This window comes from Emys orbicularis, chromosome 25, assembly GCF_028017835.1.
Source record: "Emys orbicularis isolate rEmyOrb1 chromosome 25, rEmyOrb1.hap1, whole genome shotgun sequence".
NCBI classification, from domain to species: Eukaryota; Metazoa; Chordata; order Testudines; family Emydidae; genus Emys; species Emys orbicularis.
Genome location: NC_088707.1, coordinates 1,363,631 through 1,424,653, shown reverse-complemented (window position 1 = coordinate 1,424,653; position 61,023 = coordinate 1,363,631). Strand labels below are relative to the sequence as shown.

General features: G+C 47.7%; 2 protein-coding genes across 2 annotated transcripts in view; one reads left to right on the top strand and one right to left on the bottom strand.

Annotated features, from left to right (window-relative positions):
• Positions 1 to 5,025: 5,025 nt before the first annotated feature.
• ATP6V0A1 (ATPase H+ transporting V0 subunit a1) lies at positions 5,026 to 51,170 on the top strand. Its single transcript, XM_065422770.1, has 21 exons — positions 5,026 to 5,094; positions 6,943 to 7,103; positions 7,430 to 7,508; positions 7,894 to 7,991; positions 9,567 to 9,695; positions 15,969 to 16,072; positions 17,024 to 17,150; positions 19,034 to 19,116; positions 19,918 to 20,011; positions 21,703 to 21,915; positions 23,674 to 23,824; positions 25,466 to 25,605; positions 26,405 to 26,562; positions 27,207 to 27,297; positions 28,224 to 28,342; positions 28,788 to 29,004; positions 29,821 to 29,928; positions 33,682 to 33,789; positions 37,678 to 37,795; positions 39,791 to 39,962; positions 50,513 to 51,170. Exons 2-21 carry the CDS (start codon positions 6,987 to 6,989, stop codon positions 50,604 to 50,606), a joined length of 2,520 nt encoding a protein of 839 aa, XP_065278842.1. The 5' UTR covers positions 5,026 to 5,094; positions 6,943 to 6,986; the 3' UTR covers positions 50,607 to 51,170.
• Positions 51,171 to 60,720: 9,550 nt separating this feature from the next.
• Positions 60,721 to 61,023, bottom strand: part of LOC135894604 (serine/threonine-protein kinase 17A-like) — a 14,097-nt gene continuing 13,794 nt past the window's right edge. Inside the window, exon 7 of the mRNA XM_065422739.1 lies at positions 60,721 to 61,000. Coding sequence (XP_065278811.1) covers positions 60,721 to 61,000 — 280 coding nt within the window. The remainder of the gene's footprint in view (positions 61,001 to 61,023) is intronic.

The following is a 61,023-nucleotide window of genomic DNA, read 5'->3' as shown; positions in this document are numbered from 1 at the left end:
ACTCCAAAACTCCCAAACAGCCTCTTCTTTGCCATCCGTTCAAAGGCATTCTGTGCAAAACTGCAAGGAATCTGGCCGAGAGGAAAAACAAAACCCTGCTGTAAGCTGCCCGGGAAGCTGCTAGACAGAAACAAGCCCCTTCTGGGCACAGCTGTGTACATGAAGGGGCGGCTGAAACAACTGCACGTAGAAGGACAGGAACTCAGCTGGAACATTCAAACCCCTTTGCCTCCAGTTCGTATTGCTGTGCAGGTCTGGGTCAGGCGGGCTGTCATTATTTTAGAGAGGCTTATACTCCCTATTGACTAGTTGTGGCATGTCCCTTTGGCTCATTCATGAGATTGAATTGCACGCACCTGTCTATGTATATTTACATACATGTGGACACACACACATGCAAGTACATATGTGAGATCGGTGTTGACATGTTACTACTGTGTATCTGTAGGCAGATTTAAATAAAAGGCGTAAATCTAAACCCAGCAGCGTGCAGTGAAATGGCCAGGCACTCCCACCGGAGAACACCCAGCTCAGCTCTGCAGTCCCCTAGTCATCAACGGGATCTAGTTACTCGCTTTCTAAGCGCAGTACATGCTTTCGGCACACGCCAGGGTACAAGTGCCGAAAGCACCGCCCGAAGGAAGATAGTGCATTCCACACTGCTGATTATGAGTGGTAATGATGAATGACATCACGCGGGTATCCTGCTCACTGCTGGGCTGAAGATAGAGGAGGAGCAGCCCCTGTCCTGAGGAGCTTTCAAGTTAAATATGAATCAAAAACAGTTCACAGACCGCCTGTTTATTGCCTTGGCTTTTGTTTATGGCCATAGGATCATCTGCAAGATGGCTTGGGTAGAATGTTTGAGAGCAGTGGTTGAAGCATGCCTGTTACCAGCCAAGAGGCTGATGCGAAGGAGGAAGGCTTAGGACGTGCATGGATGACTCCCAGCTGAGACCAGCTCACCATTGGTCCTATTGGCTCAGCCAAAGGAAAGCAACCCCCAGCAGCAACAACTCTAGTGCTGGGCCAGGATAAGCTGGTTTTAGGCTCAGCCGGAAGAGCTGCTGCCAGACCTCGAGGGTCACAGCTGGAATCTCATTGAGGGTCTTGGATTATCGGGATGCACTCTCGTCTCAGGAGAGGGGATCCTACAGCTGGGGGTCAGCCCTGTGTCTGGCCACAGATTGGCAAACAAGAGCCCCTCACAGGGTTCCAGTCAGTTGGTCTCGAACCCACCTTGGCTGTTTCATCATGTACAAGCTGGGGAGTCCACCATCCACTAGGATATCTATGGCAACCGTCAGCACTTCCCTGCCCCAGTGCTCCCGGTCATGTGATGCTGCTGGACCCGCACCAGGGTACTGATTTAGATTTGGGTGCCCCATCTGAAGCCCACAACACACTTTTTATGTCACAGGCTAAAAATAGTGTAATTTGTTATACACTGGCATTTCTCAGCGAATTGGCTTTCCTCCCCCGCCCCCCCGAGGATTAACACACACCGCCCATTTCCAGTGTTTGCAACTGATGAGTCAGTGCTCCATGCACACACACACAGACACACAAAATTAATTTTGGCCACAACACACTGGCTCTGCAGCTGTTATTCACATGAGCTCAATTGCAGAGCAGAGCTGCTCTCGAGGATGCATGGTGTGGTGGTTAACACACAGCACTGAAAGTCAGCAGATCTTTGTCTCTTTCTAGTTCTGATATTAATTCGCTGCGTGACTTCTCCTTTTTGTGCCACAGTTTTCCTGTCTGTAATATGGGAACAACAATTCTGAACGCACCGGGGGTGGAACCTGTAAAGCTGGGTGGAAGGCTCTCAAGAAGATAAACGTACAGGTCTATATTTTTGGTCTGGCTGCTTTCTACAGCAGGCTAAGTGGCCTGTTCTAAACTCGCTCTGCATGGAGTTGTCATGCCCTGATGAGCTGAAATGTGATGAATGGCTACACAGCCCCTGCTTCCTCTCAGAGGGACATACCAGGATGGCCCAATAAGTGGCAACCTGAGTCTTCCCCTTTTGGACCTGAATGTAATTTGTTCTTTGAGTTTCCACATCTCACTGGATGTGACCGATTCTCTCTATAGCCCACCTGTTAATTTTATAGCATCGGGGTCAGCTTCTTTGTACAAGACAAGTGGTCACATACAAAAAACACAATTGTAATTGGCACATTTGCTCCTCTTGTTCGTAGCTGAAGTAACGAGGCTAAGGACTGAGTGGGCAGTGGCGAATAAATTACCCTTTCCGCCCCAGGAGAGCCTCTGGATGAAGGGGGGAGGTAACTTGGCTGGCAGTAACTGGGGGTGGAAGGGACATGGACTTCTGCAGCTGCTCATGTCTCTGTTCCATGCAGTCCTGTCTCCTGGGCTGCCATCAATGTCGTGCATTTCAACAGCACAAATTGGTCCATTCTAGTATTTGATTCTCCCAGCTCTCTCCATCTTCCCAGGGCAATTGGAGGGATTATGTCAGATACCTGGATCAGAATGAAAACTAGAGCCTTGCCATTGTCATGCTCCTGCCTTTTCTATAAAACGAGGCCCCAGTCTCACTCACATGTGCTGTATGTATTAGGTTAGGCTGCTGGTGGGCTGAGACTGCTGCCTATCATGCTGACAATCTTATCTCGCTGTTTCCTTCTGTTCCCCCATCTGTCTGCAGCCATTTGTTGGCTCTTGTTTCACCCATAGATCGGCAGCTCTTTGGGGCAGGAATCAGCTTTTTGTTCTGTGTTTGTGCAACTCTGAGTATGCTGGGGGTCCCGGGGCCTGCTTCAGGCTCCTAGGCACTCCCATCACTTCAATCATAATTAATAATAGTATCATTTGTCTCCCTGACACAGAGCTCAGCACCTTGACAGGCTGCATGGGGAGATGGACAGCTCCGCTTTGCTGTGCACAACCCAGTCAGGTGTTTAAAAAAAAAGATACGTATTTCTAAACAATTAGAAGTGGAGACGCTGCACCACACAGGGTGTAAATTGAGGCAAAACAAGAGGCTACAATATACACAAGGCTCTTTCCATACAGAGTCAGCTACAAGCACAGGATAATAGGGAAGGCCTGAGCTGGTATCTTGGCACTGAACTCTAACCAGAGAAGCTGGATTTTGCTCCAGTATATCTTCTGGGGGTAAGGAAAGCAGCATTGAGGAGGTGATATGTCCCTCCACAATGTCTATCTGAATTACACCTCTTTCCGGCCTCCAGTAATGTTTGACTTCCTCACAGCTGTCTATACTCCTTTCTACCCCTACTGTTGCAGAGTGTGGCAACTAATGGTTTCCTCCCCAGAGTGGCTGCATATAAGTAGTGCTGTGCATATTTTGTGAATTGCTTCAGGATGAAGTGTGCACCAAATTCATCCACTGGAATCAAGTACTTTCTGTGGCAATTAGCATAAATGACAAGGAATTAACAAAAGCAGGTAAAGAGTCAACAGTTCCATGATTAGATCTGACATTTTCCATAGTGCAAAAGCCCCTCTTTAAACTTAAAACTTTTTAACTGGAATAAAGAGCCAACGTTTACCAAAAGACTCTGTCAATAAGCAGAATACGTACTTAGCAGTTACGTGTATTTTAACTAAGTTCATTTAATTTATGCAGCTTGGCTTCCTTCCTAGGAAATCATGTTTCCATTTAACAATCTAACAGCAGAGGAAATTATGAACTCTTACTTGGAGGGAAGTTTCTTGTATGTCAGATTTCCACATTATGCAAATCTCTGTGTGGAGATTAATCTGGCTGTTGCTGGGTGGAATTGCGTCTCCACTGAAACACACTCCCTTTATCGCTTGGATTCAAAGCAACGGGCCTGATTATCCTCTCACTGTCACCAGTGCAGCTTCATTGGCTGCAGCAGAATGACGCCTGTTTGATATCACTGGGCGTGAAAAGAGAAGCAGACCTAGAGCGTATGAAGTTGCTGTACTGGGTTTTATTCTTGTGTCAGTCAAAGGGGCTAGGGCAGTGGTGGGCAACCTGAGGCCCGCAGGCTGCACGCGGCCCATCAGGGTAATCCGCTGGCGGGCCGCGAGACAGTTTGTTTACAATACATTGACCATCCACAGGCACGGCCGCCTGCAGCTCCCAGTGGCCACAGTTCGCCATTCCCAGCCAATGGAAGCTGCGAGAAGCGGTGGCCAGCACGTCCCTGCGGCCCACGCCGCTTCCCACACCAGGGTTGCGATGTGGTAATATGTTGGTGTAACGTGATATGTTGGTGTGGTGTATTGTGGTGCGACGTGGTGATACATTGGTGTAACATGATGATATGTTGGTGTGACATCGTACGTTGATAACATTGTATGGTGATGTGACATGGTGATACGTTGGTGCGACGTGGTATGTTGGTGCAACATGGTGATATGTTGGTGTGACATCGTATGTTGATGACATTGTATGGTGATGTGACATGGTGATACGTTGGTGCGACGTGGTGATACGTTGGTGCGACATCATATGTTGGTGACTTTGTATGGTGATGTGACATGGTGATACGTTGGTGCGACATTGTACGTTGATGACATTGTATGGAGATGTGACATGGGGATACGTTGGTGCAACGTGGTGATCCGTTGGTGCGACATGGTGATCCGTTGGTGCGACATCGTACGTTGGTGCGCCGGGGATGCTGTAATGCAAGGGGCTGCCGCTGCGTCGTGCTCCCCGATGCAATGTTTGAGTCCAATACGCTGAAGTGCACAGCCTGCTCTGTCATGACATCATCATATTGCATCAGAACATCACTGTGCCCATGGCGACATCAGCAGGTTGTGCCGTGATGTCATCGGATCCTGCTGTGACGCCAGGGGTTGCGGACGCGGTGCCGGGAGTGCCTGTCTCCCCCGCCCCCAGCTACAGCCCCTCCCCCCATTCCGGGCACTTCCGGTCGGAGGGGCCCAGCCGCCCAAAGGGAAACAAGATGGCCGCCGGGCCGTCGCTAGGAGACGCCCTCGCGTGATCCGGCGCTGCGGCGGGGGGAGGACGTTCGCGTGCGCGGTGACGTCAGGGCGGGGGGGCCGGGGCGGCTCTGCTAATGCTGCGGCGGCTGCAGTAGGGGCTGGAGTGGGCGGCAGGTAAGGGGGGGTCCCGCCGCGGCAGGTGGCGCTGAGCAGTGGGGGCGGGGCAGGCTGGGGGCGTCCCCGGTGGGGTGTTGCCCCCCTGGTGGAAGGGGTGCCCCGAGCTGGGGTCATCCCGCTCTGCAGGGCGCTTGGGGGGCGGGGTCCGCTCTAGGAGAGGCCGTGGGGAGCCCCCAGTTGAGGGGAGGGGATGGGGGCGCTTGTGGTGGAGCTCAGCCCCCCCCCCCGATTTCCAGTCTGTCCTGCTGCGGGGGGGGGAATCTGCTAATTAATCTGTGTCCATCGCTGTCCCCAGCCTGTGCGGGCCTGTGTGCCTGGTCTGGGGATTAATGAGCCCTCAGAGCTGCTCCTGATCCTCTCATTGGGTGCCCCTGAAATGCCCTTCCCTGCACCCAAGGGTCCTGCGCGCTGGGTGCCAGGACTGGGCATCTGCGGCATTTCTGGAGCCTCTGGTTCTGCCTGTGCCTTCCCAGGCTCCATCTTTTTGCGCATCCACAACAGAAATAGCTTCCAGCGTCTAATAAGCAGATTGTGTTAGTGTCTAAACATGTTGTTTACTTTGATGTTCACACAATGCTTTTTTGTAGGGTTTTTATTTGATTTCGCTATGAATACGTATTTTATCATTCTAGTTTGCATACGTGTGTTGTAAGGTATATTATTCCATTTAAAAAACATATTTTGAATAAACCCAGAAGCAAACAAATCATCCAGTCAGTTTCAAGGCTTGTTGTTCTGCAGATTTCAAAATGGAAATACAGTGTTTGTGGATGGATTTTTAATTTACATGCTCCTGTTCACACAGCATTTGGGCATAGATAGAATAATTACAAACAACACCTGTGGCCACACAGAGAGAATGTGTCGTACCAGCAGCTAATTCCACTCAGCAATGTGAAGTCAGAAATCAGTGTAGCTAGAACTGAAATAAAGCGTCATTCATTTCGATTTTGATCTAATAGGCTCAGCTAATTTGAGCCAATAATAATTCAGGACCACTGATAGTGCCAGGTTCTCTTGTGTGGTATTTCTTGTGTTTTAAAACCTGTGTTGAGTGAAGCACTACCCTGCTTGTTATGATAATTTGACAGACCTCCAAATAGGCTGTAGTGGGCAGGGTGGAAATATAAAATCTAGCAGCCGAATGAAGAGAAGAGCAAAAGAATGTGTTCTCTGCCCCGACAGTGATGCACTATAACTCAATATTCAGTGTGCTGCATTTCCTGAACTGCACTAGTGTTGTGTAATGGTAATGCTCGTCTGTTCATGGGAGAACTCTTCCCTGCCAATTCAGGGATGCTGTCAGCTGAAAGTCTACTGCTTCCAGGATGACACTTCAATAGGCAGCCTTTGGCCTTTAGATACCATGTGAGTTGAGTTGCCTCTGAGAGCTGCGGTCTAAGGGCAAGGCTTAGAGCAGAAAGAGACAGCCCCGGAAGAGCAGAGTTCTTAGATTGCTGAAGAAAGAATTGTTTGTAGTGTGTTAACTATCCCTGGTGCTTTGCAGACCATGTGACGTAACAGGTTTCCCCTCCCTTGTACCACGGCTCAATGAGTAAGATCTATCATGATTCACTAAGGTGTTTCCTCAGAAAGTTATGAGATAGCCTTTTATCAGAAGGTGCTGAAGAACTAATTGACCTCTCAAGCATCTTATGAAAGAATCATCACTTCCTCTTGTATTATTTTTAAGTCAAAATATTTGCATGGAGTGTGTAGAATTATTCCATGGGACTGTGTTTTATACCTTTTCTCCTCTGACTATAGGAGGCAAATTGTCCTTTCACAAATGTGGGATTCAGACTCTGCTGTACATTCTCAGACCCTACAACCTTTTGATTTTAGGGTTAAAATTCCACTCCTGGTTTGACCGACACTTGCCTTTCATCATGGGGGAGCTTTTCCGAAGTGAGGAGATGACCCTGGCCCAGCTTTTCCTCCAGTCGGAAGCTGCATACTGTTGTGTCAGCGAGTTAGGAGAGCTTGGGAAGGTTCAGTTCCGTGATGTAAGTGGCTGCTTTCCTGTGTCAGTAAAGTGCATCAGATCATTAAGATCCTGGCTGCTGTTTATATGGTCAAGTGTCATAATTCATCTTTGCTATCTCAGTGTCCACTTGTGCCACAGGCACATATATCCAGCTAGTTGTTACTTATCAGTAAAGCGGGTTATGCTGCACAACAAGCATATCTGCTGTACACTTTCCTTGCATCATTCTTTAAAAACAAACCACCACTTGCCAACCCCCCCCCTGCCCCCACAACTCTGATAAACTAGTAATCATGATCCTTCACATTTAAACATTCCTAAGGAAATGTGTGTTTCTGTTTGCAGTTGAACCCTGATGTGAATGTGTTCCAGCGTAAATTTGTTAACGAAGTCAGGAGATGTGAGGAGATGGACCGGAAACTCAGTATGTCCTTGCTTTACTTTGATGCATGCCTCTAATTCTATACTAGCTTTAAGGGAAGAAAGCAGCCTAAACTTTTGAAATAATGTGCCATAGCTAAGTGTTGTGTTAGTGGTAAGGTAACATTCGTTTCCCAGTAGGCTAGGCTGCTTTTGGAAAGGTTTGTTTCCTGTGGAGAAGAGAACTTGTGGATCTTTTAAAGCAACCACATGAGCTGTATTCTGATGGAGTTCTGCTACAGATAGGATGGATGGTTGTGGGGGCGGGATATGCAGCTGCTGGTCAGGTGAGGTGATGGGGAAGGTGAAGGTGCAGAGAGACTGATGGTGCAGTTTCTTGCTTTTGTTTCTCATAGTGATTCTCACCGTGAAACGTTTTCTGTCTTTAGGGTTTGTTGAGAAGGAGATTAAAAAAGCGAACATCCCAATCCTGGACACCGGTGAGAACCCAGAGGTGCCTTTCCCACGTGACATGATCGATTTAGAGGTAACAGTGATTCATTAAGGCTGAACTAGTATCTCACTCTAGATAGCAGAAGTTGTGCTAATTAGTCTCAATAACTGAGTTCTTTGGAATTTAGTAGTAAGAACATACAGGGTCAGATCCCCCCCCGGTTTAATTCAACAAAGCTCTATTGTCTTCAGTGTAGCTGCACCGATTTACATCAGCTGAGGATCCGACCCATAAGCATTGTGGGGTTTGCATAGTCTGCTGTAACTTCAATGTGTGTATGTATAAGATGCAAATGAATACTTATTTTTAAAAACGAAGGTCCAAATTTAGAACTCATGTAAACTAGTACAGTAACTCCTCGCTTAACGTTGTAGTTATGTTCCTGAAAAATGAGACTTTAAGCGAAACGATGTTAAGCGAATCCAATTTACCCATAAGAATTAATATAAATATGGGGGGTTAGGTTCCAGGCAAATTTTTTTCACCAGACAAAAAACCACACACACACACACACACACACACACACACACACACACACACACACACACTATAAGTTTTAAACAAACAATTTAATACTGTACACAGCAATGTTGATTGTGAAGCTTGGTTGAGATGGTGAAGTTAGAGGGTGGGGTATTTCCCAGGGAATGCCTTACTGCTAAATGATGAACTAGCAATCAGCTGAGCCCTCAAGGGTTAACCCATTGTTGTTAATGTAGCCTCACACTCTGCAAGGCAGCACGAACGGAGGGAGGGGAGACAGCATGGCAGACAGAGACGCACACACACCCTGGGTAGGGGGGGGGAGAGAGAGATGCGCATTGCCCCTTTAAGTACGCTGACACCACTCTCAGGAAGTTGAGACAGCAGCTGTGGGCAGTAAGCTCTCTCCCTCCCTCTCAGTGTTCCCACCCTGCTCTATATGGAGAAGGGGTGGGAGGGGAGGGGACAGGAGCTGGGAGGAGGGGGACACCCTGACATTAGCCCCCCTCTTCCTCTTCCCTTGCACAGCAAGCAAGAGGCTCCCAGGAGCAGCACATGGCAGTGGAGGGAGGGACAGCTGAACTGCCAGCAATTGATAGCCTGCTGGGTGAGGGCTGCCAGTCCACCCTGGTTCCAAGCCCCCACCAGCTAGCTGCAAGGGGCTGCTCTTCCTGCAAGCAATGGACAAAGCAGGCAGCTGCCAAACAACGTTATAAGGCAGCATTGCACAACTTTAAAAGAGCATGTTCCCTAATTGATCAGCAAGGTAACAACGAAATGTTAACCAGGAGGACTTTAAGTGAGGAGTTACTGTACAACTCCTCTAAATTGCTGGGGTTGCACCAGTTTATACTGTGTTGGAAGAGTTTGTAGAAGCCTTCCTCAATCCATAAAGAATCTAATTATTAATCTTTTTATATAGAGTAGCATTATAATAATCTGATGCTAATGTTTTAAGATGCATGGTGAAGAAGACAGGATGCAGGCAGCATCTTATGGGTAACCTGAATGCAGTTAAGAAAAGATCTTGCACAGCACACTTTGAACTGTGTGCTTAATTAGGGCTAAATAGCATTTATTTTTAGGTTGACTTTACATTTTTTTCCCTCTCCTTTTCTTCCCCAGGCAAACTTTGAGAAAATTGAAAATGAGCTTAAAGAAATCAACACAAACCAGGAAGCTCTGAAGAGAAACTTCCTAGAGCTGACCGAATTAAAATGTATACTGCGCAAAACTCAGCAGTTTTTTGATGAGGTCAGAATATCAGGGGGGTTTAGCACTGAAACAGCTGGTGGTTTATTGTCACAAATTGCCATTTTTATTCTCAAGAGTGTTATTTTTCAGTTGCTGTTTTGGATGACTCATTTCTATACTTTCTTTGGTTTAAGAAACTTTCTCAAATCATTTTCAGTTTTTCATGCAATGCGCACACAGCCAATCATGGCTTTTACATTTTCTGATTATTTATATTTACTGTGTGTGTTCCCAGTAAAAACTTAGAATTAATTGTGTGGAGACAGGTTCTAAATAAATCATTATTTCCTGGCTTCTGAAAAACCTAAGCAGGTCAGTAGATGACAGCATCACTGTGAGACTAAGGCCGTTTCCCCCTCCAATATGCACTTTTCTGCTTGGTGCAAGTATGTAAGTAAACCCCAGAAATCCTCTGTTATGAGGGATGAATATTAAACTTGGATTCTGTCGATGTCATGATGGGCCTGATCCAAAATCCTTTGCAGTTAATAGCAAGACTCCAGTCAAATTTAGTGAGGTTTTGATCAAGCTCTAAAATGCTCAGTGGCAAATTCAGGAACAGTGCTACCATTTAGAGCAGAGGTTCTCAAACTTTTGTATTGGTGACCCCTTTCACATAGCAAGCCTCTGAGTGCGACCCCCCCCCCCTTATAAATTAAAAACACTTTTAAATATATTTAACACCATTATAAATGCTGGAGGCAAAGCAGGGTTTGGGGTGGAGGCTGGCAGTTCACGACCCCCCCCATGTAATAACCTCACGACCCCCTCAGGGGTCCCGACCCCCAGTTTGAGAACCCCTGATTTAGAGCTACAGTTGGGCCTTTGGGTTAGTGTTCATTTTGACCAGTGCTTGACAGCAGCATTGCAAGCACTTTCTCCAGACCAATGAAATGCTGCCCTGCTGTCACCCAGGGTACAGCAGCAAAGCAAAACTGAAACTTGCAGATAAAGAGCCCAGGTGATCTTTACAAAATGCCTTTAAGTCTTATATAAGCACATTACAATCTAGCTCTCTCTCAGGAGAGGAAACTGGCCATGTACCACTTTAGAGGGGGAGGGAAATATTTTGCACAGTATGTGATGCATTGCAGAGTTGGCCATGGAGTGCTGAAGAGCTTTCTGCCCTGCTGATTGTAAAGGCACGAAGTGCATAGTCCTGCAGAATTGACCTCCTGAAAACTTTATCTAACTATTCTCCTCTGGCGCAGGCATGGTTTTTATATGAGCAAATGAGTTACCGTTAAGGTTGTCCTGCCCAGACTCTCACATGCATCATGACTGATAACGTGGGTGCTACTGGCTGTGATCGGCCAACGGGCTGGGTACTGTATGATTATCTCCTCTTCAAGTGTTGAATGTCAGTTTGCAAGTTGCTGATTCCATTTGGTGAGTCTGTTTGGACAAACAATGACAACCTGATGATCTACTGCTTGATTGCAGTAAGTAACAAGTGTTATTGCCTGCCTGTTCTAATTGAACATAGAAAAAACAGAGCAAGTGCAATTAGTGTTATATAAAATCATTACTAATGCACCTCTTTTCCGGGTACTTACACTAACACAGTATATAGTAAATAACACCTAGCTAATGCTTTTCTTCAGGTACAGTATTAACATCATATTTCAATTTAATCAGATCAAAATCCATGTAATGTTGAAACACAAACCGTGGGTCATTCTGCCCATTTTAAAGGCATTTGTAACAAGTGTTCCCATGAGGCTCACCACCTCAACCAGGCAAAATTAATATCAATATTTATCCCTCCTATCAACCAATTGGAGCAGCAGATGTTACATTGCAGCATATAGACTATAGCAAAGCAATAACACATTGAGATTTGTGATACGGTCTCAGGATAAATACTCCTTGTGTTACTTTCCATTGAATGTTTTACATTTAGGGCTAACTACTTCTGTTTACAGTGTACGTAACTTTACGCCACACACACATTGCCTCTGCTCAATGGATGGTATCGGCCTTTGGAGAGACTTCTTGAGACTCTTTAGATTGTGCGGTCCAGCTATTATCGCTAATCACTGTTTTATTTCTTCACTGAAAATACCATCTTTGCACGGTGCCTTCAACACTTGAAGACATTTTTCATCTGTAACTAAAAGTCTGTGTATTCTCAGTTATTCGTAGTAATTAGTTACACAAGAAATGGCTCACAGTTGAAATGACTTTGTACTCAATCTTTGCACATTCTGGAAAAACAGTAGAGGGAGAGGGAGAATGAATAGAATATTAGTCATAAAAGAACAAAATGACACGTCTCCAATGTAGCCATTTCTTGTCCATTACATAACACATACATATATATTTATATTGTTGATGATGATGATGATCCTTTTCTCAGTCTTCTTGTCTTTGCTTATGAAGAGCAGTATGAGCTGGAGAGATTTCTCTGAATCTTTTACCATAAGCATCCTAGAATATGAGAGCGTAAAGAAGACTGGAAAAGTAATGGTTAATGGCATGCAGTCCCCTGTCTCCCTTTCCTCTAACTCCTCTCACCATCTGCTTTCTTTAGTTTGTTTTGCATCTGTCATCCCCCTCTGGGCTCTGGATTAATAAATTAGATGGTGAATTGAATCCCTTTCATTTCTTGTGAAAATGAAGGTGAAGGGGCTTGAATTGTATGTGCTACTTACACCTGTCGAGCGCATTTGCAGAGCAGAACTTCTTGTTTCTTGCTGTTTCTCATTCAAGATTTGGTTTTCTCACTAATCAAGGGAAGGAAGATGGCTAAATCTCTAATTTTGGGCCTTGAAATTAAGGGACTCCTAATCTGTGAGACTGATACTCCAAAGTTGCTTTAAATGATTATTTGATGTCATTCCCACCATCTTTCTAATTTATATAGTCATATACATAGGAGAGTGTAGGCTTTGGTGTTGGTTATTCAGAATAAGATAAAATCCTCTTTGGAGTTCTGATACTCTACTGCAAATTGGTGAAAATTATGATCAGAAAGGACCTCGTGGGATGGCCAGTCCTCCATCTTCCTACATTGTGTCTGAACAGCTCTCACCTTCCCTAACAAACTCCCAGGAGTCTGAATAGTCCTGCTACAGTTACATTTCATGTAATAACCGACCCTGCCAGAAGATGGATTTGTTACCAAGATTAACAGAACAGGGCAGTTATCAAGTGATCCATCCCCGTCATTGTGTCCCAGCATCTGGCAGTCAGAGGCTCAGGGACACCAAAGCATGGGCTTGCATCCCTGACTAGCCTAGCTAATAGCCAAGCACCAGAGCTGTTTCCACATATGTGTTTAAGCAAGAAACTATCCTCCTGCCTTGACAAATACTCTGAAATATAAAATGTGTTGTCAAAAATGAGGCAGGCCTCATCTAGTCTAACACATACCTTACAAAAATCTAGCAACAGTAAATATTCTCTTACTAACAAATGCAATACAAGCCCCTTTGGTAGAATTGATCTTATTTTCCATAATTTTGTTAGATCTAGGAATTGTGCCATTTTAATTTTAAAAAGTAATTTTAAAGTCATTCAGTCTGATGGGTGTCTGTGTGTGTGTGTTGATTTGGGGTCCTTGTTCCTCTATGAAACGTTAAGGTTTCCACACAGTTTACTTTTATTTGGATTGAATGCCTAAAATGGTGGAATGGATTGGCTTATAAGGGAAAACATTGCTTTATCACTCTTTGGAAGTACACTAATGGTTACCTTAATTTTGTCATTTATTTTTACTTTTTGTAAACTGTAGCTAAGTATTCATGAGCAGGCAGTTGAGCTGTATCTTGTGTGTAGTACATCAGCCTGGCAAAATTCTCTCCCAGAACAAGTGGCCTTTTTTGATTGGCAAGTAAAATATCTTTCCAGGGTTTTTCATTATGAGAATATGTGGGCAGATGGATTTTGTGCCTGCACTTGTAAACGTGCATAACATTTTTACAAGACTGTAGTGTACACACAATTTGCATCTTTAGGGACAAATTCTGCCTTCATGTGTGTGCAGGGAGCACCCATTGAAATCAATTGGAAACCCTGTGCACATCTCAGGGTAGCATTTAGTCCTTTTTGGCACAGAAGAGTTCCTTAATTTCTCCATTTCATTTTATAAACTGCAGGGGTGGAAATTTTGGGACAGAGTTCCTACTGATGCATTGTGTTAATGCTCTGTGAGAGGATGTGGTATTAACATCCTTCCTAATTTGAATCACTAATATTTGCAAGTTATGTTCCCAGGAATTTCAGCCCGTAAATTACTTTCTATTTATTGTGACTAATTTACAGTTTTCCATTTTAATATGAGAGAGAGAGAAGGTAGGTGAGGTAATATCTTGTACTGGACCAACTTCTGGTGCTGCAAGGTACAAGTTTTCAAACTATTCAGAGCACTTCAGGTCTCGGGAAAGAAGCAGAGTGTCTGAGCTAAATACAAGGTGAGACAAGCAGAAGGGGTAATGAATGTTGGAGGTGGTCACTTGAAATGAAGCGGGCAGTTGGACATTAGATTGTTATGCATAAAGGGTTTGAATTGGGCCATTAAGGGCAGTAGGAAGTGTGGTGTGTTTACAGATTGTTGTAATGAGCCATAAAACTATTGTCCCCGTTAAGTCCCTGGGTTTTTGGTGTCTAGCAGACTTATGAATTTGAGTTCCCAGGCTTACCTTTAGAAGGTGTTGTGCAGGTTTCCCTTGAGGACAAGTATTGAAAGATCAGATATGGAGTGATTGGTTTGTGAAGAGTGTTCACCCACCAGTGATATGGTGGTGTTGTCTTCTATCCTTGTTCTGTGGGAGTTAATTTGAGAGCATACGATTGTCTGGTTTCACCCATATAGTTGTTGTTGGGGCATTAGATGCACTCGATGAGGTACACTGCATGTTGTGACAGGCATGTCTAGGACCCATGAATCTTGAAAGGTGTGTTGTGGGGGGTATTGATCATTGTAGCAGTGGAGGTACATCTGCAGGTTTTGTATCTGTTACTCTGACGGTCTGGTGCCGCTTTGAGTGTGTCTTGGTTTCTGGGGAGCTTGCTTCTGATGATGAGCATGGTGAAGTTGAGGGGTTATTCAAAGACAAGAAGAGGGAGTTCAGGAAAGATTTCTTTTCAGATGTGACCCCCCTCAGGTGTGGGTTGTAGTTGTTTGATGATACACCACATGGCTTCCATTGTGGAATGGTAGGTGACAACTCGGGATGTGCGGTCAGTGAGTTTTCTTTCCTGTGTTGAAGCAGGTTCTCCTGTATTTGGGTGGCCCTTTCCATGATGACCAGCAAGTCAAGTCATGTGCTTGTTTTGAATTGGTGGCACTGGCATAGTTGGTGGTATTAGGTCTATGTACATCACTGCCATATATATTCATCTAGGTGCTGAATATCTTACAAGGGGGAAAAAAGGGTATTCACTCTCAAAAATGCATTCTTTAAGTTATAGGCATTGTGCACGTATGGAGGGAGAGTCCGAGTCCTGGATAGACAGGACATCTAGCAGCCGGGACTCTCCGGTTTTATTACTGGCTCTGCCACTGACTTCGCATTGAGAGGTGAAGGGACTAGGCTAAGGTCACCCAGCTTTAGAATGAAATGATACTACGTGTGCTCCTCCGTGGGATATTGTCATGTTTAAAGTTCTGTAAAGCATGCATTCTTGGGTGCAGCAGAAGTGCAAACTTTCCTTCTGGTTTAATCAACTGGACCTACTACAGAAATCTTGCCTGGACAGCATTCTTCTGAATCTGGCCAGAGTGGACTGAATTTGAGAGAGTGAAAGAATCCTGACTGCTGTTCCACTTCAAAAGGCAACCCATGTTTGCAACGCCCGTGGCCGCTGGTAAATATATAGAAAATGCACAGAAACGCAGCAGCAGTACGGTACATACATGAATATTTATCAGTACCTCTCTTCATCCATTTTCCCTAAGTTCAGAAAGTAGTGATGGAAGCATGTTGGGTCACTCTACACCATATTCAAAAAGTTAGGAACATTTCTGGGAACATAACTTTGGGTAAAATCGAACTTCCACCCATCTGCAGAATTATATATCCGACAAGCATCTTGTTTTTCTTTTGCAATCTCCCGACCCTTTTCCCCAGAAGCTTTGCTGAGCCATTCTGCTTACCTCTTGTTTTTCCCCTCCCTTGTGTGACCCTTGGTCTCTGTTATTTCATTTTCTTTTTTTGGTGTCCTTTGGGGGTATTTCCCCCCCCCCCTCCTGGAAACTGTCTCCTGGTTCCTCGTTCCCTGCATGCCACTAACTAGTTTCATTAGATATTAATTGATTTGTGAATTCAGGCTGAATTGCATCATCAGCAGATGGCGGATCCAGACCTGCTGGAGGAATCATCTTCGCTCCTGGAGCCAAGTGAGATCGGAAGAGCTGCCCCTCTGCGACTTGGGTAACAACAACTTTTCTACTTTCTGTTTTGTCTGTTTGCCTTAATTGTTCACTCCCATCTGGAATCCAGAGGGCTTCAAACACAGCCCCGAGGACCTCCACCCTATCAGTGTCAATCCGCAATCACCTAGTAAGGGTCTCTATCCTTCCCCGCCCCGCATCTGCTAACTTTCCAGCCCCTGCTAGCCCAGGGAGAAAGTAGCTGAAAGAGGAAGTCATTCTCTGGTGTCTTGCATACCAGCACAGAAACCTAGAGCTAGCCTATTCCGTAAGCATTTGAGGCCTGATTTTCAAGCTTACAGAAAATTCAGAGCTTCCATTAGTCAATAGGAGCGTAGCATCTTTGACAATAAGGCCACTTATTTTTATCCCTTTTCATTAGTTGATTCCAGGTCACCTTTGAAACAGAAATGTAGAAGCCATAAGCACTTTTGTCATACCACTTTAGCTGGACCTAGGAGTTTGCACCAGTGGTCTCCTCTAAAGCAAATGCCTGTGGTCTTTGAAAGCTGTGTAGCCTGTTGCTGCCCTTCCTGCCTTGTACAGTCCTTGGCGTGGAAGTTACCGGAGCAGTGTGAAACTGACAGCAACAGGCATGGAAGTCATATGACTGAAGGGGAAACTAATGCATTCAAACTGTAAAGTGCTTTTTACTTTGTAAGTATGGTACTTAATCTGCGGACAGTAAGGCTTGCTCTCAAAGTGGATGGAGGATACAGCCTTTGACATGTTCTAGCCGTTTCCTGTGTGCGTGCCTGCGTCCGTCCATCCGTCCGTCCCATTTTGATTATAGAACTAACCAAAAACAAGTCAGCTGGATTTTGTAGCTTTAAACCTTGATTTATTAGCTAGCCTCCAGTTAACCTCTTGCAGCTCCAGGTTCTTTGTGCCTGTGCTCTACAAACATTACTAGGGGCAGCAACCTAATCCACAGTTTTTCTGCCTCATGCAGATTTGTGGCTGGCGTGATCAACCGTGAGCGAATCCCTACCTTTGAGCGCATGTTGTGGCGAGTGTGTCGAGGAAACGTGTTCCTGCGTCAGGCTGAAATCGAAATCCCTCTGGAGGATCCTGTGACGGTAAAATGAATTGCTTTTCATGGGGGCAAAATACTATGAGATCCCAAATGAGTAACAAATGTACAGTCAGACTTGGGCCATGATCCTGCAATGAGCTCTGTGAGGGTGGGCCTCTTCACCCTATCTACGTGCATGGAGTTCATTGCAGGATCAGGTCCGGAAATAACAAAGGCATTTGTATCTGAGAAGCGGGTTCTCCCTGAAACAGCCTGAGTTCAGAGTTGTTTTTCACCTGCATTGCATGTTCACTGACATTGCATGTTCTTGAGACGTGCATGACTGCACCGTCTTCGCTACGGTCCTCCCTGCCTGCTCCCTGTGTTAGTCATCCCCTCTTGTCTTAGGGCTAGAGTTGCAGGATCAGGGCCTTCACTTGTAACCTCTTTGGGATAGGGACTCCTTTACTAAAGTGCCATGCCCATCTACAGTACTGTGTAAGTATTATTCCTCTCTGCAGCGGAGGCTGAGCACCTCTTGCCTTGTTTGGGTGGTAGTGGTGACCAGTTTGGAAGTCTCTGTATAGAATCTGTTGCTCATTTGGAGTCTTCTTTGCACTATTTTAAAAAAAATCTTTCCTTTTAAAGATGGTCACCAAATGTGAGCTTCAAGGTCTTTCAGTAGCTCTTAGTTCTGTTGGCCTTCCTTACAATTTAAATGGTAAACATTCTGACTAGGAAGGATGCTTCTTTTATTTTGTTAATGGCATGCACTGATGTATAGTACCCAAACATTGGAAACTCGGCAGCTCCATAGCTGCTTCAGTTAAGAATTAGCAAAAGGAGGACTGCGGGCTGCAGTGAAATAAAGATTGGAAATATCATTCAGTTGTTATGTCCTATTTTCCCTATGAATTTGGTTGCTGTGTTGCTCTACTGATTGCTGAACTGAATACCAGCTGTCTGCCGGAGAGGGACTATATTCTTAATTTAAGGAAGTGTTGGACAATGAGGTTACATCTAGTGTAATTATTCTCAGAAACATGAAGCTAAATTTCCTATGTAAGGTAGAACAACATCTTATCTAACTCCCCTTTCCTGCATTTGTTAATATCTAAATCCAAACAGCTGCACAAAGAATGTGCTGTGAGCCTCCCTGGAGAATTCCAGGTTTTTAGGCCCTGGGCATTCTTGTAATGAAATATACCACATACATCACCTTATTGCCATTCATTCTTCTACTTGCTGCTTTAAGTCAGAGTGGGGCTGGCTGGAAGAGATAGTGATACACACCTAACTGCAGCCAAATGTTAAGCAATAAAAACTTCTGACTTCCCCATGATTTTTCAATTTATTCTTGCACAGATTGTATAGCTCTGATAAGCAAATAGAGCATTTAGAGCACTTAGCTCTAGTACGAAGAGACCACTAAACTAAGGGTATGTCTATACTACCTGCCGGATCAGTGGGCAGCGATTGATCCAGCGGGGGTCGATTTATCGCGTCTAGTCTAGACACGCTAAATCGACCCCCAAGCGCTCTCCCGTCGACTCCTGTACTCCACCACCACGAGAGGCGCAGGCAGAGTTGACGGGGGAGCGGCAGCAGTCGACTCACCGCAGCGAGCACACTGCGGTGAGTAGGTCAAGTACATCGACTTCAGCTACGTTATTCACGTAGCTGAAGTTGCGTAATTTAGATTTATCTCCTCTTCCCCCCTCCCCCCCCCCCCCCCCCAGTGTAGACCAAGGCTAAGAGAGAGTTCCTTTCAAAGTGAGTTTTTTGTGACCGTGTTAGGGTATGTTCTTGACTCAGCGTGCAGATATAATTTCCTGTATATTTGTACATGCAACAGGGAAAATATGGAGCTGTGTGGTAATTTGCTATAATAGCTAGTTCCTGTATAGTACTTGGGTCTTACACTGCATCTGTGTTTGTCTGTTCTAGGGAGACTACGTGCACAAGTCTGTGTTTATTATTTTTTTCCAAGGTGATCAGCTAAAAAATAGAGTCAAGAAAATCTGTGAAGGGTAAGAAGAAATCAGACTTAAAAACGCTTGCGGCTTGATTTTTCAGCTGTGCTCAGCACTTCTGAAAATCAGGTTGTTCATATATTATATTTGTAATGCATCTTGAAAAGCAAATGGAGTGTCTTAATATGTACTTTAACAGTTCCTTAAGCCTGTATTAATCAGAAAATCTAGGATGATGCAAAGAATAGCATAATAGAAATCCTTAGTTGACCGTGACATAGTAAACCTAATAAACATCAGCACATGATATGTGTTACTGAAGTTTGTTGGACAACCAAATTAGCCACCCCCAGTTTTTAATCCATAAAGTGGATGAATTGCTTTTGCTGTTATAGAAAAAATGTGAAAGCGATCAAGTTATCACATACTGAAATGAACTCGTGCTTCTCATCAGAAACATGAAAGATTTCCTATTGGTGGAAGCCAGTGCTTCTGAAGGGTAGTTACATTGGTGTAATAACTGTCAGTCGAATGCACCATTGATTACTAGTTAAAGGTGCTGTTGAGTCTTGTTTTGTTGCCTAAGTTCTCAACGTATTTTTTCTCAATTTTGTTGTTTTTCTCTTGCTCAGAATGAATTTTACACCCGCAAAATGTACTATGTTAATGTCAAGGGCTTGACTTGGATATAGAAGCCAGTGTGGTCAGATAATGGTTTGGCCTTGAGCAAATTTGTGTTGTAGCCGTCTGCCTTGGTGAATGACGGCTAGACATTTTCACTGGCAAAGCCCATTATCTTAAAACACTCCTTTACTGAGCATGATGTATCAATTTGGCTTTTTGTCTTAAACGATTCAGGTTCCGTGCCTCCCTCTACCCTTGCCCAGAGACACCGCAGGAGAGGAAGGAAATGGCTTCTGGAGTCAATACCAGGATTGATGATCTTCAAATGGTAATAATGCAGAACAAACGGAGTCAGTGCTGCGTTAGCCTATGGAGTGCTGGGTGGCTACATGAACCGAAGGGTGGATCCCATTTGTCTGAGACTAATTGGCCAGGCTAGATGTAGATATGGCTTGTGCTAACAGTTTCCAGTTAAACGAGGTAGAGAACCTGCTATGAGATTAAACAATTGCAAGATCCGAGAATAATTTTGTTTCTCTACTTGGTTCCATTCAGCTTCCTAGTTAGGGAGGTTTAATTTTTCCAGGAGGCTGAGTGAATAACCGTCTGTGTGTAAATACTAGCATTGGTATTGAAATTCACACTAGCAAGCAAGGGAGTAAGAGTGGAGTGTATGTCTTCAAAGCTAGAAGCATCATGGTCTGAGGCTTTCTTCTTTAGGGTCTTTGTAGATTGAAAAAAACAACAGAGTCCTGTGGCACCTTATAGACTAACAGACATATTGGAGCATAAGCGTCTGACAAAGTGGGTATTCACCCACGAAAGCTTATGCTCCAATAAGGCTGTTAGTCTATAAGGTACCACAGGACTCTTAGTCTGGATCTGTAAAAAGCAACAAACACGGCTACCCCTCTGATATGTGTAGATGAAAATGGTCAAATCTGTGTTCACAGATTGATTAAAAGGCCAGCATTAGTTCATGCTGCCAGAGGTTTTCTGCCTGTCTGTGTACTTTCACAGCACGGTGTCCTGGAGATCTGCTGTATTAAAAACTGTTCTCTTGTGCTGCAGCTCTGGGTGTCAGTGAAAGCAATGAATAAACAAGTGGTTAGCAGAGAGCTGAATCAGCAACCTGTAAGCTGCCTGGTGCCAGCTCTGTCACCGCTAAATCTAGGGAAAGGGAAGCAAGATGCACATCAGGAAGATTGAAAGGGATTTAATGGAGAGAGAGATTTATGGAAATAAAATGTCAAGAGAGGAATCAGATGCAAAAGCTACAGCGAAAGGCGTTGACTGCAGGGCCCTGCTTTTACAGATGCCAACTCTCCTAGCATGAAGCTGCTGAGACCAGTTGCTTAGCAATCAGAAAATGGGCGAGAATGCAGGAGCAACCGAGTTCCAAGCTGCACATGATCGCTTTGTCACATACTGCCATTTCCACTTGAACTTGAGAGGCTTTACAGTTTCTGAAACGGTCTTGGCCGGATCTGGAGGCACATTCCAGTCAGACCCCGCCAAAGAACTCTCTCTCTTTTCCTCTGCTCAGCCAGTTTTGAGAGCCAAATGTGAATGAATTCTGACCCTTGAAACATAAGCTCCCTGCGTCCCCTACCACCCAAGGTGGAGCTCTTGTAGTGCACAGCACGCAGTCATTTCTCTGCAGCTTCTAAAGCAAATGTCAGTTAAAGCTGGGTGGAGAAAAAAAATCTCCACTTGGGAATCTGAAAACTCCCTTTTTCCCTTGGAATTCTCTGCTGGGGGTGAGGTGGGGCGGGGCGGGAGGAAAATGGGCTAGAGCTGTTTGGTATAGTTCTTTCCAGGAGTATCTTTTGGCTAACCTAGGGTGCATGTGAGGAGACTAGAGAGCATGCTCCAAACATGGAGCAGTGAGGGGGCGTTGGGCTCTCAGGCTTGTCCATGTGCCCTGGCCACTAGCCGCTATTGTGTTGTACCCTACTGTGCGCTACAAATTGCAACCGAATCGCTCACTGCTGTCTTTGTCCCACTTTTCCATGCAAGGTGCTGAACCAAACGGAGGATCATCGCCAGCGGGTCCTGCAGGCAGCTGCTAAAAATATCCGTGTCTGGTTCATCAAAGTGCGGAAGATGAAGGCTATCTACCATACCCTGAACCTGTGTAACATTGACGTGACCCAGAAGTGTTTGATTGCTGAAGTCTGGTGCCCTGTCACTGACCTCGATTCCATCCAGTTTGCTCTCAGAAGAGGCACCGTGAGTATCTCCTCGCTTTCGAACTGCAGCAGTTGTCACTTACCTCCCATGCAAGTCTCAACAGACCAGCCTCCTTCAGCCAGCTGAACCCTGACGAATCATTGCACCTGAGGAGCCAGATTGGACTGTGGAGTTTTGAAAGGCATCCCTTAGGCTGTATATAAAAATGGCAACCTTCATAGAGGATACTTTTTTTTAATCTGTAGCAACAATGGTTACCAGAAAAGCACTCACCCAGAGCTCCAGAAAATGCTGGCTGTTGGAGCGATGGACTGAACAAACATTGGGGATGCTTCAGAGTTGGTTGCTTGCCTGGGCATGGGCATGTAATGCCATAAAGTCAAAACATGGAGATAACTTATCCAGAACAATATCTGCGCCTTTTCCTTTGCTTGGGCAAGTCTGCTGATCTGCTTGCAGCTTGGGTTGTCTCTGCTCATTGGACAGAGGTGACTAGAGCTCTGCAAGTTGGCAAGCCCAACCAATAAGGAGCCCACCCACCAACTGCCCTCCAGAAATGCTTGGAGGGAACCTGGCAGCTGGCACAGGAAACACAGCCCTCCTCAGAGACGCAAAGTCCACCAGTGAAATACGATTCCTGTCGTCAGCATTTTTATGAAACCCACCAGTTTCCCCATCAGTTGCTGAGCTACTTCGTGACCTATAGGTCTCCCTCCTGCAAAATCCTAACATGCTTTTGGGTTCTGAACTCCTTGAGGGTCAGGCCCTGGATGATTGGCTCCCCTCGTTCTGAATCCTTCCCCTGTACTCACACCATCTTTCTTTGATCTGAAGTCCTTCAACCATAAAAGCAAACAAGATCTTTAATCTAGATTCCTGTATATTCTCTCCTCATATGACTAGGGTACTTGCCTCGATTCATGATCAAACAGGAACACACCCTCTGCGCAAAATCATTTTCCAGTATCGACATGCTTTTCTATTGTGATCTCAGATAGACACAGTTTTGAAGTGAAGCTTTTATGCTTCTTAGCAGCAGGCACTGAGCCTCAAATAATGGCTCGTCCATCAGATCTGCCTCTTAAGCAAGTCAGATGCTGTGTAGGTGCCATGTCTGAGTGAGTGGTGAAACCTGGGACCTGTGTGCTCGACTCCCAGCTGATGAGACGTGACTAGTGGTGTGTCAGGCACAGTAGCACACTGACTCGCCTACAGACCTGTCTAGCCAAGCTCCATTCTTACAGCATTTCTGTCGCTCTGCAATGCAATAACTTTTGACTGTCCGTCCAATCAATTCCAAAATGCCTAGAACATTGCCTGACATCAGGGGAGAGAACCTTATTGGCTTTGGGGGAAATTGGAAAATCAGAATGGGGAACACGCAGAGTCCCTGGCATCTGGTTAGCAGAGCCAGCAGCCTCAGCCACCTCTGTAATTGGCTATAGATCAAAGAACTAGTTGATGGGAGTCATTAATAGATTCCTGCATATGCCCCCACCTCAGTGCTGCCCATCCTCCCAGTACAGTTCCTAAACGTTAATGCTTGTGACTTATGTCCCAGACAGGAGAAATCGGAATGGGGGAGAATATTGGAGGGGGGGCACACGGGCTCACAAAGGCAGGGGGAACTTTTTCCTAAGGCTGCAGTGTGTTCCTGCATTGTGCAAGTGGACCACAAACATGCAAGTTCCCTGCAGCTTTCCTGATGCCAGTGAGAAGTAAACCTGCCCCTCTGTACTTGGCTTGTCTAGGGAAGGAGTCACCGCTAACCTCAGTTTCTGTTTGTTTCGAATACAGGAGCACAGCGGATCCACCGTTCCATCCATCCTGAATAGGATGCAAACCAATCAGACCCCGCCAACTTACAACAAAACCAACAAGTTCACTTCTGGCTTTCAGAATATAGTAGACGCATATGGCATTGGAACTTACCGGGAGATAAATCCAGGTAAACACGCAATCTGCCTGTTCATCCCTCTGATCTGGTGACTGGGTGGCCTGGTCTCTCTCCTGATATGCAAAGCCCTTGCACAGGATTGACTCAGCTATCTGAGCAAGCGTAGCCTCTGTTACTGTGAATTGTAAAACCAACGTTATTGCTGGCTATTTTTGAAAATGTATAGGCCCAATCATCTGTACGTTAATGCAGAATCTACCCCATTATGCTCAAAATTGTCTTAATGATAAACTCTTGCCAGCAAAGAGCTATTTTCTGGGCACTAAACCGAGAGGTAGATTTCAAAGCAAAGATGATTGTAAAATGCATTTCCTGGAGTGGCAAATGCAGAAGTGCTCTGAGATCAGTCTTATCAGAAAACTTTGATTTCAGGCTAAATTGTCATGATGGTAGTCTGCTTTATGCAGGCAGGCCACTTTACAAGAGCACTGGGCCGCAAAATCCAGACTCAAGGCAGGTGTGGATTTAGCAGATCAGAATATAACAGCAGGTAGAAATAGGTCATAGAATCATAGGACTGGAAGGGACCTCGAGAGGTCATCTAGTCCAGTCCCCTGCACTCATGGCAGGACTAAGCATTATCTAGACTATCCCTGACAGGTGTTTGTCTAACCTGCTTTTACCATCAAACCTGCATCTAACCGTCAGAGACATGATAGAGTATAAAGAGGTGCTTGACCTTTTTGACTGGCTGATAGGGCTCGTTGGAGCATTTAAAAAAAATCAAGTTTTAATAACTCTAAATTTGCACTCCTGGTAGTTAGAGGTACTCCAAAAGAGCAATCTGTCGTATTCTATAAATTAAAGGTGTGAATGACTTAATTTCTCCTGTCCCCTTGTAGTCATATTTATGTTTAGATTAAAAGGTTAAGTACCTTGTAGCTTCCGGGTACTTGACCAACTGCATTCCATCAAGCTGCTGCAGGTTTGTGTGAAGGTGGCAATTTCAATCTGTTTCCATGATCTCCTAGAAGTAGCACAAGTAGTTGTTTCTAGCAACTGAGGATACTTGTTAATGTGCCAGGTTTAAAGAAGTAAAAATGAGACGTTGCAGTCAGGTCATCTGGGAACCAATTGGACCAGAGACTAGAGAAAAGCATTTCTTACCATTGAGAGAGGCAGAGATGATTGAGGTCACACATAGTCCAGTCTCTCTCTTGCGCAGCCCAGACTAGTGATCAGTGCACAGTTGTTCCAGATGGGTTTTCTAGAGCCTGTCTTCAGTCTTACTACTTCTCAGTGTCTTGATGGTGGGGTATCCACGGATTCCACAGGGAAGATGATTAAGGTGAAATATCATGGATGTGTTGGGAAAGAAGAAGCAGTCAGCATGGGCACAGATTGGAGACTTGAGGAGGATGGGAGATTGGCTAGCAATTGCCAGCATCAGAGAGGATATAAATGTCTTTCCTTTTCAATTTAGTTAATTGTTGCCGGAAGCTTATTTCCACACATGAACAGAGCTGCTTTTATAAGTCCCGTGATGATGATGTAGTTTCTTCCAGTATCTCCAGTGGAGGTTGATCCTGTTTGGAAGATGGGAATGAATATATGAATTGTATTGCTAATGGAATAAGTGGAACCAGAGAGCCAAACAGAGAGATGTCTGGTCTGTTTTCCCCTCCCTTCTAGCTCCGTACACAATTATCACTTTCCCATTCCTGTTTGCTGTGATGTTTGGAGACTTTGGCCACGGAATCCTGATGACGTTAATTGCCGTGTGGATGGTGGTTAGGGAAAGTCGCATTCTGTCACAGAAGAATGACAATGAGGTAAAGAGCTAGGTCAAGCTCAGTTTTGTATTAAAGCAAAGAGACCTAAATTGATCCTCTTCCCCCCCGCGCCTTCCGCAACTGCCAATCGTACAACTATTTTTTTTCACGTCCAGTTTGTCAAGAACATGAACAAACTAATAGCAAACAAAAGTCTATAGACCACAAGATGATGAATAATGTCCTTTCTCAGAATTGTGGGGATTCCTTTGGTTTGCATGTAAGTGTCTGAAACCATGATTCAGACAGACCATGGTTTGATGGTTAATCTGTGAGGTTTTCACCACTGGCGGTGCCAGTTCCCATGATAGGTGGTTGTAAACCAGAGACTAAGCTGCAATCAAATGTGTTCTCACTCACGGCCCACTGTCCTAAACATTCCCATAACTTGGTTAAATTGGTCGTGCTCGCTTAGGTCTTGGATTGATGAACAGATCTGTGAGGACTGAAACACATGGGGGAAGCTATTTCAGCACCTGCCCAGGCTCTGACTATCTCCCCGGCACCTGTTCACACTGAAATTTTAAGAAATTTCATCAAATGTGATATTTTGTGTACGTCCCCTGAGCTGGAAGGTGAGACTGCCCCACCTAATCCACTCTGGTAGGCTGGCCATCTGTCCTCCGGGCTCAGTTTGCGTTGTCCTTGTGGTTGTAATCCCTGCATCCTTGTTTCTTGCCATAGAATGGCAAAGGCTCAGTGGCTTTAGTCCAGGACTGGCAGCCTGGGCCCTGGAATTGGGTGGTTTCAGCCTCTGTTTTTGTGTGTGCTTGTCCTCACTGACTCTTTTATTAAATAGATGTTCAACACCATTTTTACTGGTCGGTACATCATTCTGCTAATGGGAGTGTTCTCCATGTACACCGGCCTTATCTACAATGACTGCTTCTCCAAAGCACTTAATATGTTTGGCTCATCGTGGAGCGTCCGGCCGATGTTCTCGAAAGGCAACTGGACGTAAGTAATTAGGTGCTTGAGAAGTAAAACCATAGGGATGAGTTCCTGAATCCGTTTTTCAGGGTTTGTAATTGCATAGGAATGTATGCATGGCAGGAACCTCAGCAGTGTTCTTTCTTTAGGAAACGTTTCTTGGGGGAGCGAAGCCACATGCTGTGTAAAAGAAATACAAAGAGCTGCAGATGTTTAAGTGAAAATGGCCTTTGGATAAACTGGGTGTCAGTTGGCTCTTCCTGGTCTAGCTCCCCCAACAGAGCCTTAGACGCACTATTAAAATGCATGGAAAGAAGCAAATTGCCTGTAGTTTTCCTCTCTTCCTCCTATGTGTGCATTTCAGTGGTGATCCCCTTCCACCCAAAATAGTTATTTAGCTGTCTTGCCAAAGAGCCTGGTTATTCAGATTCAGGCAGGAAGGTCCTGCCCTAAGTCTCACATGGGCGTTGAACTGCATGTGGAGGCTGAAACGTTGGTTCGTTAGGCAGGTTCCCAAGTGGCACAAGGATAACTAATGCTCCCATTCATTGTACTGAGATGCACTTCCCCTTCACGGATCAGGAGGAAGCTGGTGTTCTGTGTTCTCATATTTTTTGTTGAGTACAATTTTTACAGTTTGTAAAGCTTTATATCTATTTGAACCCAAACAGAGAAGAGTTGCTTCAGAACACCGCTGTCCTGCAGCTGAATCCTGCCGTGGCAGGGGTCTTTGGTGGACCGTATCCGTTTGGCATCGACCCGGTAAGAGTTCTTCCTTCTGATACACTTGGCCTTAGACACTTTTCTGGCTTATGTAACTGTAACTTTCTGGAGCATGGTTTAAAAAAGCTAAAGGTGTATGTGTTCTCTTAGCAAACTCGGGGCAGTAACTGTTGCGGAAAACACTGGGATGCACGGAGAAGTGGGTTCCATTACTTATCTCTAATATGTCACCTATTAGTGTGATGGTTTCTGGGTACTGAAATGATGACCAGTAGGAGTTCTGAAGGTCTCTTTCGTTGACCCCCTTTACCTAGCTATTTAGTGCTGCAGTATCCCACAGCACTGGAGTTAGGTTTGGCATTAGGCTTGAGAGCCTGTCATGCATTTCCTAGTAAACTTGTTGTCTCTTCTTCTGCTAAAAGCCACCCACGTGCCTTGGAAATGTGTATTTCCGGGTAACACCATTTGACTTATCTCTTTATAAGCTACCTGGATTCAGAAAACTGCCCTTAAGAATTTATTTGCATTTGAACTGATCCTGCATTTGACGTTAGAGGGGTATGCTGGTGTTAGAGGCCAGAACTGTATTCAAAAAGGGAACTGCAAGATTCTTTCTCAGGCAACATCACAGATTGGAGTTCTCAGTTTTTCTCCTGCCACAGCTGGCCACCTTGAAAGTGAGCAAGGCTCAGACCTTGCTCTGCTTAGGTGCTGATAAGATCAGCTGTTACAAGCGAAACCACAGTCCCTGAATTTGAGGTTGGCTGGTAAGTGAAGAAACAACAGATGATTGAATGTTTTATTTTAAAATGTGTTTGTAAAATTTATAGTGTTTGTCTGTGCCTATTTTCTGTTCCTGGTTAGCTATCTTGTGCTGTGCAGTTTAACATAAATAAATGCTTCTTTGGTTCATCTGTCTTCCTTTCGCTCATTAATTCGGATTGAATCCATGTTGTTTGTGACAGATTTGGAATATTGCCAGCAACAAGCTGAACTTCCTCAACTCCTTTAAGATGAAGATGTCTGTGATTCTTGGCATCATCCACATGCTTTTTGGTGTCACACTGAGCCTTCTCAACCACATGTGAGTGCTCTGTGTTCTGTTTTTACTAGGACAATACACTTATACTAGTGCAGAATGTCTGTCTTAGATTTATCAGGATGAGATTAGATTCTTAGGTTTTCTCATCTAACTCCTTACGCCTCTAAGACCGTGGATCTTGCAGCAGGTTTTAAGATGGAGAGAATTCAACATGAGTTATTTCATTAGTCAGGAAACATTTCATTATGGATATGTCTCATCCTGTGAGACTATATTTGCATATCAAATATTTCTTATCAAAAATTTAGCTCTGAAGATGGTTAGAAATGCAGAAACTCAAGATTCATTTTTTTTAAGACTCTTCCTCTTGTATTATCCATTAAAAGTTAATTTCACTGTCTTAGTCTGCATTAAGTTTATCTAACTCCAGTCAAATGTGGTAATGCTCTAACATATGTCAAACTCTCTAATTCTTCTTTCTCTGTAGCTATTTCAAGAAACCACTGAACATCTATCTTGGGTTTATTCCTGAAATGATTTTCATGTCGTCATTGTTTGGCTACCTTGTTATCCTAATTTTCTACAAGTGGTCGGCCTATGATGCTCACACTTCAAAGGATGCACCAAGCCTTCTAATCCATTTTATCAACATGTTTCTTTTCTCCTATGCCGATCCCAGTATCAAGATGCTTTATAAAGGACAGGTATGTGGTCTCACTACAATGATACAGGGTGAATGATGGTTTGTAATATATGAGAGAGGCTTTCACTCCAAAGAGCTTAACTACTGCAGAGGAAATAAAACATGAAACAAGAACCTAGTGATTTAGGGTAGCACACTTTATCCTGAAGCATCCTGAGGTGTTAGAGAGGCTCTTTTTGTGGCAATTGTGTTCCTACCCTGGGAGTGAAAACAAACAGTTTTGAACCAAAACATTACACAACGTCCTCAAGAAGGGAAGCAAAGAGTAACTTCTCCAGGAAGAATCCAGGTCTTTCTGAAAGTAACTATCAGATCTTGAGCATGATCAAGACACCAAATACCCTATCCTATTTGTCACAAAGTACCATGGGTTCTTTAGGAACCAGAAGTGGTTAGGACTTACTTTTTTTATGTCCACTTCAGTAGCATAGTGCCATCTAACTCTGTGCTAAGACACTAGTCCAGGACAGACTCAAGAGAGTGCCACCTGCCAAACGGCCTCTGCCTGCAAATCCACGTAGAGGTCTCTAACCCGAGTGATGACCACGCCTCCCTTGCTTAGGGGGTACAGTCTGCTGCGAACACAGCCTGAGGTGATGCAGCTTCAGACAAACAATAAGAACAGTTCAGTCTGCTGGTTTGGGAAGCGATAGTTATCACAGGATCTGAAGGATCTGTGTACCAGGGAAACACTTGTTTATGGGAGTTATTCACAGTTGAAAGTTGCAATGTGCATGAGACCTGTTCTGTAAAGTACCTTAGCAGGAATGGAACATTCACTGCATCACCTTGTACCGTGTCTCTGTTTTTTCCACAGATAGGGCTTCAGTGCTTCCTGGTGGTTGTTGCGCTGCTGTGTGTGCCATGGATGCTGGTAGTTAAACCCTTGGTCCTTCGCCATCAATATTTAAGGAGAAAGCATTTGGTGGGTGACTGTTTTTTGGTATTTCTGATTACAACTATTAGTAGTTCAAAAGCTGTAGGCTCTATCTTGATCTTGGATACATAGGTTCACATTGGGGCATGACCTCTGAAACCCCTTTGCGTGTGTCAGACAAGTGGGTTTTACCGGACACGAGGTGATGCCTGCTTGCCTCTAAGATCTGGATCTAGCTCTGATTCTGCATTAGAAAACCTGTGTGTAGATACTATTGTAAAATAAATACATCCCGCTTGGGTACTGTCAGCCCATATAGGAGTACAGAAGCCATCCATTATTGAACTTGTTTCTGTGCCTTTCTTTGGTGGCCAAAGTGCAGAAGCAGAGATGTAATTAATAGTGAATTGGTCGACAGTAATGTCATCAATCTGATTAAAGGAGTTTGGATCTAAAAAGGAGACTAATCTTTGCTTGTGAATGTGGGAGCTTATCTCTTAGGATATCTTTGTCTTTTGTGGCTATGCAACTGTACTTAAATATATCGATAAAATGTAGGAACCTGGCATACATGCACTGAGGCTACTTGAAAATTCTCCTTGCATGTATGGCAGACAACTGTTAGGATGTTACAGTCTGTCAAAGTACAGTTCAGTTAAAGACACTCCCTCTCCCTTCTCTGACCATCTTTCATCCTCCCATGTCCCCTCCATTCGTCTCCCTTTCTCTTTTGTTTTTCTTCCTCTTTCCCCTTCTTTCTTCCATTCACTATCAGGAAGGGCAACCCATGGAGGGCCAAGTCAGCACAGTCCAGAACGCGCAGGCAGTAGAGGCAGCAGCGGCTGCAACAGTGAGTGGCTTTAAAATCACGTGACAGATTTAAAGATGGGGAGTTGGAATTACACTCCATAACCTCTGGAATATTTTATACCGATCTGCACTTCCGAAGTGGTTAACGAGATCCCCCTGTGGTGAAGCAGTCCCTGTCTCAGCAAGATAAATTCCAGTACCCTCAATAGAATTGTGATGCATTCCTAAATAGCCATACACACCAATGAAAGAGAATAACTAAGTGACCCTGTAATGCAAAGACCCTTCTCTGGAAAGTGCTGGGGAGATCCTAGCTCACAGGAATGCCTTGTCTTCAGACCTCCAAGATGAAATCCCCTTGTTTTACGTTCTTGCATATTTGTTTTTATAAACTAGATTTGACCTCTTCTGTTTGAAACCTTTCTGTTTACATTCCATACTCCAAAAAGTCATACGTATGTGTGGTCCTCTCCGCAGCACTAACCCTGTGGCTTCGCATCAACAGTTAATGGATTTTTGTGTCTGCTTCTTTATGGGGACTTGCAGAACCCGACGTTCCCGTGAAATGGCTGTGTACCAAACAGAGCTATGTGTAAAGCTATTAACTACCATCCATGGCCAGAGTCCACTGCCAGCTAGTGAGTGCAGCAGCCTTCATGGCTTGCTTCACCAGAAGGACATATTTCAAGTTGTTGGCACACACATGAAATGTGGCCTCTTTCTCCAAAGAGACCAAATCATGCAAATAAATGATCTGAATTGGATTTTGCATTCAGTCTTGTACTATGTGATCAACTGAAAATCAGGTTTAATATTTAGATATTAAACATTTCCGTAACAAATCTTTAATAATAGCCTTGCAAAAATCTTTCAGGAGTGTTAAGAAACATCTGGCAAATTGCATTTTTGTGTGTGTGTGATATCCATCAAATGTATTAAGTGTGTAAAAAGGCCAGCTGTGAATGAGGCTATTTCCACACCTCTTCTAACACAATCCTGTCAAATGCACAGTGGAGGGCCAGATCCCCATGTGATGGAAAATGTCATGGCTCTATTGACACCAGTCCAAAGAGAATATACATTAGCCACGTGCATGAGAAAAAGCTGTATGCTAATCATGTGTTTGATGAAATAACTCATGACCACAAATCTCCAGTGCCTAGAAATGTGACTAGCAGAACACCACCTAACACTCAGTTTTGGTCCACTTTGATACCAGTTTCAAAAACAGAATCCAAACACAAGCCTTTTCGCTCTTACCTAGAAGTATACTTCTTACTATCTTAATGTGTGTCACTTTTTTCTGTTTTTATTAAAGTAAGATGTCTGGAGTGTATTTGGAGGTAATCTGACAAGAATTAAATAAATCTGTTCCAAGTTTGATGCCTGGCCTGACAATAAATTGTATCAAGACAAAAACAAGGCTTTGAAAACCAGTCTGTTTATAAATGCATTATACTAATAATCAATGCATTAATGTGAGAAAAGCAAGCATGTTAGACTATTGCTCTGTATTACCAGAATCCTGATGAACTATGAAAGCAGAGATGGAGGACACTAAGTTTGATCTTCTTTGTTTTTCATAGTCATCCTTAAATTATAATGTTTTGAATTTAAAAGCCACATTGTTTACATTCCATACCCCCAAAATATTTGTTTGTGTCAACACTGAAATGCTTCTGACCCTAGTTATTATAGAGAGAGGCACCTAAATAAGTCGTATCCAATTGACTTTTCCTGTTCTATGGGAATTTTCCAAAATCACCTTTACTATATGCACACCTATAACTGCTAAATGTACCACTCTCGAAGGGCAGATGCTAGTGTTGTAGGTCACATCATATATTCACTGCATTTTATATTTGCACCCTTTAGGTCTGTCAAGTTTTAAAGTTCTGAACATATAAAGTAGAGTCTCAGATTGCCAATAAGTATTTTACTCCATGTTATTGGGTGTTCTTGAATGAAAATAATAAAAATCTACCTACAGTGGGCAAAGGTTGGTTGCTGGCAGTTTAGAATCCTGAAAATAAGGTTAAGTGCAAATTAGATTTTCATTATCTTTCTAAATTCCACTTACAATGCCTGAAAACGCTATTGTAAGAGAACCTGTCAAACAGTGAATGAGCTGTGTGTCATTATTGATGGTGTTAGTTGTTTACTTGGAGTATGAAGCCTGTAGCAGGTTTCATGTAACTGAACAATGATTACACTTTAACTTGCAAAATGAAGCAGCCCTAACTTAACTAATTTGATCAGTTAAGACCAAGTGAAGTTAGAACAGAGTCTGTTTTTTAAGTATGACCTTTGATGTTTGAGGAGGAACCAAAGGACGGTTGTGTTTTAAGTACTGAATGTCTAAACAAATGCTTATAAAAGGAATCATTTGCACAGTTCAGAACTTCCATGTAAGAGAAGGACTGATTCCTATCCCAACCCCATCCGTGGCAATGTGTGGTGTGGGCATGCCTGGTACAAATTGGTGCGGAGAAAGCATATAGATTTGTTGTTAGCATGTGGGATAATGCTGCTTCGCTATTTGCCAGTAAGTGATTTATTTAATACACAGCAGTATTTGTCTTTCTGTCAAAGATTCCAGGAGTTCCGAAAGCTCTTGGAAATTTTTAACAAACTGTTGCACAAAGCCCGTCAATTTCAGCCTGTGTGTCACTTTGAGAGAATGTGGCTCTTGGTCAAAGGTGAAATTATTTGGTGTAAAGCTTTATAACATCAAAAATTAATTCAGAATTGGTTTAATTGTTTTTCAGAATCAGCAGTTATGAGCACGTGTTTCCCACACAATCAGGAAGAGCAATATACTCCATTTGTGAAACATGTTTGTGCCTTGACTCTTAACATTTAATATGTGGTTTTCTTTGAGCTGCTGCTGCTTTCTGGAGGTGTACAAAATGCATTCTCTGATTTTCCCCCCCGCAAGTGTCTCACTAAACCACAGCAACACTCTGCTCTTTCTCTTTGTTCACATTTTAGGGAACTCACAACTTCGGTGGGATCCGGGTGGGCAATGGACCAACTGAAGAGGATGCAGAGATCATCCAGCATGACCAGCTTTCTACCCATTCTGAAGATGGGGATGAGGTAAGCGCCTGATCATCCTTTACTTCGGAACTATAAAGCTGGCAATGAAAGGGGTTATTTCCTGCTTAATATATTTACTAGTTTCTAAGATCCTAACTCGGTACCAACATTGCCAGTGGAACTGGAACAGTAGAAATTAATATCCATTCTAATTTCCTGCTTCCTCATGCTACCTTCCACTCATCCTCATGACTATTAACATCAGTGAAAGTTCTCTGCACAGGTCAAAGAACATATGTGGCCCTTTCTATCTGAATTCTTATTACAAAGAATGGGTATCTGATAGGCAAGCTTCTCTCTTTCCCCCCCCCCCCCCCCCGTTAGCTAAATGGTAAAATCTAGGCAGTTGCCACAGACACATTTTACCCAGTTTACTCTCCAGTTGAAATGGTAATTGTGTGTTTATTATTTGAGTTACCCTATTGATTTATCTGTCTGGCATTATAAGCCATGTTTAAAATAAATCCAAGTGCTGTATTTCTTGAGTACTCCACTTTTGACATGTTTTCCTAACTGCCCTGCCTTTTCTACCACACCTGGGGAGAAAAAGGGAAAGTGATATTTATCATCTTGGGGACATTCTGCTGCCTATTTGGACAGGGTAGTGGGCTGCTGTTCCTAGGCGTTGCACAGCCGGCACAGAGTGTGCTAACTAAGTGCTACCACTTAAATAGGTCATGTTAATAAGGGATTTATTAACCTTGTGTTCATGATTAATGTTCTGATTGTGAGACTCTGCACTAAATGTAAATTTATGTTTACAAGCCTGCGGAGGATGAGGTGGTAAGATGACAGCCAGCTTTGCATTCATATGTATCTGCGCCATTTCCCATTGATGTAAATCATCTGCTGAATTAACACATGATGTTTTTTCATGCCATGTGACTTGTTTTTCCATAAGACCTAGCTATTTACATGTATGGGCCATTTCTAATACTCCATACAATATCATCTCCATTTTTAAAATACCTTGTCTGAATTGCTGCATCTCTTTAAATTGTGTTTGCTTTCTTATCTCCCTTGATTTTTAGATTGCAAATCCTTCTCAGTTGACCTGCACAGCTGTTGATCAAAAGATTGACAAGGGGCTTCTAAATGTTTATATTATAGAGTTGCTGAAGAAGCAAGACTCTCTGTCTTTAACACTTTGACAAAACAGATATAACAGTCTATGGGAATGTCTGGGTTTTTTTGCAAACTGCTTGTAGATTTTTTTTCTTTTTCCTAGCTATTGTCCAGAGCTAGGTATTTTATTGACTGAATGTTGCCCTAAACAAATGCAACCAAATATTGGAACATACAAAATTGGACTAGCTGATGACCAGAGAATCAATATTTTTCTCTTTAAAAGAGGGGGTTTATTGGTGAAAATTGCTCATATTCAAACACAAATAGTTAGATTCTCTGAGTTGGAGAAGTATAAAATATCATTTGGGAACAGACTGTGAAATCTAATCAGCCTCTCTGCTCTTCTTGATACCAAAAGACCATTATTCTTCATGTTCTTCCTACCTCCCCTAGTCCTAGAGTTGATGATATAAGTTATTCTCTTTGGGTGGGTGTGTCTCCAGACTCTAGCAGTGCCAAAGTAACAGGTTGTATCTCGGGAGGCAGTATGTTAACCTTAAGAGCCGTTGTTCTGTTCGTGGGTCTGTGCTGTTAGTGTTTTGTTTGGCCTTGTTTTATCTTTAAGTGAAATAGACTGGTATGTGGGGTGTCCATGCAAAAGGCCCTTGCACATTCTTCTCCAAGAAAGCTAGTGCATACAATGATAAAGATATGGGTTGCTTCACCATCAACAAAACCTTCCTCAGATTTTTTTGTTATAGGTGGGTCTTGGTCTTCATAGCAACAAATGATGATAGAATGCACTAGTGTTGCTCCATCATCTCCACATAGCCAAGAAAAATACAAATTCCTTTTCCAGTTCCCACAAGACATTGAGATCATTACATTTTTATCTAGCCCTATAGTGTTTGGGGTTCTGGTAACTAATGTTGAGACAATGACAGAAGTTGATCTGATGGTGAAATAACTATCGAGTTCTTCTCAACCCTCAAGAAGAAGGATGTTCATTTCATCCAAACAGTACAGCAGAGAAGCCTAAGTGGATAACCTCCCCCAACACTAGCACTTGTTGGCTTGTTTCAAGACTTGCCCTAGAGGGTCAGATTTCAGCTTCTAGTTCCCTGTGTGTAACCCCAGTAATGTCAGTGCAGTTCACACATGTAACTAGAAGCAGAATTTGTTCCTATCCATCTTAGGTGTATGACTGAGGTGAATTTTTAATGTGTTGAGTGGAGCGAAGTCTCCTAGAACAAAGATTGGTGACATTCTAAACATACCACCATGGCATACTCTCAGATCTCCCCTTTATCAAGTTGCTGTTTTTATTGTACTACCATATGAGGGTAGCACCTCAGAACTGGAACAGCTGTGCAATAGTAAACCTGGATTGCATAATTCTGAAACAACTGTCAGTGTGCATAAAAGCCGTGGAATTGTGGAAACTTCGCAATGAGACACTCTTTTTTGCATCTGTAAATTTTGCTGAACGTAGATCTTTTAAGAGAGCTGTTGCCCTTAGGGATAAATCCTAGAGCTGGTGAAATAGGCATAACATAATGCAGATATATCTGATCACATTTGAATGCTGTGAAGGCACATCAACACTTTTTTTAAATAAACAGAGTGAAAAATAACCCATAAGGCTGCAAGAACTCTGCTAAAGCCATCCCATGAGAGCCTCTGGGTTGAAGCACAAGAGTGGGAGTCTCCCTGGCAGTTATTCACTAACTCTGCCATGCGCTGTATTTATTCTTTAAATATTTGTCGGTTTCAGTTTATTTGACACTGACTTGCTGTGCGTGCTAGGCAGAGGACTCTGTTTACCAGAGCAGGTTTTACTGAGGAATTCTTGCAGTTTATGCTCATGTGAAGTGAGATCTGGGCTCTCGACAGCTAGTTTGACATAGTTGTTGGAAATGTTTATTGCTTTGGCTATTTAAGGGGGGAACAAGAATAAAAATAGCATGCTGTACTCCTTTCGGAACATTGATCACTCGGTGTCATAAAATTCTGCATCCCCTTTAATAACGTGCTTCGGAGAAGTTCATGGAGCATGGATTAACGCCAAGATGCAGAAACGTGGGACTCTTTTCCAAGCTGCAATGTGGCAAACTCTCCTACGTTTGTTTTGAAATCGTTTTGAATTGATTGCCAAAATGCTTGGAAGGCATAGAGACTGCAGATGAAAAAGTGAAGCAGAGATGAGATTTTCAAGATAACTTTTTGTGCATTATTTCTTCTTTCACAGAGAGCCAGTTCCTGCTTTTACAAGATTGCTTCCATTGTTCCCACAGCAGTGCGAAAGATGCAGTATTGTCTCAGGCTTTTTCTGATTTTTTTTTTTCCCATACATTTTATCTCATTCCTGTGAAGAAGGAAAACCGTATTTGTAATCCCTCTCCTCTTTTGTAGAAATAGACGCTCATTACCAGTGTGTTCATACAGAACCACTTTTTACTGAACAGTCTTTTCCTGGTAAAATCCTGGGTCCGATCATAACTGTTTTCATTGCCTGTCATGTGAAAGTAGACTTTTTTTTAGTCTACAAATTGCAGTGTTGAATGATTATTTCTAATTAGTTTCTCAGATTTAGCAAAAAGTGTCAACTTTCACTGCAATTGTGAAATTCTATTTGATATTCTTCCTAAATGATCTGTATCCAAATGGCCAGTAGAAGAAATTATCAGTAAGAGCCCAAACATAGTGCCCTTGTAATAGCCCCAGACAGTGGTGCCGCTTCCCTAATCTGCCAACCCTTGCTCATTACAACTGCCTTGCAGCTGGTCTCACTTCCTCTTTGCTTTGTTGTTCTTTCTGCAGTTTGATTTTGGGGATACGGTGGTACATCAGGCCATCCATACCATTGAGTATTGCCTGGGGTGCATTTCCAACACCGCGTCCTACCTGCGGCTTTGGGCTCTCAGCCTGGCCCATGCACGTAAGTATCTTTCCCAAAGCTGGAGGTTTGATCAGTGTCTCAGATCAACCTGGACAAAAATGTCCTGGAGAGATGGCGTAGGCATGTGTGTATGTGCCACAGAGAGAAACTGCCCTAGTGCGTGTGTCCTGTATTCTGGGGTCCAGTCCAGACCAGTGAGGGGTTGTCACCACCTGCCTTGCAACCTTGGGTGCCTCACAGTGTCTCGCTGATGTAGCTCCCAGTGTGGGCAGCTTACAAACAGCCAAACAGCATGCAGGTCACACCCTGAGTGTCTCTGTGTAGCTGCAGTCCTGCTCCAGCCACTCTGACCCCAGCAGCCTGTCAGCAAACACCAGCTACTCTCTGGCTTCCAGTAGCCTTGGTTACTACCTGTAGAGTGATCTCAACACACTCCCAGTCCTAGATTTTCCCCAAAAATGTGTGTTCTGCATTGCCCAGCCTTCTGGACAGCTCAGATATTGGGGGTCCATTGCCCTTGTAAGGGGTCAGTGTACAACAGTCTGCTACTATAATTGGGGTTACCAAACAATTCTGTTTAAACACAACACTGGATTCATTTTGATTAAAGAATAAAACCAGTTTGTTTAACTACAAAGAGAGGTTTTAAGTGAGTACAAGTATTAGGTGCTAAAGTCAGAAATAGAGAAAGAAAGAACGCTTCCTAGTAGCGAAGACTTGACAAGCTAGACTTGGTTCAAGGTCAAACCCTCACCACGTTCCCTGCAAATTTTCAAGTCAGGATCTTTCACAAAGTCCCCAGTTCCTTCCAGATGTGAGGATGGAGGCATGGAGTCTCATGTCATTTGTAAAAACGAAAATTGATCGGTTCCTGCCCCGCTTTGCTGCCAAAGCAAGGCCAGTTGCCTGGTGAGGCCAATCAACTTTGACACCTGGCGAAAGGGGTCAGCTTGTATTTTGTCTTTGAGAAACCAGTTTTACCCCCTCCCCAGATTTGTCTGATAAACATATTTCAGTTATTTCAGCTCATCTTCCTGACTTTCTCTGTAATATTGCTGTACCCATTTCACCATGATATTATTAGTTTTTCAAATGATACCTCACAAGACATTTTGTATAAAGGTTATTACACTAGTATGGAGGGTGTGTCTAGAGGAGTGTGATAGGGTCAGGCTGTGCTGGGCTCATGGTTGGCAGGGGGTATTGACTGGGGTAATCAGGATTTTAGCCTTTGCTTGTCATTGAACCTCAGTGTGTCATAAAGAGTGTGTCTAGACTGGTGGCACTTGTGACAATGGCACCCAAATTTAGCTCAGCGGTGGGGGCTGCAGTAATAACTTGTCAGGAGCCCAAAGGAATCTGCATAAAATGGAGCAGATTGTGGCTGCCTTCACCTTTAATGCACAGTTGCAACCTCTTTAGACTACAAAGCAGGCTGAAGTATTGCACGCTGGATGAATGGAATCCGTTGCAGATTTCCATGCCGCCACCTTTGGCTCATGGGCTGTGCTTTGGCCAACCTGTGATATGGTCTGTGTGTGAAGAATCGGTTTCATGTGTTAGTTTTCATAGACCAGAATTGTTCAGCTTACCAAAAAATATCCTTGGCCAAGTTTAATTGGTAAGTTCCCTGCTGCTCTCATGTAGTGTGGCAGATGCAGTGTCGCTCCATTCTTGTGTGAGTGACTGTATCTGTAGTAAGAGGCAGGAGTGGCTGCTGCCCAGGGTCTGCTTATGCAAGCTGTGGTTATGAAGAGCACCCTGGGCTCGGGGGGAGGGGGGTGGAATGCAAAGCACTGAGTAAGTGGCAGTTCTGGCCTTGCAGCCTGTGCCGGGAATTGGAGTTCAGGTCCTGAGTTACCTGGCTGCAAGCACTTCCTGTTCTTCACAAGCAGCCCCAGCGGAACCATCCTGCCGGCTCCTGCAGTGCTAGAAACGGTCCCAGCGGGGTGGGAACGTTCCCTAAAGCCCACTCTCAATGAAATAAAACTTCCCTTCACAACCACCCGGAAATAAGCAGCTTTCTTCCTGCAGAGCTTTCCGAGGTGCTCTGGACCATGGTGATCCACATCGGCCTCAGTGTGAGAAGTTTGGCTGGAGGTTTTGCTTTGTTCTTCGTATTTGCTGCTTTCGCTACCTTGACCGTGGCAATCCTTCTGATCATGGAGGGCCTGTCGGCTTTCCTTCATGCGCTCCGTTTGCACTGGTAAGTTCCCTGGAACGTAGAGGTTTTAAAGCTGTTATAAGCAAGATGATTACTGATAATTCACCACCACCCACCATGAATGCGATCTCCTAGGAAGCTGTATACACTTGCCTTGCCACCCCATCCCACCTCGCCCCAAGCAAAGTTTAGGCTTCAGTTATAAAATTCAGAGAGTTGGTAATGGCGTGCTGAAACCGGCATTGCCTGGTGCTGCTGGGACATTGTGTGGATAATAGTACTGAATGTAACTAAACTAAGCACTGGTTGTACAGCTGGCAGACTGGCAGCAAGAGGGTTTTCAAACCTCATGAAGGCTAGCGACCTTATTTTCTGCTTTGGTGGTCCCAGTAATATTCCTCACTCCCATTCTCTACAGTTAAGTCACTAGGCGTTACTTCAAAGTAGCTGGCATAACTGTTCTATGCCACACAAAAATTCTGTTGAAACCAGCTAAACCTTTCTCGGCAGCCTGTGTTGGGGTATGGAACGTTTGGGCCCTTCAGCAGTTTCTCTGTTTTGCTGTGTTGCCTGATTATGGCATTTGTTTCTCTTGTCTCCTTTATGATATTACATAGTGATTGATAACTGCAGTTCCATGTGCGGCCAGCAATATAGTTAGTCCATTCTTTCTCAGGAAAATGGAACAGAACAATAGCAGTTACACCTCAGCCTGGGGGGAGCATTATCAAGATCTGGGGTCAGAACTGTCTGTCTTGGCCCTTTCTTCTGCAAGAGAAGTAGACTTGTTTCCAGAAAGGACAGCTGTGTTTTGAGATATGAGAGATTAAACCAGTGGTCTGGGCGGAGGTCACGGCTGAAACCCTGATTCTTTGAGTAACTCATTATGTGCCTCTCCGTTCAGCTTAAAGTGAAAGAAAGCCCTGCTTAGACACCAGCCAGTGTGGGCGGGTGGAATGGAGAAGGCTGTTACTGATCCCTTTGTAGCAGTTAACAAATGCAGAGGGTTGCTGCAGGAGAGCCTGGAGGGGTTTCTCTCTTTCAGGTAGCTTGGTGGTGGTTATCATAGATATACACCTTACTCCCAGCAACAGACAACAATAGTGGGTCACAGTCAGCCCTGACTGGAAGAGACTGTTAGCTGCAGATTTTCTTCTTCACCCATTTTAATGGGAAGTGAAGTAGCTGTTTAAACTGGGGTCTGGCTGTCTTAAGAAAGTTTATTCTTATATTTGGTGTGTTGACTACTCTCTCTTGCTGTCTCATGGCTTTCAAGGCAGAATCTGGAACTACAAAACTTTCTTCCTGGAACTCAAATTGAATTTTTTAAATCTAATGTTAGGAGCTCTCTGAGCTCTAGGCCATTGGTCCAATCCAGTAACTGGATTTTATACAGCCAGTGTAGCAGATTCTCTTCGGTGTTTCCTCTCTTTAAAAATCAAATGATTTGTCCATTGTTCTTTACGTCACACCCTTCCTTACATTTAACTTGCTCAGAATACATAAAGGCTAAGTCTGCACTACGCACCTTTTAGTGACACAGCTGCTAGAAGGTGCGCAGTGTAGCCACTCTTTGTCGGCGGGAGAGAGCTCTCCCGACCACAAAATAAATCCACCCCTACGGGAGGCGGTAGCTTTGTCGGCAGGAGAGCTCTCCCGCCAACAAAGCACTGTTCACACCGGCGCTTTTTGTCAGTAAAACTCTTGTCTTTCGGGGGTGTGTGTGTTTTTTTCACAATCCTGAACGACCGAAGTTGTACCAACAAAAGTGCAGTGTAGACAAAGCCTTAATGTTACCCTTCTGTGCGTCTAGAGAAGACCCATTGGCCGCTGCTCTTTGTTAGCCTGCTCAGCTGGTGGTTCAGATTGTGTGTATTCAGGGAGTCAGTAAGGGAAGAGAAGTGAGATTACTCAGTGGAGCATCATCACTTTCTCTCCACCCAGGCCCAGAGTGAGTTCCTAGTCCCTGCTTTTAAAGAGCACTTACTCCACTTGGAATTCCAGTGTGGCTGGCTCTCTCTCTGGTGTGACCAAAGGGACAATACAAGAAAGGAATTGATCTAGCTAGCTTTTGGGTTCCCCTCAAGCTACACATAGAACTAGACAGGAGAGCCTGTGACTAACTCTTCTCCTCCTTTCCCATCTCCTTCAGTAATTCATTGCGTCAGTTCTGAGTTTTTCATGGTTGGCCGAAAGAAGCGAAGTCGCAAATGTAGCTTGTGAGGTGTTTGGTCCTGCTCCGAGCTCACCTACTCGCGGTTCTATCTGTTTCCTTTTGTGAAATGTGCCAGTTACAGTCTGAAAATAGGAGCACAGGGCTCTTTTTATTTTCAACGAGCACCTAACATAGCACCACTTTTTCTGTCCTGGGTGCCTTGGCAGTCCTGTGGCTGGAAAGCCAAACCCAGCGTGTCTTTGAGACAGGGAGAAGAAATAAAACTGTTTAAAGTCTTTTTATTTTTTTTCCAGTAAGAAATAAAATGTGATGGTAATGACAACTGCAGCTTTTTGGACTTCCTCTGATTTCTTTTTGGGATGAAAACTTAGTTCTTTTGCACCCCCTAATGGCACGGTTTCCAGGTGCATATTGAAGCTTTCCAGTATGTTCAGGGATCTTCAGAATTCAAACCACACACTCATGATTCATACAGGAATTCTAAAGCGTAGCCATCTTATGTAGGGAGGGGATCTCTGCTACAGTTGTCTGCAACTCCTGAAAATGGCTGTTGGATGGCATTTCTGTTTTTCCTGGCTTCCAGCCTAGAAAATTTCACATCGGTTACGTTAGAGCCCGTTGCTTCTAGCTGGTGTTCCTTGTCCTCACACAACGGTCACTGACCGTATGGAACAGCAAAGTCCAATGAAAAGAACTGTGATCTTGCACCCACTGTAGTGAGTCCTCTCCTCAGACAGGGCCAGACAATGAACAGAGCATCAACTTGGACACGATGTTCCGACTCTTCAGATGTTTAACTGCATCTTTGAATTAGTAGCAGGCCTAAGTCTCCTCTCTGAGCTGTAACGTTCGGTCACACGTTTGCACAGAGGTGGTAGATTATTTAAAAAATCTTTACCATTTTTTCCTTCAAAATTTAAAAAAACACTGATTTTTCACAAGAAAAATATTCTGAAAGTATGGACTGAAATAAACGAAGCAGGTATATTTTAAAATATACACCTCTTCTGCTGAACAGTCATAGCCTCCGTACGTATGCCTGGAGCGCACGCAGATAAGGCCTGATTCAAAGCCCCCTGCAATCAGTGGGTCAGATCATGTGTGATTTTATATTGTCCACAACCTAGCTGAAACGGAGCTTTGCACGATGCCCGGTTTTTAAGTACAATTTTAAAAAATATTAAGCTCATGGAAACACTCCAGGGAAAGTGGCCCCATCCCAGTGGGAGGCAGCTGACAGAAGACAGTGGGACTTCTTGAGCCAAGAAATGACCGTAACAACATGGAACACAGTTGTTGTGTAGAACAACTGCAGAGCATTTACTGGGAAACTACAGAAGCATAACTCTGAAGTGAAGTCATATTTCCCCTAAACATAAGTGCCTCAAACCTGTAAACTCAGTAAGAGCAAATCTGCTCATGAAAGTTTGGCGATGGGAAAAGCAACTTAGCAAGATAAAATGAGATCTCAAGTACTATGCTGAGACTGTCACTTGGGTTACTCTTATCCCTGTGGAACAGTTAAAGTTTCTTGGTCTCCAAATAATCTCCTATTAGCATTCCTTTGTAGTCTAACCATGAAATCCATGCCCTTCCAGTGCTGTCTTTTCTAACATGGAAACTCAAAAGAACAATAGGACCAAGTACGGCTGTCCTAGGAGGAACAGCTCGGTAAGAGCTTTGTGTCCGATTAGTTGTCTGTTTGTAGCTGGGGAAGAGGAGTCACCTATATGGAATTTTGTCTGGTGGGTGGGTCATTCAGTCTTCATGGAACAGAGAAGTCATTTAACATACGCCTTGCTGGAAAAACAGATTACTGTGAGGTCTGCCTGTCACGCCCAATTGGAGAAGATTTATTTTGTACTTTTTCAGAAAATACAGCTTCCTCCATCAGTAACCTGAACTATGTTTTTGACTAATGTTTAACTACCTGTTGAAACAATAAAGCTCTCAAACCTTGGCAGTGATATCGTCCTTTGCACATCTTTAGTTCCCCCTGTATCCTATTCCTACGCTGGAGGGTAGGGATAGGATACAGAGGGACCTAGACAAATTGGAGAATTGGTCCAAAAGAAACCTGATGAGGTTCAACAAGGACAAGTGCAAAATCCTGCACTTAAGACGGAAGAATCCCATGCACTGCTACAGACTAGGGACCGAGTGGCTAGGCAGCAGTTCTGCAGAAAAGGACCTAGGGGTTACAGTGGACGAGAAGCTGGATATGAGTCAACAGTGTGCCCTTGTTGCCAAGAAGACTAACGGCATTTTGGGCTGTATAAGTAGGGGCATTGCCAGCAGATCGAGGGATGTGATCATTCTCCTCTATTCGGCATTGGTGAGTCCTCATCTGGAGTACTGTGTCCAGTTTTGGGCCCCACACTACAAGAAGGATGTGGAAAAATTGGAAAGAGTCCAGCGGAGGGCAACAAAAATGATTAGGGGGCTGAAGCACATGATTTATGGGGAGACGCTGAGGGAACTGGGATTGTTTAGTCTGCAGAAGAGAAGAATGACGGGGGATTTGATAACTGCTTTTAACTACCTGAAAGGGGATTCCAAAGAGGATGGATCTAGACTGTTCTCAGTGGTACCTGATGACAGAACAAGGAGTAATGGTCTCAAGTTGCAGTGGGGGAGGTTTAGGTTGGATATTAGGAAACACTATTTCACTAGGAGGGTGGTGAAGCACTGGAATGGGTTCCCTAGGGAGGTGGTGGAATCTCCTTCCTTAGAGGTTTTTAAAGTCAGGCTTGACAAAGCCCTGGCTGGGATGATTTAGTTGGGATTAGGTCCTGCTTTGAGCAGGGGGTTGGACTAGATGCCTCCTGAGATCCCTTCCAACCCGGATATTCTATGATTAACAGATCTTTGTTGCAACATGACTCAGCTGTACTGGAAATGCAGGCTATGACTTTTATTTCCCTTTGGCTAGTAACTTGGCTGCTTGTTTTAAACATCTCCTTTATCTCTGTATTTGCTTTTCATTAATACAATTTGTGGCATCGCTGTTTAGATTAAACACAGCCGGGCATGTCGTTCACTTCCTTGAAACCCCTATTCCTAAACCTTGGAGAGAGACAGAGCTTATCTAGTGACAAGGGCCTGTGATCAGCCAACCCTCATGGACCTGGCATTTATAAATTAGCTTTGCATTTCTGAGTGTTTGTGGAGCTGCCTTCTTGGGGGAAGCAGTTCTCCAAACAGATCTCTAGGGCTGAGTGGGACTGAGAGCTTCCCCTTCCTATCCATTAGAATGACAGGGGTGGCTGTGGAGTTGGCCAGGAAGTCACTGAAGGATGCTGGTGTGTTCCAGTTGGGAGGGATGTGTGGAAGCTCCCTGTGACCAGGGTTAGGAGCACTCCTTGGGTTCTGCGTGGAACGGATGGGTAGCAGCATGTCTCAGATAGAAGACGTCAGGTCAGCTCATGGGGTGGGGGCTGAAAGTTTGGCTTGGCATTTGTTGCAGGGGAGAAGATTATCTCTGCAGCCACACTGTCAGCTTCAGGCTGAGGGTGTGAGAAGCACTAGAACTAATGGATCTCAACCTGCTAATGTTCCAGGGGAACCATACAATTCGGACTTGGCTCAGGTCACTCAAGCATCCATTTTTCCCAACCTGTTACCCATCCCTGACTCCAGTGAATTAACCCCACGCAGCACCCTGTGGATGGTACACCTCATCTGTTAACCGGCTGCCACGCATCTGCACCACCATCTCAAATGTATTGTTAAAGTTACAGAACTGGGAGATTCCAAGTCCTTGCAACTATTGTAGGAAACTCAATTAAAGATGGAGTCAGCTGTGCAGACTTTTTCTCTGAGCGATATTGAACCTGCCTAATTGCTGGTGCTGCAGGAACTCAGTCAAACGACCAGGCACTGCCTGAGCAGCTCATTCCAATTCATTTCCATGCTGGAGTCCCAGACCCATTTCCATCACCCCAGCAATACTCTAGTCCAGGGGTTCTCAAACTTTTGTACTAGTGACCCCTTTCACATAGCAAGCCACTGAGTGTGACCCCCCCCTTATCCATTAAAAACACTTTATTAATATATTTAACACTATTATAAACGCTGGAGGCAAAGTGGGGTTTGGGGTGGAGGTTGACCGCTCGCGACCCCCCATGTAATAACCTCACAACCCCCTGAGGGGTCCCAATCCCCAGTTTGAGAACCCCCTGCTCTAGTCCAGGTTGAGGAAGGTCAGCTGATTTATAGTGAATTGTGTCATTTTGGCGAAGGTTTTGTTCACCAAGTCTGTATTCTTTTTTCTGAGTGTCTAAGACAACCCCGATGGCAGATGCCTGCAGCTCAGGGTGCTTCTCTTCCAGCCATGTGGAGAGCATTTTTTCCGTGCTCTGTGCTGCCTGAGCTGTATGCCACTGATTCACAAATGCTCATAGAATGTGCTGTTGCTCACCCATTGGAGGGCAGTGACATGGATCTTAAATATCCCTTTTGGCTGTGAAGCATTCATTTCTTGCATGCAACTGCTTCTGAGTCTCACAATGTCTGGATCGCTCCAAATGGAGGGGTCCCCGGGGGGAGGGTCACAGTTTTGGGTGGTGACATCAAAATAGACTTCATACACCACGAACGTGGTAAGCCGCAAACAGCTGTGTAAAACAAATAAAACGGAATATTAATGTGCTGCTTTGTGGCCAGCTGTTCTGAGCTGTAAACTGAGAACTAAGGTCGGGATGGATGGACAGGCGCACACCGACTGCCCTGCAAAGCTCTTGGTATTCCGTCACCAGAGGGGGAGTATTACTTTTCAGAAGGCATGGATGGGCTGGAATCCTACTCGGCTTGGAATCCAGTGGGCAGACGTGGGTGTAGTGAGACCCAGATCCCCGCCCACTGGTTCACAACTATTTGTTGTTTTAAGTTTGTAAAAGGCCCTGAGCTCCTGGCAAATCTCGTGACCATAAGCCGCGTACGACGGCTTTAAAAGGGTATCGCCGTTTCGCTTACATGTGGGAAGGGCGGTCAGCCATGCTGAAGATAAAGCCTGGCTGAATAATCCTGACGGATCTAACCACAGGCAAGGGCCACTTGACTTCAAAGCAAAGGAGGCGCCTCTTTCAAGGGCAGGCCCTGAATTAGGTTCCTAAATCAACACTTCAGCACCCACTTAGGCACCTGGATGGTGCACTGCAGCTTATACACAAACATGAAAATTTGACTTCATGGCTTAACGAAACGCCTTTGTAGATGCTCTCATGTTGGGGAAAACACTTTACCTGTGACCCTGCAGCTCCTGGGGATCTCATGGGAAAATCCCCAGGCATGCTGTGTCAACGAGCAGTTGGTTGGAGAGGCCTGTTAATATGAAAACCCTGAGAGGGAAGGTCCTGGGGCTTTAGTACAAACCAGAAACGTCCCTGTTTACTTGAAGTGCAGAGCTAACGATTTAGTGAATTCTTGCATGGCACTTGATCAGAAACCAGAGACACTCTAGAAAGTTATGCAGTGAAGCAAGCACACCCGGGAGCAGCAGGCATCCACCGCTGCAAAGCAGAGCCGTGTGCTCTGGACCTTCATGGGAGCAAATACGAAGAAGCATATCAGGAACTTTCTTTTGTTCGGCTTTGGAGTTCTGTTAAATGAAAGGGACCTGGTATCCCCATCTACTTAACCCCGCTATTCCCGTGCTGCAGCAGCTTCTCTGAGGCTTGGTCTACACTAAACCCTCAAATCGAACTAAGGTAGGCAACTTCAGCTACGTGAATAACGTAGCTGAAGTTCGAAGTACCTTAGTTCGAACTTACCTCGGTCCACACGCGGCAGGCAGGCTCCCCCGTCGACGCCGCGGTACTCCTCTCGTCTAGCTGGAGTACCGCAGTCGACGGCGAGCACTTCCTGGTTCGACTTATCGCGTCTTGTCTGGACGCGATAAGTCGAACCCAGAACTTCGATTGCCAGCCGCCGAACTAGCGGCTGGGTGTAGACCTACCCTTAGACTCGGGTTACCTGAGGTTGTGACAAGGACTTTGAGCATGCCTGATAGGAGCTGCCTGAGCAGGGGGATCAGAAAGATTAGCAGTTGTGGTTACAATTTCATCTACTTGTGATTCTGTGTGGGACCCAAATGCTCACCCCTCTCCCCTCTTATTTCCCCTTGCTTCCAGAATAGGCATTAGTCACAGGGCGCTTATTGTCAGGGTTCCTGCAAAACACGAGGACCTTGGCAACAAAGCTTTCGCTCCCACGCGGAAACTCCTGCTCATCCCAGGGACTCCTTAGCAGGGAACTTGGTCCCTGTGTGCACAGGCAGGCAGAAGAATCTATCCACAAAATGTTGTTTGTCTGAACGCTTCACTCTTTGGCTCTGTCAGGAGAGTGTCATCTTTGCAGACTGGGCCGTCAGTGACTTTGCGAGCTGTATTGTGGTAGTCGCTCAGGACTTCTCGAGTTCGGTCGCTTTCCAAAGAATGTTCTCAGTGTCCTTGAGACATTTTTCAGTTCATTCCATTTAAAAAATATTCATCATGTAAAATGTTTCCTAAAATAATGCTGAAAAATCTCTCTGCTAGAGCTCCTGCGAGAGTCACCTGATTCCTCAGAGCGCCGATTTGGTTCTAGTGGACAGGAGAATGGAAAGTGTTTCTCATGGGGCACACAGAAACACTACAGTTGTTTTTAATATGAATCATAGCTTTTCTTTCCATATTTGGCAGTGTTTGACCCTCAGGCAGCTGTCCAGGGTCATTCCTTTCCAATTTAGTTTATTAGGGAAAACAAACGAAAAAGCGAAGTTAATGCCGAGGTTCTGAGATAACGTGCATATCTCTGTTTCTCCAGGAGCACCCCGTGAGGGCCAGGGAAAATGTGTTTCAACAACTAAACCCAGATGACTGACTGGGGGGGGCTCTAGAACTTCCCTCTCCCTCCCCCGCACTTTCTAAAGTATTTAATAAGAAAAGTTCAAACGTGAAATGTTTCATTCGCTGTAGCACATTTTCTGTAGTCTGCGGGAGAGGGGGACTGTGTAATATTCCTGTCCCCATTTGTACCGTTTTGAAATAATCCTGACCAGGACTTTAGCAAGAGCGACCATTGGTCATGTGGACTTACTGGCATTGCGGCATGTTGGCGTCAATCTGTGGGAGACCAAGTGCTCTGATGGGAGGGTGTCAGAACCTGGAAAGGCCATTTTGCTCACTTTTATAATGTGCCGGGGACCGTGTCAGAGCCTTCAGTGATAACTGTGCCTGAAGCTTATGAGGGCTCCCAATACAGCGACTTGCAGCTTACTGAGAATTGGGCAGGTCTAGAGCAGATTTCTGAGAAAACCACTAGTTCAGGTCAAAGACGGCAACACCGCCAAGCCCCAACTGGGATCAGAGCCCCATTGTGCCAGGCTTGGTCTAAGGCCCTGATCCTACAGCAGGCTCCCCCTGGGTGCAGTGCTCCGTCCAAGACGGGTAAAGGGTGTGAGGAGGGAAGTTTGATCATCTCCACTTTGTCTGGGGATAATGTCCTAATGGCGTGGTCTATCAGTTTTCCAAGGTAAGTTGGTGGAAACTCAGTTGCAGAGGGTGTTTTAAAGCATAACTGGGCAAAGCCCTCAAGAATCTTCTACAGAGAACCATCCTGGCCCTTCCCAAGGGCTGGAGCAGAGGGGGTCTCTAGATTGCCCCTGAGTGTTGGTCCAATCTCTCTCTTTAATTTTTCAAGAAAAATGTAATGACTAAGGTGAGAGACGAGGACAGCAGGCATTCTTACAGCCCTCATAGAATCATAGAATATCAGGGTTGGAAGGGACCTCAGGAGGTCATCTAGTCCAACCCCCTATTTTTACCCCAGTTCCCTAAATGGCCCCCTCAAGGATTGAACTCACAACCCTGGGTTTAGCAGGCCAATGCTCAAACCACTGAGCTATCCCTCCCCCAAGGAAGCTATCCCTCAGCCCGAAGGAAATGCAGACGTACACAGCTGATGCTGATGTTTTTCACTTGTTTGTTCTTTGTGTTCTGGTGGGGTTTGTGGGGTGTCTTTTTGCCATGGGAAGCCCCAGCATAAGACCATGAGATCAGCGTGTGTATAAATGTAATCTATAGAACGTGGTTTTTTTTAGAAACAATATCCTGTAGGAGACGTGTTCCTTTCGTTGTCATCTAAATAGTTCCATGTGACACCAGCTTCATGGATTTCCCCCCATGTTTGTTGTTCGTTTAAAATTGATCTTTCTCCATGAAAGCAGCATTTTGACAGTTTTTTCTCCATTCTGTCCAGGAGCTGGGGGAGAGGAGAAATCTGTAATAGTTCGGTTGGGTCCTGATCCCTTCCCTCCTACTGAAAACTTCATTTCATCTGCTTGTCCCAATATGCAGGGTTGTAGTCAGTCCCCACTTTGCTTCTGACACTGTAAGTAGCTGCTGCTGATCATTCTTTCTCTCTCTCTCTTTTGCAGGGTTGAGTTCCAGAATAAGTTCTACATTGGCACTGGATTCAAGTTCCTCCCGTTCTCATTTGACAACATCCGTGAAGGAAAATTGGACGATTAGAGCCCCCCTCAGCCTAACTGAGCAGTGTTAGACTTGAACGCTGGTGTGTTGTGCTGTGGTTAGCCCTTGTCCCCTGTGTGTTTGTGTTGTGAAGTTGTGTGTAGCTCCCCTGCCATGATGTGCTGCTTCTGAGAAAATAACTTCTATTGCAGCTGCCCGAAGTATCTGTCTGAGGCTGTTAAGTGGAGAGCTGTGACGTCACTGTAGCAAGCTTAGCTGACATCGCTTCGGAGTCACTGCTTTCCGCCCTGAGCAAACAGCTTGTTTAGTGCTGTACGTGTTTACAGTGGGGGTTGTACAGGAAGTGTCTGGACTTGGTGTATTTAATCATGTATCGGTTTATGATATTGTACAGTAATTAGCTCCTTGGCAGATTCCCGTAAAGCACTGTGGGGAAAATACAGCCTCCTATTGCATTAGGAACAGGACGTGCAAACTTCGGCCTGCCCGTAGCCCAGCTAATCTGAGAGGGAAGCATTTAGAGGGAAGAGTCTGATGTCTTTGCCGCCTCTGTTTAAACAAACTGAGATCCACTGATGCACAGAGGGGTCTTGGGGAAAGCTGGGGCCATGTGCAACCCAGAGCAGTCCCTCTTGCTTCCACATGTGCAGCGTTCTTACTGTGCGTGAGTGATCTGTTCTCGCGGATCGTGAATGGTGCTTTCTTCACACCATACTGCTGGGTGGGTCCTAGCTCAGGGAGCCGGGGGCAACAGAGCACACTCCCCTCCCCCGGCTGTTGTCAATTCACTGTAGCCTCCTTCCGCCTGCTTTTGCAGTTTCTAGCCTGCAGCATTCCTGCCCGCTGCCTGGGGCTGGGGGAGCTGGGCAGATGGGTTCTGACACGCTTCGCGGAAGGGTCCACTCTCCCTTTCCAGCCCTGCCTGTACTCTCAGCCCGTGGAGTCGGGTCTCTTGTTTCCTCAGCAATGTCCCAGCGTTACTCAAACTCGACACAGGCATGTGCCCACCACAGTCTGCACCTAACTTACCTAAACCAGCACCCAGCACCCATGCTCAACTGTAACCTGGGGAGCATCCCCCAGAGCCTGCCAGCAGGGACCGGCTTACCCTGGCACAGCCCGACCCTGCAGCCTGCCCGTCTGTGTTGTCATGGGGGCTGCAGTTTGTCTGCCCTGCTGTCTGCGCAAAGAGAACGTACCTGCTTCCCCGTAACTCTCCAAAAGCCCAGGCATGCAAGCCAAACAAACCCAGGGCTGGTGCAGTGCGGCAGGGAGTGTTTTCTGTTTCCTCTCTGGGACTGGGCTCAGTCAGTGCTGTTTGGGCTGCTGGCAAAGTGGAGAACCCGGCAGGGTCCTTGGGCTATTCAGTTCCCTCAAGGGCCGAACGCTGGGCTTCCACAAAATTCCCAGCTCCGGCTGACCTAGAGAGCCAGGCCCTGGATTCAGAGACCTTGTGACTAGATCAGTGCCAGAGTCCTGCTTGAACTGGTGACGGTCTGTGTGGTGTGGGAGGGCCGGGCAGATGTCAGTGATGTCCGTCCATAATGGACCGGAGTGGTGGAAGCAGGACATCCTGGGCATTTGTTTGGTCCCTACTGGAGCTGCAGTCTATAATCATGAAGGTGTTTCTCTCCCTTCTCTGTCACACATGTACGTGTGCACAGATAACTGCATCTGCTACCATGGAACCTGTCTCATTTCTTCTGGTCTCAGAGGCTCCATTGCGATTGTGATTGTCTGTATCTCTCCATCTGCCAACGCTGGCCTATTCTTAGCAATCATGCAACCAAGGAGAGTGAACTCTTGGCATTTTGTTCCGAAAAGTCTGTTGTTCATCAGTGCCGCCCCTCTGGGGCTGGGCTGTATGATGCTGTCGCTGGGACTTGGACACCAAGTGCAGGGGAGGCTGGTAATGTTACCAAACCCACATGAAACTCCACATTCTTCCCCTCCCAGTGGAGAGGAGGGGAGTGGTAGGAGCCGCTCTGCGGGACATGGGCATTGCGTTCCCTGCCGGCTTGGTGGGGCTGAAGGACGGGCTCCGGGCTGCCGGGACGTCAGATGTGCACCTTTGACTATTGCTTAATGAAGTTAGTAAAATCCGATATTCCAGGGACTCTGAGGGTTGGTCATGCTAAGTAACTCCCACACACTCGGACATCCGATCAAGTTTTAGATGGCAGATAATTGCCCCAGAGAACCTCCCAGGCACAGCCGCACTTGTCCTGTCCAAAGTCACCTTGTGAAGGGGGCAAAGGCTGGGACTCATTGCAATGGCCTCTGTGGGAACAGGGTTTAAGGGTCACTCGGAGGGCAGCAGGTGCCTGTTCCCCTTGTGCGGGGAATAGTCACTTCCCTGTTGGAAATAGCCTCAGGAGTGGTGATGTGTGTTTAAGCCCTCTGTGTTGCACAGCCTGCTGTAACAGATGCACTGTATGGGGGGGCGGGGGTGGGATAGATACTAATGAAACCATGACTGGAATCATTTAGAACTGGCCATCCAATGGGAAAATGCCATGAAATGCAGGATTCACCGAAGTGGTGTGAGAAAAGTGCGCAGTGAGAATTAAAAGGAACAGCCCGAATGTCTGAGCGAGGCTGGGTGGGGCAGACGGGTCCAGCCGGGTGTTTCTAGCCACAGCCTGTGTAACTATCCCGGTGTGGGAGGCGCACAGGGATTTGCAGTAATTGAGCCGGATTCTGTTTACATGTCGTTTTTACTGTGTGTTTACAATCCTGTTTTGTGCGCAGTGCAAAGTGAAATGAAGTCTGGTCTGCAGCCGAAGCCGTAACACTAACTACCCTGCTGGCTTTGTCGTGACTCACCCGACACATTACATTGTTGGAGTTGAGTGTAACCTGAGCTGTCTGCATTTATTCCTTCCAGGGAGTGGCAGGGCCTTCCCGTTCCTCTCAGCCTGGAGCTGCTCTCTGCTAGCCGGGCACTGGGGGCAGAGGCCAGGAGGCACTTGCTGGGCCATGTTAGGGTCACCGAGATGCGGTTGGGTAGCGCTGCCTCCATCCCGCAGTGAGCGATGGAACCCAAGCGGGGGCCGACAGATGCAGCTACTTAATCAAATGGCACTTGTCTACTAGAGCGCCCAAGTGGGAATCCAGACCTGAGCTCCCAGAGCAGGTGGTCTGCCACGGGTCAGGCGCAGAGCAGGGAACAGCCCTGGTCAGTCCTCTTCTAGACCCGTCCACCTCCGCAGGTACGTGGGGGTCGCTCTGCCCCTCCCCAGCCAGCGCTTTTGGGGCTATTTGGAGTGTCGCTAGGGGAGAGACTAGCCCCTGCCAACAAGCCTTTGGCTGTGGGGGCCGAAAGGTCAACTTTGATATCCTCCTGGGACGCGATTCTGGGGGTTGGTGTTTAACAGGCCTGGGGCTGACTCGAGCTCCAGCTAGCGGCTCCCTCTGTTCTCCTCGAAGGGCAGATGGTCCCAGCCCCGCAAGGGCGTCCTTCCCTGGGCCCAACCTCTCACCTGTACCAAATGGATCCCAGCCTGCAAGGGCAGTGTGTTTCCTCCAGGCTTTCCCGAGCCCCTAGCGCAGGCTGTCGGCGAGGCGTTGCGTTCCATGGAGGGGGCAGGGCTGAGTTGCGCTGAGCCCCGTGTTTGTGTTTCTGTGGCCAGAGATCTTTCCAGTAAAAAATGCTGCAGCTTGGGCCAGCCTCTGGCTGTTGTGAGCCCGGAGGGTCTGGCCCAGGAGGGTGCAGCCTGGAGCTCTGGATATGGGGCTGGGGGAAGGGCTTCTCGCTCACCCTGCACCCTGGCCCAGGGCACAGGCAGGGCCCTCCCCAGGTACTTCCTTCCTGGTAACTCTGACCCCTGCGCTCTGGCTGCGTCCCCCTCCAAGCAGCGTCGGCTCTTCACGCCTCTGGTCAACGTACGCAGGTGGTGTTGTGGCTGTGCCTGGCGCCAGTGCTGTGCCAGTCTCTCCTCTCACCGCTCTGGAGCGATAGGTCTGACTTGGCTGGCAGGGGCCGGTCAGTGCCTGTGCCCCCTCCACTGCCTGGCTCCTGAGGGGAGCTGGGCTGCGCTTACCTTCCGGAAGGGCGTTCGGGTGCCTGCAGTCCGAGCCATTGCTGGCTGTCATCTCATCGCTGGGGGGGACTCCCCTTAAGGCCTGGCAGGGGGAGCCTTGGGAGCAAAAAACCACCCAGCTCGCTGCTTCTCTAACAGTGACCACCCTGCCCCGGGCACCAGAAACCGGGCCTGGAGAGAGAGTCCTGCTGCCCACAGCTGCCTCCTTCCCCTTTCGCTGCCGCCATGGCTTCCCAAGCCAGCGTCCACCTCCCATGCCCTGCTGCTGGGGGTGCTGTAGCCGCAGCTGGCGCCAGCGCAGTGCGCTGCCTAGAGCCAAGGAATGTCTGTGCCCCCAGCCAGACTCTTCAGAGAGCCAGAGGGCAGCCTCCAGCCAGGGCTCTGCCTGGACCGGGGCAGAGTGCGCCCCGGGCTATTGCAGCCAGATGCGCCCCATCGGTCCCACGGGGCAGCCCTGCCCTCCCCCCAGGCTTGCTGTTTCTTGGGTTTCCTTCTCTCTGGGCCTGGGGGCTCAGGAAACTGCTGTCCAGACACACACACACTCTCTCTCTCTCTCTCTCTCCCCCCCCCCCCCGCCGGTCTCTCCTGGCCACCCCCACCTGCTGTCCAGCTGGTCTCTCCTGGGCACCCGTCACCCCCACCCTGTCCGGCGAGGGAGTTGGCAGGGGCAAAAGCAGCTTTCCGGGGACTCACTTCCCCTCAGCTAACTAGCCCTGTCTGCATCCGCCGCCTCGCCCTCCTGGGGCTGAGGGTGGCTGGTGCTTGCTGGCCCCAGGGGACTGGGATTTTCACCCATCTCCTTGGGTCTCCGGTCTGTGCTCGGCTCCCCAGGGGAGGATCCCGCTGAATTTTACTCTGTTCCTGCTGTTTTCTGCTCTTAGAGCAAATGTGGAGCCCTGCCCCCTCCCCCCAGTGCTGTCTGAGGGGCACCAGCTCTCTTGACAGCTGATTGCTGGCTGCAGCAGGAGCAGCACAGCTGTGAGCCCCCAGATTAACCCGTACCCTGGGGCGTGCCCCCCTCTGTCTTTAACGGTCGCCCCGCCTTCCTCGGGCCGTGTTCTCAGCACCGCGGGCCCCACGCAGCCAGAGGCTGAGCTCCCCGCAGGGCCATCAATCGTACTGGGGGGCCGCGTCCCCCTCCAACAAACCCAGCTGCTGTGGGCCCTTCCCCCCACGCCAACTGGGCCGCCCCCCCAGCTGCGTTCGGTAGAACAGCCTGCGACGGCCGGGCCTGAGCGTGCGGGTGGGTCTAGGCCTGGCCCTTGGCAGCGCCTTCCCCTTTCTGGGCTGGGTGAGACCCCAGCATCCGCCAGGCCAGCCCTCAGGCCTGCACAGCTGGAGAACTGCGACCCGCTGCCCTGGGGTGTGCATGGGGGGCAGGGCTAGCCTGGCCCCCATAAGGGGGGGTTCTCTGGCTCCCCCCCCCATTCTGAGAATGCTGCCTGTTGCATTAGCCTCATGGCAGCAAGGGGCAGCTCTGCTCCAGGCAGGCTGCCGGGTAATGGGGCTGGGTGAGTGGCCCCGTAAGCCCCTTCCTGGGGGCCAGGAGCTGTGGGCAAAAGCAGCCTGTTGTGCCGTCGCTCTGTCCTCAGGCCTCCCCTTCTCATGTTCCTCCCACTGCGGGCACCGGCCGGGGGCCGGGAGCGTGAGGAATGCCCTGGCCTGGAGCCCAGCGTTTGGAAATAGGAGCCCGGGGGCTGGGAAGAGAGCAGGACAGTCTGTATCTCCTCACTGGGCTCACCGCCCCTGGCAGGACACGCTGCACCCGGGCCCTGCCCTGCCCCGGAGCACAGCGCCACTCGCCCACTGGCATCTCACCCAGCCCTGCTGCCCGCTCCTCTCAACGGGCAACAGCCCCCACTAACGCCCCACCCTGCCCTCAGTACCACAGGGGACAGGAGCCCCACAGGGCTGCAGGGGGGTTTCCTGCATCTCAACCACTGCCCTGCCATTTCATGGGGTTGGGCAGAGCGGGGGAAGCCCCGACCCCTCTTCCTCACCTGTGCCCAGGGGCCCATTTCTAAGAGCTGCTAAAGGCGGAGCTGAAGGGAGGCCCCTGGGGCTGGCAGCTCAATCCACCTTTCCTCGCCCCTTGGCGGGCTGGGCACAGCTGGGGGGGGGCGGAGGGCCTGCACACTGCGAGGGGAAGGGACAAGACCTGGGGCAGCCTTGTGCAGCGCCTCTGAGCCCATGTGGAATAACCAGTGACAGGCCGGGACCCCACCTCGCAGCCTGCGCTCTGGGCAGGGGAAGGGCCTGAGCCGGGGGAAGGGGGAGGCAGGCGGGTGGCACAGAGCCAAGGAGGCTGTGTCACGGAGTGTGGGGGGGGACAAGGCCCTGCACCCCCGGCTTCCTGCGATTCACTATGACTCTTAGCCAGCCAGTAAAGCAGAAGGTTTATTTAGACAACAGGAATGCAGGCACAGATAACAGGACCCCCTCAGTTAGGTCCATCTTGGGGTCCCAGGGCCCCACAGCCCCCTTGGGAGGTCAGAGCCCCGTCTGCCTCCCAGCCATGTCACCAGCCAGCTCTGAACTCTCTCTCCAGCCTTTGTTCAGTTTCCCCGGCAAAGGTGTCACCTGGCATCCGACCCCTTCCTGGTTCTCACGTTACATGCTCAGGTATTCTCCATCGGTCGTCTCCCAACCCGCAATGCAGACTATCCTAGCCACACTCCCCGTCAGCATTCAAAGACCCCAGTAAGAACAGTCCCAGTTCGTCACAGGCTGTAACTGCAGGGGCAGTTTGGGGGCTTCGCTCACCGTCCCCCGAGAGTGCCCCGCACGTTAGCTTACCCAGCCCACCCCATGGCACCCGGCTGCCTGCCCATGCACCTACAGCCCCGAGCGGGGCCCCGGCTCCAGCCCTGACCTCTGTGCAGGGAGACAGGAGGAGCCCGGCCTTTCCTCTGGGCCGAGGCGTGGCCACAGCCCTGGCACCCTCCCTGGAATCCCGGCCGCCCGGAGAGCTGGGTGCCAGCTCCTGCCTGGGGCCCGCCCTTCCCCTGCTCTGGGGGCGGGGTGGGCTGGGTGCCAGGGGATGGACGGGCGAGGTGGGGGCCAGGCTCCTGTGCACCGGCTCTGCCCATGGGGCGATGCTGCCCCTGCAGGTTCCCATGAAAATGCCCAGCGCAGAGTCAGCCGGAAAATGGGCAGAGGAGGGGGGAGCTGCCTGGGCCCCATCGCAGCCTGGAGCTGCAGTGCCCTCTGCTGAGCACTGCTCCGGGCCAGACTCCATCCCCGGCTGCAGCCCCTCGTCCTCGGCTGGGGTCAGGGGCCGCGGCCGCCTTGGCAGCAGGACGGAGCTAGGCCAGGCCCGAGGGGGAGGGGCTGTTGGCCTGGCACGTAGGGATCAAGCCCGTGCACGCTGCCGAGCGCTCGCTAGGTGGCAGGAGTGGTGCAGCCTCTTAACAGCAGGGCCTAGCCCTGGCGCCCCTGCCCGCCTTGGGGCTGGGCTGGGCAAAGGGGCCTGGGGCGCAGAGCTGCCCCACACCCAGTGGGGCCAGCTCCCCGGGCGGGAGGCGGGGGCAGGGGGAGCTGCCCTGAGGGGCTCACAGCCCAGCCAAGCGCGGGGGGCAGATCACAGCGGGAGCACAAAGGCTGCAGGGCAGGAATGGGGTGAAAACGGCCCCCGGGAGAGCTGGGTGGCCAGGACCCAGGCCCAGTGCAGACAGCACTGGGCAAAGCCTGGGGGCGCGGCCTGGCCGGGCTTGCTGAGCACGGGGGGGGGGCGGGGAGGAGATGGGACAGTAAAGCTCCAGGAGGCTGGCTCCCTGGAGCAGGGGAGTCCTCGCTCGCTTGGATTTTTAAATCTCGGGGGTCTGGAGGGCCTCATGTTGCCTGCCTCCTTTGAGCATCGGCCTCCCTCCTGGCAGAGCGAGCAGCATCCAATCAGCTGGTGGCCCCCATGGGGCGGGAGCAGGGGGCAGGGCTCCCACAGGCAGGCACTGCCTGGGGGCAGCTGCAATGCTGGGGGGCCATTGGTGCCATGTGGAGCCCCCCAGAGCAGGTCAGAGCTGCTGTGCTCGGCCGCAGCCCCCCCAGGAAGCGCTGCGGGGGCGCTGGCCAGTCACCAAGGGCATGTGGCCATGAGAGCGTTGTGGGCACTGCCCCCGGGCAGGCTGCCTGGCGTGTTGGGGGCACATTGGGTGCCTGGGCTGCATGGCCCTGGCATGGGGCGGGTGCATGGAGACGGGCTGCCCAGCAGGCACTGGGTGCTAGCAGGACTTGCCGACCGGGGCTGTGCAGGGCTTCAGGAAATTGGAGCCACTTAGCACCTCACTGCAGCTTCTGTGGGAGCAGAGACTGATGAAGCTGCTCGGTGCAAGCCCACCGACCTGGCGGGAGGGAGCCCAGGAGCTGGAGGAAAGAGCCAGCCCTGGGGAGGATGGGGAGGTGGGCGCCCGGCTTTGCTCCTTCGGCCCTAGGTCCCAGCTCCTGCAGCCACAAGCAGAGCTGCAGGGCTGGGCAAGGGTCAGGCCATGTCCCACCAGATGGGGGCGCCCCTTGTGCTGCCATGTGCATGTTCTGAGGGACACCTGGCATTTCCTGGGTGCATCCCGGGGGAAGGGAGTGAACCGTTGCCTGCCTGGCAGAGCAGCAAACCCTGCTGAGCTCCCCTGCGCCCGGCAGCACTTTACTGGCCTGGTGTGAGCGCGAGGCAGCCAAGGCGCTGGGCTGTCATGGCCCGGGCAGGGAGCCGGGTGCTCGGCGCGCCAGGCTAGGAGCTGCATGGCTCAGCCCCCCCCCCTGCGGGCACTGGGGGCTAAGAGCTCCGGGGAGCTCGTCACAGCTGGGAACGCAGCACCTGCCCTACGTACCGCGACTTCGCCTGGCGGGGCTGAGCCCACCCGGGCTGGCCGGAACTGCAGCGCCAATGGGGCCGGGGAGCCCCTGCGACCTGCTCCCTTCAAAGCCAGCGACTGTGAGGCCACTGGGGCCTGGGACACCTGCTCCTCTCCGCCCCCCCGCCCACCCCAACGGCTCGCAGGGAGCCCAGGCTCCTGTCTGGCGAGGAGAGGCAGGCAGTGGGCCCTGCTGGGCTGTCCCCGGGCAGCCTCCCTTAGCCATTGTTGGCTGCAGCACAGCCCCTGGGCAGGAAAGCTAGGCTCTGTGCCTGTCTGGGTGAGAGTGTGGGGCCCATGTGGGGCACAAACCCCCTGGGGGAGGAGCCAACATTTTTATAGATAGAAACTTTAATCCTTTATTTAAAAAAAACTGAAGCAACAACGTGGCAAGCGGCAGCACCCGGCAGCCCGTTCCCTCCTGGGGCTAGCCCTGCAGGGCAGCCACAACGCCCAGCGCCGGACGTGGCTGCAGCTTGGAGCACCGGGCCCCGGCTGCTGCCCCATCTGCTGGGCCAGGCACCCGCTGGCACCCTCCACCTCCCCCGGCCCAAATGGGCCAGTAACTAACTTGCTAATTAAGAAACCAGGGGCAAAGCTTGGGTAAGCTGCCCGGGGGCGGCAGGGCCAGGCAGTGGGCCCTTCCATGCCCCACAACAGGGCGGGGGGGCATCCTTGTGCCACAGGGCCAGCCCCCAAATGGAGCTTCCCGGGTTCAGAGCTGAAGCAGCCTCTGCCCCGCTGGGCCCTGTGCTCCCGCTGGCAGCTGCTGCAGATTTCGGTTTGAATGTGGGGCTGTGGGGTGACCCCCAGGGCTTTTCCATGGTGTTTGTCTCCTGTAGAGGTCACAGGGGCTCGGTCTCTTCCTGCAGCCGCTGCCTCGTCCAGCTGTGCGGGGCAGCGATCCCCCAACCAGCTCCTGCTGGTAACGGGTGCTCCTGTCCCCCATCACTGACACTGGGGGGCTCCCCTCCCACACAGTGACCCACCCTATCCCGTCTGGCAGGCTCCGTCCTCCCCTGCAGCGCTATGTACACAGCAGCCGTGGCTGCGGGGCAGAGCGGCCCAGGCGCCCGTCTGGCTCCCCCAGGACTGAGGCAAAGCTGCTCCTGCTCCCAGGGAGCCTCCCACCCTCCAGGGGCCCGTCCCTCTCGCGTCCAGGGGCCCCAACTCCGGGGCAGGCTCGGAAATGTGCCTGGCAGGCCTGTGGCGAGTCTGGCGCACTGCTCTCCAAGGCAACAGGCAAAGGGGATGCGAGCGGTCGGCTCAGAACACCAGCTCCTGGGCGATCTCCTGCAGGGCTGGGAACGGCTTCCGCGCCCCAGCCAGCTCCGTCTCCCGCACTTCCAGGCCCCCCAGCTGGCGACAGGGGCAGGGCATCGTGTAAGAGGCCACCAGCACCAGCTCCTCGTCCTCCTCGGGGCCACTGCCGCCCTCACTCGCCGGGGCCTGCTCCGGCTCAGCCCGCACTGGGGATGCCAGCTCCAGCGCCGGGGTTGGGGCCAGCCAGGGGTGCTGCAGGCACTGCTCGGCCTTGGCCCGCTTCCTGCAGGCAGGAGGGAGGGGATT

Coding starts and splice junctions, on each gene's coding strand:
- ATP6V0A1 (XM_065422770.1), top strand. CDS start 6,987: ATGGGGGAGCTTTTCCGAAGTGAGGAGATGACCCTGGCCCAGCTTTTC. Junction 9,696..15,968: donor CTCAGCAGTTTTTTGATGAG/GTCAGAATATCA, acceptor TTGTGAATTCAG/GCTGAATTGCATCATCAGCA. Junction 21,916..23,673: donor TTGCTCTCAGAAGAGGCACC/GTGAGTATCTCC, acceptor TTTCGAATACAG/GAGCACAGCGGATCCACCGT.